Source organism: Arachis hypogaea, chromosome 1 (assembly GCF_003086295.3).
Source record: "Arachis hypogaea cultivar Tifrunner chromosome 1, arahy.Tifrunner.gnm2.J5K5, whole genome shotgun sequence".
In the NCBI taxonomy this organism is placed as follows: Eukaryota; Viridiplantae; Streptophyta; class Magnoliopsida; order Fabales; family Fabaceae; genus Arachis; species Arachis hypogaea.
The window spans coordinates 47,434,055-47,506,143 of NC_092036.1; the positions used below are offsets into that span (position 1 = coordinate 47,434,055).

Genomic DNA, 72,089 nt, shown 5'->3' on the forward strand with positions numbered 1-72,089 from the left:
AACACTCAATTTTATTTTGTAATGCCATAGATTCTTAATGACCTTTTTGATTTCGAAGTATTTCTTTGTTCATTCATTTGCATATGTTGGTTTGATTTTATGAATTTCGGAGGGATAGAGGTAAGAGGCTGTAAGTACATTATAAAGATATGGCAGGTGAGGTGTCGAACAATTTCATGTTCATGAAGAAATAATGAGATGGTTTAGCACCAAGCATGTTGAGCTATTAAACTGGTTTGTTTTAATGAAAAAATTGTAACACTAAAGACAACTTATGTAGCTGCAAGATTTTGCCAACCTCTATAGATGTCCAATGTGTGGTAAAGAGACAGAGAATGTACGCCATCTTTTCTTTAGTTGTGATGTAGCATCGAGTCTTTAGGGCGATGTACTATATAATATGGGTCTGCATTGTAGATAACCTAAGGAATGCTTCAAGTCATGGATTGCGGCACCAATTCCAGCGAGGTATAAGCAGCAGTGGGAGATAAATGCTCAGGTTTTGAAATGGGAGATAAAGTATTGGAGCCAAACTTGGGTGTCGAACAAAGAAGAGCGTAGGAGAGGAGAATTTAAAATTCAATGATATAATAATTTGAGGAGTGGATGAAATAGGTACATATGCTTTGTCTTATTGTGGTCTTGATTATTATTATTATTATAGGATGGTTTTTATCTTCTTTGCTTGATTTAGAATAGTAGTTTCTTTAAGTTGTTGGTTTATTTAGCAAGATAGTAGTGGGCTTATGTTCTACTTTAAGCCTTTGTAACTGCTACTGACTTCATGTCTCTGATGGGTTTAGTACGTGATTTCTTATTTAAAAAAAAGATGCAGGCAAGGCAAGCTATTATCTCTAAGGTTACAACAATAGGAATAGAAGATAATTTTTTTTGGGTGGTTAAATTTTTATTTTTATTTTTTTTATTGAACAGTTTTATTGTTTTAACTGCCATTACTAATGTTATTGTCATTGATGATTATTATTAGTTTGGGAGAAATTATGTGTGATTTTTTTATTATGAAGGATAGGATATGACTTTAAAGGTTATTGTTGTTACTTCTAATCAGGTACAAAAGTTGTACCAAGGACTCCGTGAAGCTGCTGGTTTTCAAAAATTATTTTCAAAAATTTGTTTTTTTCTTAACTCAATTTATAGGATTGCAAGGATTTTATATATTAAGGCAAAATTTGATATTACTTATCAATTTTGAGTTCTTTTATAATTTTTCAACAAAGACTTTGTTTTATATCAATGAAAGTTTTTGACATATATTTTTGCTCATTATGTTAGCAAATTCTGGTATATTAAGATTTGTAATTATATAAATTGTGGTGAAGCTGTGTTAATTTATCTGTTTAGAAGAAAAATTGATTTGATCAGACTTGGACAATACTCATGAAAGGCAAGAAAGTTAGTTAATTAGTACAGAAATTATACTATATAAAGTAGAATAAAAAATTATTGTCTCTTTTCAGCTGAAGTATCTTTTTCTTTTTTATTCATGTTCTCTCTTAACAAATATTTTTTTAAACATTTATAACATCCAAACATAGAGAAAACATTCACATCCTAATTTATTAATCTTCTATTCAATTTTAACGAGTTAAAATCTTCCTTTTTCATAAAAGTTTAGAACATTGCCTAGAAGAGCAGATAACTGAATTTAACGCCATGTGTGATGTGTTTAATAAGTAACAAATTTTAGAGAGATATTTTTTAGTATGTTATTTTTTCATTTAATATTATAACTGATAAATAAAAAACAAATTATTTTTATACGTAAAAATTACACAAAATAAATTAATTATTATTTTAAAATTATATACTAAGTTGATTACTTCGTTTATAATTTTTAATTTCATTAAAAATATAAAAATCACATTATATTACTCAACAACCTATTAAAAAGTACAAACAATTCAAAATCTCAAAGTCTCAATCGTATTTCATTGATGTGTCATTTTTACAATATTTAAGAATAAATAATAAAAAAAAGTAAGAAGAAAGAAATAAAAGGTAAAGGAAGTCTATCAAAAGAAGTTTATTACTCATATTTGTATTTTTTTTTTGACTCACTCATCTGTATTTGAGAGGAATATAAAATTATTGTTCTGTAAGATGCAATGAATTTTTAAGATGCAATGATTTTTTAAAAATTTTACCAAATCATTTCGCTTACAAATAAATGAAAGATCATCTCGTTAAGACATCATAAATTTTAGAAAAAGTATTCAAGTTATGATATTTTAGAGTTGATGTATTTATTTTTTTGAGATAATATAAATTATACATTTTTTAATGAAAGAGCAATTAATTTTTTTTTTAGTTAAATGAAATAAAAAAATTTAGCTAATAGATATTTTTTATCCGTGCGTTGCACGGGATTTCTGCTAGTTAACTACAATTGACGAGATGAGCACATTATGTTATTAATAAACTTTTCCCCCTATTGACCTTGTTATTAGGGAATTTCAAACATTAGCAACAAGATAATTTTAGCGTATGCCTCAACTTATAAGATTAAAGATTAGTTGTTAATTGTTTGGAAGTAAGTAAAGCTGGTAATATGCTATTGAATGAGTTGGAATTTGGAAGCTCCTTGCAAATTAGGTGAGAACGAACATATTTGTTAGGGCTAGGGTGGAATAGGCGAACACGAGGCAAAAATACGGACAAAAACAATTGAATTGAGCTACAGTTATAAGCAAAGTCGATGATCAAAATGATTAATAATACAACACACAACAACACTATGCATTGCTACTACACTACACAATATATATACACAAAGCAGAAAATAAAAATATAAAATACAAGAAAAACCAGCCAAAAAACAACGGGACATGTGAAAAGCCGATGAAAGCGGTGCCATCACGTGAGACCACGTCATAATATGCGTCGTCAAGACAAAAAATCTCGAACTCTTAGTTACCAGCAGCAACTAGCAACTAATAAGGGTGTGTTTGGTTTTACATTCAATTGGAGAAAAATATGATTGAGTCTTTTAAATTTTTTTTATGTTTAGTAATTTTTGTATATTCTGAATACGAGAGTAATTTTATTTCTGAACCTGTTTATATGAAGTTAAAAATTGTAGTTTAGTTATTTTAACTTGTTATTAAAAAAAAAAATTAAGTGCAAAAATTTTTTTTTATCAACTCTACCTTTTATTTTATTCTTATATACTATATATATTATTGTAATTTTGTATAATATGAATTATAATTTCATTAAAAAGATAATAAATATAAAATTAACTATAAATAATAATAGAATTATAAATACTAATTTATAGTCTAAAATAATATTAAATTAAAAAATATTAAAAATACTAAAAAAATTATAAAATATTTTTTTGTTTGATATTATAAAATTTGTAGTACTCTCTTTTATATTTTTATTTTATTTATATAATAAATATTTTTTATATTAATTTTTTAGTATTTTGATTTCTCATGTATGTTATTTTTTTTTTTTTTTTTGAGTTCTTATCATTTCTTAGTTCATATGAATTTTTTTTTTACTATACTGTTTCTTAGGCCTATTTTTTAGGAATTTTTTTTATTTTTATTTGGATTTGATCATTTAGTTTTTTACTTATTTTTATTTGGCTATGTATAAGATATTATTTTTTTATGTATTTTATTAGTATTTTATTTTTTAATTTAATATTTATTTACATTAACATATTAAACTATTAGTTTATTCATATATTTTTTATTTTTAATATAAAATATATTTTATCAATTTTTATATGTTATTTTTAATTTAATAAGTAAATATTAATTTTATTATAAAATTAATTAATAAGATCTATTTAAATATCTAAATTAAAATAATAGAATAATATAAAAAATATTTAAATTGATATTTTTTAATAATTTTTTATTTAAAAATAATTTTGAATAGTGTAATCTAAATAATATTTATTTTATTATAATTTATTTTAATATAAAGATTTCAAATATAAATTATGTTAATACAAATTTATTTTTTATTATAATCAAATTTAAAAAATCAATTTTATACAATTTTTTTTTTGTAAACTATAATCCAAACACACACTAAAGTATAAGTAGTGATCCGTACCCACAAAATCGGGCCGCAGTTATACTTTGGAAAGACCACGTCTAACAAACAGAATGCAGAATAATAGGTCAAACTTCAGGACTTTTATCTTCAGGATAAGAATCCATCACTAAGCTCGGATACGAAGTCAAGAATCTCGGAACCACTACCGTACCCTCTCATCTTAAATAGCACTACACAGATAGCCTCAACACACTCAGAACTCACCATTCACTATAATTGTTCTTAAGATATTTTTCCTGCGCAAAAACTAACTTAAGTATCGGAGTCCGTTCTGCAGGTACTCCTTACTGCTCGGACGAGGCTCACGCTAGTGGCGCGATTTTCAATAGGAATAGTCGTGCAAGCATCCTTCCAGCCACCACCAACCTATACCTCGGGCTGAGCTCCTGGCGAGAACATTTGGCGTCGTCTGTGGGGAAGAAGAGTTTAACTTCACCCCATCCCATTATTTTAATTTATAACCTATCTATATCTGCCTTACACCCCTTTTTTTCTTTACAGGAAGGGAAGCATGACTGATCTCTCGGAGACTCAACAACACCCGCGAACCAATGCTGATCTCATGGCCGCTAACGCCACTCCTAGCAGAGAACCAACAGATGGTTGAGCTGTTAGCAGTAATGCAGAATAATGGAGAAAGGAAGGTCGACAGCAAAAAAATAAATGATGATCAACACGAAGAGCACTAGTCAGAGTCCAATGCAAAGACAGGGGAAACACCGCCCCAAAAATGGAAGACGACAAACCAACCCGTTTTCGAAGAAATAATGAGCTTCAAAATGCCTAAGAATTTCACACTCCCTATGACCCTAACACCGTATAAGGGGATCTGAGATCCTAAAGTCCATGTCATAAAATTTGAATCCATGATGTTCCTCAAAAGTGACTCCGATCTCATCCTATGCCGATCTTTCCCAATTTTTTTAGATGGAGCTACCTTATTATGATTTTCTAATTTGCCTGCAGGGTCCATAACCAGTTTTGAAGAGTTCGCCAAGATGTTCATCAATCATTTCGCAGCGTCCAAGATCTATGTAAGAGACTCGGATTACCTCAGCACAATTAAACAAGGGCAGCACGAAAGCTTGAAAGACTACATGACACGCTTCACAACAATAGCATGGCGATCCCCGACCTTAACCCAGAAGTGCAGTTGCACGCCATCAAGGGTGGCCTCTGACCTAGGAAGTTCCAGGAAGCCATCGCTGTGGCAAAACCGAAGACATTGGAGGAATTCCAAGACAAAGCAACTGGTCAAATCGAGTTAGAGGAGTTACGCGAAACTCGGAGAAATGAAAGACCATCGTTCAGGAAGGAAGAAGACAGACCCTATAGGTCCCAAATTAGAGATCCTAAAAAACCCTTCAAACTAGCACCGAAGTTCGACTCATACACCAAGTTCAATACCAAGAGGGAGGATATAATCAAAGAAATCTTTCACAACAAGCTAATAAAGCCGCCAAGCAGAGCAGGTACGTACCAAGATCAAAGGTATGTCGACAAAACAAAGCACTTCTTTTCACCAAAAGTTCGGCCACACCACGGATGAATGTGTGGTGGCTAAGGACACATTGGAAAGACTGGCAAGACAAGGATTGCAAGACAATTACATCGGCAGACAAGTACACAAAGATCCGTTAACCTCGGGCGAGGTGGAACACCCAAAGACAAACGGTGAAAAGTCTCAATGGTAGAATAGTCAACCACAAAAGAAAGTCATCAATTATATTTCAGGTGGTTTCGCATGTAGTGGAGAAACAAGCTCGGCCAGAAAAAGAAGTTACAGAACTATGTTAACAGTACATGACGAGACGCTCTCTGATGTACCTATACCCAGAATCCCTGACATAATGTTCACAAGCAAAGACTTTGACACTAAAGCTCCTAACCTCGATAACCTTGTCGTCATCTCGGTAACAACCGGAGACCTCCTAATTCGGAAAGTCTTATTAGACCAAGGAAGCAGCGCCGACGTCATGTTTCTATCAACCTTCAAGAAGATGCAACTGAACGAAAAAGTGTTATAACCATCCTCCGGCGAACTAGTCGAATTCTTAGGGGAAAGAATTCACGTAACAGGTTGTTACGTTTGGGTGAGGATGACCTTAGGAGAACCCCCTCACTAAAAAACTTTAGACATCCAATATTTAATTATTGACTGCTTTAGTCCCTATAATATCATTCTGGGAAGACCATCTTTTAATGCTTTTGGAGCCATAGTCTCCACTATTTGCTTGTGTGTTAAGTTTTGTTCAGAGAAAGGAGCTATAGCAATAGTCCACTCAGACAGAAAAGAAGTAAGACAATGCTACAACGCAGGTCTCAAAGTACAGCAGACACCGGCAAGGAGGATAAACTTAGTATACAACGCCAATGATATACCAAACCTTGCCGAGTTGGATCCACGGATCAATCATGAACAAAGATCCACATCGGTAGATGATTTACAACAGGTAAGCTTGACAGAAGACAAAAACCAATACACTAACATCTGTTCTACTCTGCCTGCAGGACACAAACAGCAGATGATAGACCTACTCCAAGCTAATGCCAATTTGTTTGCATGGACCCCGGCCGACATGCCGGGGATAAACCCAGAGATCATATGCCATACACTGGCCCTCAACCCTAAAGCTCGGCCACTAAAATAGAAGAAAAAACAATTCGGGAAGGAAAGAACAGAAGCAGCAACAAAGGAAACACAAAAACTGATAAGTGCAGGATTTATCCGGGAAATACGATTCACGTCATGGCTGGCAAATGTCGTCATGGTAAAAAAGAACTCGGGGAAATGGCGAATGTGCGTGGACTTGACTGACTTGAACCGAGCATGCCCGAAAGACTCCTATCCCTTGCCATGCACCGACAAGCTTGTAGACAATACTTCTGTCTATCAAATACAAAGCTTTATGGACGCATATTTGGGGTAAAATTAGATACTCATGCACCCAGCTGACGAAGAAAAAATAGCCTTCATAACTAACCAGGGCAACATTTGTTACAAGGTCATGTCATTTGGCCTGAAAAATGCAAGTGCCACCTACCAGCGTTTAATGGACAAAGTATTCCGGGAGCGAATCGAAAAGAACATGGAGGTGTACGTGGATGACATGGTAGTCAAATCAAACACCGATGAAGAACACCCAGCCGACTTAAAGGAAGTGTTTGATCAGTTGAGAAAATAGAATATGCGGCTCAACCCAGAAAAAAGTGCATTTGGAGTTCAATGAGGCAAATTTTTAGGGTTTATGTTAACACACAGAGGAATAGAGGCAAACCCTGACAAATGTAAGGCAATCTTGGACATGAAGTCACCATCAACAATCAAAGAGGTACAACAACTTACAGGAAGGCTAGCCACCCTATCTAGATTCCTACCAATAATGGCAGCAAGATCAGACCACTTCTTCAATACACTCCGAAAATCAAAGAAGTTCGAATGAACAAAGAAATGCGAAAATGCATTTTTCGAGTTCAAGCAAATACTCTCATCGCCTCCCATACTGGCAAAACCAAAACCTGGTAACCTGTTATATTTATATCTTTCAGTATCTACTAATTCAATTTTATCTATGCTTGTAACAGACATAGGTCGGCAACAAAATCCAATGTACTTCTTCAGCAAGATTCTGCAAAACGCAGAAACGCGATATCCAACCATTGAAAAACTGGCCTACGCTTTAGTAATCACAGCGAGACGACTGAGGCACTATTTTCAAAGCCACAAGTTTATAGTACAAACAAACCAACCATTAAGGCAGGTCCTGACAAAGCTCGACCTCGCTGGAAGACTAACCAAATGGTCTATCGAGCTGTCAGAATATGATGTGGAGTATCAAACTCAAAGCTCACTGAATTCGCAAGCGTTGGTTGATTTCGTGGCAGAACTAACATCAAACGAAGACATATACCCAGAATGGAAGCTGTACGTGGACGCGCATCCAATGAAGACGGCGGAGGAGCCGGGATAGTCGTCAAGGACAAAGAAGGAATCTCAACCGAATAGTCAATAAAGTACATGTTTCCAGTTAGCAACAATCAATTTGAATACGAAGCACTCCTAGCCGGTATGCGCCTAGCAAAAGTGTGCGGGATACAAAACATAAAGGTCTATTGCGACTCCCTTCTGGTAGTTCAACAGGTAAACGACGTGTTCCAGGTACGAGAACCTTCCTTATAACAATATTATGCACAGGTGAAATTTTTAGCTCAACATTTTAAACACTTTGAAATAATGCATATAAATAGAAGTGACAATAATCGAGCAGATGTGTTATCTAAGCTAGCTACTTCTAGAAATGTGGGAATACTACCTAATCTGTCACACATAACATTAGAACAACCTAGTATATGCAACAACCTTGTCATGAGCATGTCACAGGAACAGGATTGGAGAACACCCTACATCGAATTTTTAAAAAATGGAAAAATGCCAAAGAGGGAAAAAAGCCCGAGGCTCTTTCAAAGGAGAACAAGTTTCTTCATAATCATTGGAGACGATCTTTACAGAAGAGGCTTCTCCTGACCTTTGCTCAAGTGTCTAGGAGATGAAAAAGCCACCCTAGCAATGGTAGAAACGCATAAAGGAATCTGTGGCACACATACTGGAGGCCGAAGCCTCGCAACAAAAATACTAAGGGCAGGATATATACTACTAGCTGACATTGAGAAAGGACTATCTCGAGAAGGTCCGAAGATGTGACAACTGCAAAAGGAGCTCACTAATCATCCATAACCCAACTGAGACTTTACACACCACAGATCTCGGATGGCTGTTCCACAGATGGGGCTTAGATATACTCGGCCCTTTCCCAATTTCCAAAGAACAGGTGAAATTTTTGTTATTAGCAATCAACTATTTCACAAAATGGATAGAGGCCCAACCACTAGCCAAGATAACGTCAGATAAGGTAAAAGGTTTCATTTGGAAATTTATTATATGTCGGTATTGACTACCTATGGACATTGTCACTTATAACGGTAGACAGTTCACTGATAAAAAATAGTATCTTTTTTACAAAATTTAAATATAAAACACCATCTTCCTCAGTTGAGCACCCATAATCCAATGGGCTCACCGAAGCGGCTAATAAGGTCATTTTGCAGGCTTTGAGGAAAAAAGTAACAATTGCCAAAGGGGTAGTGGGTAGAACTGATACCCGAAATCCTTTGGGGATACAGCACCACCCCACAAAGTTCAACTAAGGAAACACCTGTCAGGCTAATGTTCGGATCCGATGCAATGATCCCGGTCGAAATACCCTAAGGGTCAATTAGAAGGAATCATTTTGATGAAGACACAAACAACCAAACCAGAAAGTCCGAGCTAGATACCCTGGAAGAAGTACGAGAAAGGTCAAGGATAAGACACGAGGCAATCCAACTGATGGTCCAGCGCAAATACAGCATGAAGGTTAGACCTCGGACGTTGCGACAAGGAGACCTCGTCCTCCAACGCTTTGAGGACGCCCGAAAACCAAAGGGAGAGTGTAAACTCGCCGCCAATTGGGAGGGCCTTTTCCGAGTCATACAAGTTCACAGCCAAGGTGCATATTCGTTACAAACCATGGACAGAGTTGATCTACCAAATACTTGGAATATTACTTCATTACGATTGTATCATATTTGAACATTTGTAAACTATTGAAGATCGAAAGGTACTCTTTTTCCTACCACTGAGATTTTATCCCATTATAAAAGTTTTACTCGGGGAGGTTTAAACGAGGCGGACCACTTCAAAGTCAATCGAGTAGATCTACTAAAACATCATTCAAATACACTATTTAGCAAAACAAGCATGCATTAATATTAAATAGCAAGGCATATTGCACACAGAGTCTTAGCTATACTTCATACCAAAATATAAAAAAAGCAACACAAAGCTCTAACAAAAGTCTACAACGACCAATAATAAACAAATATTTACTTATCATTAACATCCACATTTTCATCCTGGACTTCCCCTCCAGGCTCATCATCCACCAATTTCCCTTCCACAACTATCTTCGTAACATCAAACTGACCGACATCAAAGTCGGGAGCAAAGATCGAAACTTAACTAATTGCTCGGTCAAAGCTGGCAGCAAACATCTCTATGCCACCATTTTCAAGCTCCTGAATCCGAGCTGTCAAACTCCATTTTTCAACATCAGATTCTTTCGACTGCTGCTGAAGAGTGCGGACTTGATCCTGCAAACTCCCTATTTCACCCCCCAAATCCTTCAGTGTTTCGTCAGATCCATAATAACGCTGTCCCTCTCATTTAGCAATTTTTCAAGATCTTTGATCTTCTCAGTATCCTTCTTCTCTTGAGCACCAGATAACTCCAGGCCTCGACCAACACATAGGAGCCTTGTAGCTACAACCTGTAAACATCACTAGCAATTTGTAAGACAGACTCTAAAGCAAACAAGGCAAAACAGAACAACAAAATAGATACCTGAATATATTGGCCAACTGTCTCCTTCCCAGCACTGCTCAAAAGCTATAAGTCAGAAGAGCTCTGAGCAACCCTTTCCGAAAGTGCGGCATAAGGGAAACGGTAGCTCCAAACCGAATCCGAACATCCACCAGTAACAAAACCATGCAAACACATTTGGTTCTTTAAATTACCCCTCACCCGACCACCACTAGTAAAATCAAACCCGAAAAGAACCTCGAGCGAATCGTCAGGTTTAGGACTCTTCCTCTTCTCACCTTGAGGAATCGCACTAGACTGCAGCACCTTCGCATCTTGGCCGAGGACAAATTCGGAACCCTCCCACCTGAACAAAAACATGCAACAAATACTTGGTAAATACAAACAAGTAAACAGTCAACACAGTAAAAGGAAAACACTACAAAACAACCCACCAATATACTTGGCCAACCCAGCAGGGTCATTCTCACGCTGAAGAAGCTCAGCGGTGGACAACAACTTAGCAGAAGAAAACCATTCGGTAAGATATTCAAGAACAAAATCCTCCTCTCACAAACCTCTCTTCCCTGTTACATGCAATTAACTCAACACCACAATGAGAACCCTTACGAACCCAGTCACGAACGTTAAGTGAAGCTAGCATCTTGGGGTTCTAAAAAAGAGATGCGCGACACTTAACGTCAGCATGGACCCATTCGTAAAGGTCATCCTTGACCTCGACAACTTTGTCCTCTGGCTTCATCATCACAGAAAGAGCAGTACCAAAACAGAAAGGTAAGAATGAAAGAACACTAACCTCTCGAAGCCATCCTCCCCTGAAGAAGTAAAAGTGAAAAACTTTCCACACACCATAAAGTCTACCAACGCAATAAACACTATCACACGATCAAATTCACAATCAAACCCCAACAGTTCGCTTGATAAACCATTCACATGACCAACACATTATTACCTCGAAACAAAGACCCATTAACACTCATTTCTAAACGTCTTTTCAACACCCAAGTAGCAATGAGTGCAACCTTTTGCTCCTTTCATTTCATTTTTCTAAAACTTTTGTTTTATTTTTTGCACCTAATTTTACGTCTTCTAAAAACCTCTTCAAAACGGCAACAAATTAAGCTTGGGGATCGGACATAGGTCAAAAAAGGTATAACGACAGTCAAAGTTAACTTTAACTTGCTACAGACCAAAGCAAGTCAAGCTTGGGGGCTGTGATCCATACCCACAAAATTGGGCCGCCATTATACCTCGAAAAGACCACGTCCAACAAACAGAATGCAGAATAATAGGTCAAATTTCAGGACGTTTATCTTCAAGATAAGAATCCGTCACTAAGTTCGGATACGAAGCCAAGAATCTCAGAACCACTAGTGTACCCTCTCATCTTAAATAGCGCTATAAAGATAGCTTCAACATACTCAGAACTCACCACTCACTATAATTGTTCTTAAGATAATTTTTCTGCGCAAAAACTAACTTAAGCATCGGAGTCCTTTTTGCAGGTACTCTTCACTGCTCGAACGAGGCTCACGCTGGTGGCGCGATCTTCAACAGGAATAGCCGTGCAAGCATCTTTCCAGCCGCCACCGACCTATATCTCGGACTGATCTCTTGGCAGGAACAAGTAGTAATCAAGATTGTGAGCCTATTTGAGAAGTTTTAAAAGTTATTTTTGAGTTTTTAACTTATTAAAAGTAGTGGTATTAATGTCTGGTATAATTTTTAAAACTAAATTGTAGCTTTTTAAAAGGTTATTTAATTGCTTATAGAGAAATTAAAAAAATGACTTCTCTCATAATAAAAATTTTTTATCATATTTTTTTAAATAAAAATTTTTAAAACTAAAAAACTAAATACAAAATACTTTACTTAAAAAATATTATTAATATAAGTATTTATTGTTTAAATTATTTTTTAAAAAAAATTTAATTAATCTGTTTTCCATTGCTTTTTACCTGGTCCCAACTTGCCACGTGGATCGACCCCTCTCATTAATCGAGCATCAGCTAACTTGCCACGTGGATCGACCCCTCTCATTAATCGAGCATCAGCTACTCCCTCAGTTGTTGAGTCCACAATACGCAAAGCAAGACCGCCTTCGATCCCACGTGTTCTGCCAGCTGGATCGTTAACTAACCCCGTTTTCCCACGACACGTGTCCTCGTGGTTGGTTGACCTGTCAGTAAAGAATACAACTGTGAGAGTAGCGGGGCACAAGGACGATAGAGAAAGAGCTTGTTCGGTCAGGGCGGGCAAACCAACGGGCAGGCTTAGTCACTCACTCACTCTATGTCAAACGGCCTAATAACATTCTCTCTCTTTCCGTGTAGGCGTCGCTTCGAAATTCCTCATTTTTCTAATTAATAATTAAATAACAATAAAGGAAGGGTGGGAAGAAAGTTGTCGTAAATATAAATACGCATAAGTGTATTGTGCGGTGTGAGGATTTGGAAGAGTTAAGAACGAAGCATGCTTTGCGGTTGGAAGAGAGAGAAGTAACTCTGGCAGTGTTGCCAAACGCAGAGAGAAGGCAACAGTTTGGTGAAGGTAGTTTTATGGCGATTGGTTCGAAGGTGGAATTGCAATAAAAGCCACCGTTTGGAATTTAAGCCTTTACCTATTTACGTTTCTGCTTGTTGCTGCGGCTTCAGTTATATATATATATATACACATACATAGAAAGAAGGAGGTTCTGAAACGTGTAAATCTACTTCTGCAACAGAGTGTAGTGTACTGAAAACTGAGGTTTCTGAAGCTCGCAAAAAGGATTAATGGAGTGGTCAGCTTGTACGGATGAATACGAGAAGCTTGTGATTCGGATGAGCACGCCTAGGTCCGTTTGTTAAACCTTCATCTTCTTCAAATTTTTACAATGTTTGTTGCCTTCTTTTCTGGTTTTCATATTTAGGAGTTATATGATATGATTTTGAGATGTGTCAAGAATCAGTTGATTTTTTGGTGAATCTTATCTCAAATTTGTGTGTTAATCGTCATTCTTCAGTTGTTTCTCTGTTAGATTTCGCCATGTGTTTAGCTCCTTCCAACGAATTCTCTGAAATGTTCATCATTCCAGATCTCGTAATTTGAAATTCAAACCGGTGGCTTTCTTCACGTGTTAGAATATTCGTAAATTTCTTTTATACATGAGATTTCCTTCATGTTTCGTTTGTAGCGGTTCCATTACAAAATCTTTTAAAATATTTTGCCAAATCCCCAAAATGTGTAAGAGTGATGACAAAAGCATTTTCCTAATTTCACCAACTTTTCAAAATTGATTTGTGCAAATAACTATATCCAAATAATCTTGACTTTGCCTTCTTAATTTTTTCCCTTATTGTTTCTTTTGCCTACCCTTCCAGAGTTTTATTTGTTCTTTTCATCTTCAACGCTTATGCACTAATTCCTTGTTTTTCAAAACAGAACAAAATTGTTGACATTGAATATCTGAGGAAAAAAATGACTAACTTTTTACCTTTACCTGCAAAACAGGGTCGTAATTGACAATGCCGTGTGCTCCACAGCTACTATAGTTAAGGTACAGCAAAATGTCTTCATTTTGTTTTTCTTTTTTTTTAAAAAAAATTAGGTTTTCGTGTAAAACAGGAAAAACTAATAGAAATATTTGCTTTGATGTGGTTCACAGGTTGATAGCGCCAGAAAACATGGGATTTTGTTGGATGCAATACAAGTGCTCGCTGATTTGGACCTTTTGATTAAGAAGGCTTACATTTCCTCCGACGGAAGGTGGTTCATGGATGGTAAGCTATTTTGCTTTCCTTTTTTACTTCTAGTAGTAATTACTTATCCTGATGTGCACTAACTTTTGGCTATATCTACGCAGTTTTCCATGTTACAGACCAATTAGGAAACAAGTTAACGGATGAGAGCGTATTAAATTATATTGAACAGGTATTGGATTGAGGATTGAGGATTGAGATTCTTATTTAATTTAATTTTGATCCTATTTACTGATTAAAATTGATTGGAATTTAATTGTAACTTAAAGTCTTGTCTATATTTGGTAACAGTCACTTGGGAGTATTCACAATGGTAAAATCAACAGCTCCAATGGTTTCACTGCCCTGGAATTAACAGGCACGGACCGTGTTGGTATTCTTTCGGAGGTGTTCGCTGTACTGGCTGAGCTGCAGTGCGATGTGGTTGAGGCAAAGGTTTGGACTCACAATGGCAGGATTGCCTCCCTGATCTATGTTAGAGACTGTGATTCCAGATCTGCTCTTGAGGACTATCAGAAGATTAATAAGCTTGAAGCACGTTTAAGAAATGTTTTGAAGGGTGACAATGACATTAGGAGTGCAAAAACTTCAATTTCTAATTCTGTCATACACCCGGAAAGAAGGCTACACCAGATGATGTTTGCTGACCGTGACTATGAAAGGAGTCGCATTTTCAAGTTTACCCCTGAGACACCATTTGTATCGGTGCAAAATTGGGCGGAAAAGGGTTACTCTGTTGTGAATGTTCAGTGCAAGGATCGAATTAAGCTAATGTTCGATGTTGTCTGCAATTTGACAGACATGGAATATGTTGTGTTTCATGCAACTATTAACACAAAAGATGATCAAGCTTACCTGGTATTTATTCGACATAAAATCTGTTCTTTTTATCTCACATCTTAATTTATTTGCTTATTTAATGATATTCAATTTGTCACTTACAGGAGTTTTATATAAGGCATAAAGATGGCACTCCAATTAGTTCAGAACCAGAGCGCCAACGTGTGATTCAATGCTTGCAAGCTGCTGTGGAGAGAAGGGCAAATGAGGTAAATCATTAAGCATCATTTAAACGCACTTTTTCTCTGTTATATTAAATTGGCATCTACCTATTGATCAATATGAATGAACATATACTAGGGTTAATTATTCTTCCCATTTCCAAGTTCTAATAATTATTTGTAATTCTTTGGATAACAGGGTGTTAGGCTAGAGTTATATGCTGAAGACAAGCAGGGCCTTTTAGCAGAGGTTATGAGAACGTTCAGAGAGAATGGGATGAATGTGATTAGAACTGAAATATCTACCGTTGGGGGTGTGGCTGCAAATGTTTTCTATGTAACTGATGCAATGGGTTACCCAGCTGACCCAAAAATAATAGAATCTGTTAGGCAGAAAATTGGGTTAAGCAATTTAAAAGTGAAGGAGTTGCCTTTACTACGTCAACAGAAGACAAAGAGCGAAGGAGATCAACCAGGTGGAGTTGGTGGGGCAGTGTTATTGTCTCTTGGTAGCCTCGTGAGGAGGAATCTCTACAATTTGGGCTTAATCAAATCTTGTTCTTAAAGCAGAAAGTGAGGAGGGAATTTAGAAGGAAGTGGAAGGAAGATAATGTTCAACTTTTTAAATTAGAGCATATTAGCTAGTAATATTCTTTGCTTCATGCTTGGACATTGTGTACATAAAAAGTAAAAGTGGAATTTGGTGATGGTAGTTGTTCCTAGTTGGTTGGGTTGGGATTTGGTTGGTGAAAAACAACAGATAGGTATACATGTAGCTGGAGGGGTATGGGGCGGCCCCACTTTACACCATTTTAAATGCTTTGCGTGAGGAATTAAAGAATTTGCATGAGAGATAGGGCATTATAGAAGAAGGTTGTTGTTTACCTTGGTGGGACGGTAGTTGTGAAGTTTGATGGAAATATAGGTAGGGATTGGATTCTTGGTGGCACACAGTTTAGGTAGAGGCGGCACAAAGTTTGGTTCATACAGAAGAAAAAGAAAAAAAAAAATTATGTAGAAGTCATTAAAATTGTGTACATAACGACGTTTGGATGATTATTGTTATTAATTAAAGTGGTTGACTCCATTATTTAATTTATACTGGTAAGTTATTAACTTTGTTTCTCCAATAACTGACTCTGCACGCGTTTGAATTTTATTTGTTTGGTGGCTCCACCTTGTGTTACCCATTGCCACTACCGGATCTTGCTGGATCTTGGGGTCCCCTTGGAAAGAACTCTGATAAGTACTGAAGTATTTGTTCATGAACCTGATATATTATTCTAATTTCTAACTTGTAATATATAAGTAATTAACACGAGAAAAAGAGAACTAAGTTTTAATTTCTCTTTAGAAAACGTTATATTCGATTAGCTACTTTCACTTGTTTTTTCACCATGATAGTTTAAGGAAAAGAATTGTTATATCATACTTATGAGAATGTTAAAAATAAATCAAATATCAGAAAGAATTAACCTCATGTAAAAATCTTATCTAATGGAGTCCTGATAGATTATTGTAGGCAATTATTTCGGTACTTTTTAGAAATTAGAGGGTGAATTATTATCTTTTTATATATTATTGCATAATAGTATAATTTTACATGTAATTTAACACACATAATTTTTTTAATATATTTTATTGAATATGAAGTATAATGTTTAAATTAAACTCTAAATAATTAACTTGTTGCATTATTTTCATTTTCATGAGATTATAATCAAATTTGATAAATACTTGCATACTCTTAAAGTATATTTTTAACACGTATTTCAAAAATTTATTTTTATCTAAACTTTAATTATGTATTAGATTAGTTAAATATATGATGATTTCATTATTAAAATTGTATAAAAAAATTTAAAGTTATAATATATAAGAAATTGTAATTTATCTTTTAGTTTCATCAATTGCATTGCCACTTTTATATATGGTTTTTGTACAAATAAAATAAAATTTTAGAGAACACTTATTATCCAGAAAAATGGCTCCATCTATTGTAATTTAAGCAAGAAGCTTAGAGTTGGAAGTTTCGTTTCTCTAAAATCCAAAATCTTCTATTTACTTATTACGTAGCTGAAACGGCTCCAGATACATATATACATATAGGGAAAGAGGGAGAAATTAAACTAAAGCAGATAGTCCCTTTTCCCCATCTTGCTGTTCGAGGACGCTACATAAAATCATTTTGTCTGTTCAATTAATGAATGGAACTATGCCAGATATAATTTTTTATTCGGTACAACTTGGACGGACATTTCAAGCATCATGTTTAATTTTAGGATAGTCACTATCCAATCAATTCACATATTATTTTATTTTTAATCTAATTAATTCATCACATAATCTTTTAGTAAATTATATATAGAAAGAAATTAATGTACTTAAGGTTTCAGGATAGTCATTAGTCACTACCCAATCTGAAATATATTTATCTTAGAAATCAAGCTTATCATATCAAATTAATGTGCACAAGGTTTATCCTATAGAACACATAAGGCAACTAAATTACATATTATAGTAACACCAAGCATAACTAATAATAAAATATTATGGCAATTTATTGATTACTTATGCAATTGATTTGTTAATTAGTAACTAAAGATTTTCTAAAGCATTACATGATTTGGACAGGTGGCAATTCAATATTCGGAGACATGGACACGCCGGCTCACGTGAAATCAACTTTTATGGTTTGATCCATGCTTGACATGGATGATGGAAAGGATGCAGTATCATGTGAAGTATACTAGCTAGGTGATGAAGACCCAAAAGTAATGGTACCCAAACAAGGTGCATGCATGTAGGATACACTGAAACACTACCCACGATGAAGATGTATCTATTGAACTCCACATGAATTTTCTGTTTATATAGTTAATGCCATATGGCCTCAACTCTTGCTTTCATCCTATATATTTTTTTAACCAATTTAAGTGATGATGTGCCCTTCAAAATTCAGAGATTTGGTTATGCTTTATTTTTACTCTAGTTTAGTAGCATTTTAACTTTTGTTCCCATGCTTGCAAGTTTTAGAAATTATTGACACCAAATTCATAAATTAGATTTAGTGTATAGTAAGTCACTACAAGAAAAAAAAGATATGTCGGTACACTCTTTTTTGCCACGCTTTTAAAGTGTGGACAAAAGAAGTCAATGTCCACGCTTTTATGAGGGTGGCGATTGATTAGAGATTTGACTACGTCTTTTTTTGCCACACTTCAAAAATGTGCTGAAAGAGGTCAATGACCACGCTTTTATGAGGGTGGTGATTGATTAGACCTTTAGCCACACTTTTCTTTGCCACGCTTCAAAAGCGTGGCCATAGAGAGTAATAGGTACGCTTTTAAAACGTGCCAATAGAGTTAAGTTACGGTGACATTTTTAAAATCCTGTTGCTATGCTTTTTCTTTGGCACACTTCAAAAGCGTAGCCTAAAGGTATCAATCAGCACGCTTTTAAAGTGTGACTATTTTTTGTTATGGTCAGCTTTTAAAAGGGTACCCATTTTCTACCATATATATATATATATATATATATATATATATATATATATATATTAATGTTCAGAAACCCTAAATTGTCATACACTCCTCTCTCTCTCTCTCTCTCTCTCTCTCTCTCTCTCACTCACGCAGTCACAAACTCCTCTCTCACTCACGCAATCTCATGCTCCATTCTCCTCTCTCCGTCACAGTCTTCTCTGCTGACGTCCGTCGAAGCCTCATGCCATCCAGCAGTTGCGTGCTCTTAGTTGCAGTTCATTAGCCTCCAGCCGTTCTCATTGCCCTAGTGTTTTTTCATTCTCAGTGCCTTGGTGTTTTGTCGTTCTCAGCGCTGTCGTGCTCCATCGTAGTTCATCAGCTATCCAATCTTGCAACATCCAGCCTCTTCGCCACCGTCCAGCCTTTTCGCCTCTATCGCTGCATCTTCCAATCTCTTAGGTAGCGTTTGTTTGCAGAGACTAGAACTGAGACTGAGAGACAGGGACTCAGTATTATGTTTGTTGAGCTAGAGACTGGTACTTAAATTTCTGTCTCCGTCTTTAAAATTTCAGTATTTTAGTACCTCCAAAAAGTAGGGACACTGGAGACAGAAAAATTTAAAGACGGGGACAGAAATTTCAATTACAATTTGTACCTAAATTACCCCCATCCAAATTTTATAATTTCAAAATTACCCTTAATGTAAATCTAGGGCTTCTTGATCAACCATCGTGAGTCATCTTCTCATTCTTCTTTACTACAACCACTGCACGCTCAAGCATTCTTCTTCAAGAACAGCCACCGCGTCGCCACTGGCCTCGCCACCGCTAGGTAAGTAATTTGCCGCTTGCGAGTTCATCTTCGTATCTCCCATCTTCTCATCTCCTCTTTTTCTCCTTCACAGGAAAATCGAACAGCGAAGTTGCCGCCTCTCCCCGATTGCTGTCCACCTCAACCATCAACTCCTCCTTCGAACTGCTCTGACCAGGTTAGTTTTATACAAATGTTATTTAATTTACTGATTCCTTTCATCTTTTCTGTCATGCCGTAATGTTTAATTTGGATTTGTTCGTGACCTAGCATTGGGACTTTTCTCTTCTTGTGATAATCAATTTGATCTGTGGAGATAACCATTATTTTTGTAATGCTTAAATCAAATTTGTTTGTATTTGAAAGGTGTATTTGTACTCAGAACCTCTTTGCTTGATTTGTAATTATTTTTGTTAATGGTGTGTAGTAGCAGCATTGAAGTTAAAGAAGTTGTTTGCCTGGTGTGAATTTGTTCGTGACCTAACATAACCCATTTATTTTAGCTTTATAATTAATGAGTTTATGATGTTTACTTCATTTTAAATGCCACTAATTGGATGATTACTCAATTTATTAGCCTAACCACATCTATTTGTTGATTTCATTCTGGATTATACTATTTTTCCCATTTTTTCATGTCTGCGACTACTATTGTTCCATGTCTGCACAGAGCTCTCATTAGCCTAACTCAATTGGACCTTATATTGTATGATTGAATATGTAGTACAAACTTGCAAACAAACTGTTATTAGTTACCTTAGTTTATTCTATTACACTGCACTTGTAAAAATTTTCATGGATAAAGCTGATTCGATTCTAGACCTTATTAAGGTTTCTCATAGTTTGAGAATCATAGTCTGATAAAGTAATTGCTACTTTTTTATGTAAAAATGGTCTAACTAAATTTATTTATATATATTTTTATAAAACATAAGTTGTACTTGATAGAGTGCTTAATCAGATTTAAAGAAGAGGGGGAATCAGTATAACTGAGTGTGATTCATTTCCTAGACATAAGATTTGCAGTGTTTATTTTGAATGTGTAACTCTGGATACAGTCACCTAAAAATAGGAAAATGTTCTTTTACAACAAGCTTGTTTTTAAAGCAAGGGGGAAAATGTATATTTTCTATATCTTTAAAATCTTTTATGCGAGTGTTTACTTCTAAGACGTAAGGATAAAATATTATTTGCTAATCTAGAAGTGTGTATAAGGTTGTAAATTGTAATTCTTCCTGAGTAAGAATATGTACTAGTTAATATATGCTTTACGCATGCAAGTGTGGACCCACTTATACTTGAGAACAGAATTTGCTATGAAGGCAGAGTAAGAAGAAGGATTTTGCATCTAACAATGCAAGTTTGGTATTTTATGTAAGACCCAAAACTTTTGAAAAGTCTTATTATGATCAAGTCTCAAATCAAATGGTTATTTGTAGCCTTAATTTCAGAAATTATTTTATTAAAGATAATTAAGGCAAGTTTTGATTTATTGAAATTGAGACGAGTTATGATCTTTATCCAATTTTATAATTATTGGATTATTTTCTATATTTGAATTATAAAGTTGATAGTTATGAAATAATAAAGATTTTATATGATTTGGATTAGATAAGTAATATTTTAAATATTATTACTGCTATTTTGGAAAATGAAGAAATTAAGTATATTATTTCTAATTTTTGGATTTGGGCATTTTATTGAAAATAATTTGTAAAATTGATGAGTAAATAGTATTTTTCTATATACAAATAGTGTTGGATTTAAATTGGATTTCAATTACTATATTATCCCTATTTTTGAGTGAAATTACCATAATGCCCTTAACCCTAATTTTCAAAATAAAACCCTAAGATCCTACCCGGTAGCCCATTGCTTCCCCATTCCCCAACTGCAGCCAAAACCTTTCTTTTCCTAACTCAGCAGCAGCGTTTCTCTTCCATGAAGGAACGAAAACAGAATAGAGAGGGAGAAGGACTTAGCGCCGCCGGCTGGGTACTGCCGCCGTGATCGCCAGACTGCCGCACGCGAGGAGCTCCGCCGTCGAAGTCGCCCCGTTCATCCCTGCCCAGTCGCGGTTCTGGCACCCATCACCCCATTCCGTCGCTGGAGATCTCGGAGCCGCCGCTCGTTGCTCCATCCTTGTCACCACCACTGCCTCTATGTCTCCCAACGGCGCCACCATCGCTGCCGTGGATCGCGACCAGAGGGGAGCACGAGATCGAGAGAGAGTGAGGCGTGGAGACGGCGTCGCGCGGAGAGGGACTCGTCACTGCCGTCGCGCACAGCCATGTGTCGTCACTGCCGTCTGAACAGTCGCCGTCGCCCTGGGGTGTAGTCCGCCGCTGCCGCCAGTGGGGGGTCACTACTGTGGAACGGAGGTGAGAGAGGGAAGCAAGATGGATTCCCTCCGCTTCTGGTGCTTTGGTTCGCCGCCACTGCCGCCGGAATCCTTGGCCGTCGCTCCTACCGTTGCTCCATTTGGGTTCTGGGTGAGCGCGCTGCCACTGCCTTTGGAAGCCGCTGCTTGGGCCAGGATGCTATGGTGGTTGCTAATGAAGCCGCTGTGGATGGGGCTGCCATGTTCAGTAAATTCTGCGAGTTTCGACACTGAGGTAAGAGTTTTAAGTTTGGTTACTGTTCCTTTGGAATTCCGGGAAGAGTGTTGATAACGCGTGGTTATACAGCTGCTGTTATTAGATATTCAGACCGCCGTTGTCGCCCAAAAGTTATTGATGGAGCTGCTGCCGGGCCGATTTGATGTTGCGGCTGCTTTATTTCGTTAATACAGTGAGTGTTTCTGTTTCGAAAGCCCTGCGCTAGTGTTCTTTTCCGTGTAACAAAGTAATTGTACTGTTAATGGTTTTAGGAGTTAGAATCCAGTTTCCTTGTGCCGTTTGTAGCTGTTTCTGCTTTGAGAGAGCAAGCAGAGCCAGGATTTTGGTTGATCGGTGATTTTGGGCTGAGCGAAAAGGAGTCAGTTAACGCATTTGGGGTTATGGTTTGCGTTTTGAGGTAGGGGTGCTTTCCAAAAACTATGTTTTATGTATTGGAATTATTATATATGGATACTGATGTGAGATATTGTGTATTTGGTGATTGTAATTGCCTTATGTATTATTTGATTGACTCGAATGATTATGGATGTTGGTTTGGCTGAATTGTTGTGCGGCTTTGTGAAATGTAATGTTTTAAAGTTGATTCTTTAAAGATTTGAAATCTGAGTTTAAACCGTTGAGGATTGGTTGGATTGAGCCAATTATTTTAATGAAGTGAAAAGTCGAATGCACTTTCGAATTTAGCATGGTTTATTTTAATTGATTTGGTTTTGGACAAATGATTTGTTATTGAACCGTTTCTTTAAAGCTTTAGAAATGAGTTATATCGATTGATATTGAGTTGATTTTGAAATGGTATCCTTGAGATACGCCACTGAGGCGATTGTTGGATTTAGCTTGCTTTAAATTGATTTCTGGTTTTGAGCTGTTGAAAAGGAATGAGAAATGGTTTAGTTGGGACCCGAACCGGGTGGCAAAAGTCCAAGCTTTAGGGGAGGTGCTGCCAAAATTTCTGCAAAATCCTAGTCTTATTTGAAAAGTTATTTAAAAAAGGGTTAGATTTGAGAAATTGTATTATTTGATTTATCAAGAGGATATTTATGTTTTCAAGCTTAATTTATTTAATGAACCTTATACGTTGAGTTCGGCTTATTTAGAACTGAACTATTTTTACCGTTTGAATCACTAAAGGAAAGAATGATGCTCTAATAGTGATTTTAATATAAAAAGGAGTTTTTAGTGATTTCAAAGGAATCTAGACTTTTGATTGATTAATCAAGTTTGAGGCATTTTGGAAGAGTTAGAAAAATGGGTTCTAAAACGAAACCTGAAAGTGGTTTGATTCAAATGAACCGGTTCCGTTTCAAATGAGTTTATTTCTGGACCGGGTTGGAACTTGTGATTTTGTATGGCCGGTTTTATAGTAAATTCAGTTTTATTTACTTGAACCGAGAAATCTATGATTTTAAGAGTTTCAATGAATTTTAAGGAATTGATATAGGTTGACCTTCCCTAAAGACTTGGGACTCTGCCGAGAAACTTTTGTTATAAAATCCCATTGTTGGATTGGTGATTTGAATGCTTTGAAATAAATCCTTAACTTGCCATGATTTGGTAGTTTGGAAAGAGAATGCCGAGAGTGGCTCTGTTCTAAAAAGGAGACTCACTTTGAGTAAATTTGGCTTATGAGCCTGAGATGATTTGAGAAATGAGATTTCTAAAAGCCAAGGCTAAAAAGAGTTGAAACTTGATTTCAAAGTGAAAAGATTTGAGAAAAGTGATTTATGGCTTAAATGCCGGTTTTATGAATTTGATGATGTTGAATATGGAAGTGCTGTTTTGTTATGGGCCGGAAAGGCTGTGTATGATTATGAATATTGGCTGATTCTGGATTGAACCGTGAGCCGGAATAGTTGTGTATGATATTGTTTTATGGCTGATTGCCGAATGAGTTGTGGGCCGTATGGCCGACTATGAATTATGAATTTAAGCCGAATGGCTGAGATGGATGTTGATCCATGGTTGGAACTAAATGAATATATACTTGAGATACCTGGGTAGTAGCAAGGGTTGTGGTTCGTCCCACTTGCTCCAGGTTAGAGACTGTGACGCCTGGGTAGTAGCGGTAGTAGTGGTGATTCCACTCGCTCCAGGTTGAGCTGTTAAACACCCGCCTGGTTTGTAGCCGCAGTAGTGGTTATTCCACTGGCTCTGGGTTGAGCGGGTAGTAGCAATGAGGTTGTAGCTCAAACCTACTTGCTCCGCGAGGGGTGTTTCTGTCCATAGTTAGCTACCAGGACGTGTCGGGTTGGCTATATAACCGACAGAGGATATCATCAGCCACTAGGGACAGGCATGCATCATATGCATCTATGTGTTATTGTTTGGGTGTGCATATTGTACTTGGTTTGCCTATGTGATTATCTGCTAATTGATCTACTTGCAATAACTGTTTGTTTGTGTTTGTATCTTTCTACTTGTGTTTGCATCTGGAACTCTGTTGGATTGTGGTGGATTGGTTGTGGTTGGATTGTTTGGGCCTAGGGCCGTGGTCGAATGAGATGGATCGATGGTTGATTTCAGTTTTGTGGTTCTGGTTTGGATTAAGATATGAAAGGTTATTTTGGTTCAGTATAGATAAACCTTTTTGAAATGCTTTGATGTTTTGAGGATTGAACAGTTCCTCTTTCAGAAAAGATTTCTGACTTCACTTTTATTGTAAACTGTTGTTTTTGAAAAGAGGCATAAGATGGTTATTAATCACTGGTACGGTTTATCTTCATGTATCCTATTACAGTAATTCCCAAAAACCCTCTACTGAGAACCCTTTCGAGGATGATGTTCTCACCCCCTACATTTTTCCCCTTTTAGGATTTGGGCGCAGAAGTTATGAAGAGTTTAATTATTTGTTATTGAGATGCTCTGTATTGCTTAGATTATTATTTTTGTACCCTCACCTTTATCTTGATATATTCTGTGAGAGGGATAGGAATTGTACTGGATAATGTTTGTAATATTATTTATATATATGTATGTATATATATATGGATGTACTCTTTATGAGTTTCTGTAAGTTGTATGGTATGTATGGGCGTACGTTGTATGGCGAAAGTATTTTTGGGAATGGTATTGCGGTTTAAAGTTTTTAAACAGGCTCATATTTTAGTATTAAATAGTATAAGTGTCGTCGTAATGTCCGAGCTATCAGAGTTGTGCAGCCGGAAGCGTGAGCTTTGGTAGTTAGGGTGTTACATTTTACCTTTTCACAATTAACATACAAACCAAGATTCCCAGTTCATGGGTAATATTTGCTATATGGCAATTGAAGTTTCTAATCATATAAACAGTAGGAGAATCATACTCTCACAAAATTTGAATATATTCTTAACAAATAAACTTGTTTTTTATTATTTGGAAAAGAGTGTATATTAATCCTCTTTCATATATGTACGAATTTTACATTGAAATGTTTAATCTATCTCTTTTTCTCTTAAAATAGTGGAAACAAATATATCATTTTAAAGAGTAAGATTATTTTATGACATGATTAGGAATTTAAAATATACGAAAATGCTAGAAAATGAAATGGAATATAGTAATTTGCGCAGGATCAAATGCTTTAAATTTGGGAAAGGAATTAAACGAAGATACTAAAACCCCATTGCAAATAGAGTTAAAGAACCCAAATTGTTTATGTGCTTCATGTTCTCAATTTAAACCCAAATTGTTTATGTACTTCTCATCAGCTGTTTTTTCTCCTTTTTTTTTGCCTTTTGGAAGAGTTTGATGTGGTTAAAGTACCTGACAAAGTCACTTCCATTATATGAAATGAGAGAGGAAAATCAATATTATCATTTTTGTTATGTTTCTATTGTATTTTCTATTTGGAGAAGTAAATAGAATTACATGTCTTTTGATTCCAGTTTCTTATTCTTGTTTTTGGTTCTAAGAAGATATAACAGATTTTGCATGAAGAAGTGTTAGATTTATTTGAATGTTTATGCATTTTTATTTCGCAAGTTCTGCTCTGTGGATTTCGTTAATTGTATATTTGTCTTATTAATTAAACTAGGAAGTATTGTGGTTCCTACAATACCAGAATTTAAATGAGACTTCCACTGTGAGAATAATAAGTATCTGCATCTCCTTAGCTTTTTGTATATTAAAACATTATATTGTAGCTTATGTTTTGAAGTTTGCCTTCTATGGCATAGGCCAAAATAATAGTATTCTGATGAAAAAAATAATAATGAGATGTACTGATTTAAAATTCAATCTTGCTCCACAATTATTAAGAATCATCAATGCATGATCAGTTTGCAAATCAAAAAATGCTAGCCATAACTTTCCATGCATAGAGATCTGCCTTCTAGTGCTGGTGTTGCTTAAGTTCTGTCTTGGTTAAGGTGTGAGAATTTTACATTTAGTCATTCATATCTTTATTTAGTCTGAGCCAGTTTGTCCTTCTTGAACAAGTCTAGTTAAATAATTCTGTAATAATTCAATCTATGATCAAGCTTTATGTTGCTATTCTTCTGATATAGAGAACTTTAGACTTGGCTTATTTTGTTAACATTGATAATACATCATTTGTGATTTCCACCATTCAGTTTGAGTGTGTTCAAACATGTGTTAGTCTGATATTGAATTTCAATATATATTTGATGGGAATATCATTCTTTTATATTTGTATTATGAGTAATACAATTTCACAAACTCTAATTACAATAAGATCTGGAGTCAATGGATTGAATTAACCGAGGAATGAATTTGCGTGACAACATAGGCAGAATTATTTCACTTTTGCATAATGTACTCATATAGTAGTTAAAATTTGATGCAGTCTATGACTTGAATAAGTTTGTTGGTAATTTGTTGTTTCACTATTTATTTGGACACTTGTTCACAGGCAGAATTGTCTTCACTATGATTTACTCTCCTCACTTTTTGAAAGAGTCTACTTGCATGCTTTTTTTTGGAGTTTTTTTAATTGAATTTGGAAAGGGTAAAAAAAGATAAGAGAGAAATGGGTTCAGCTTCAAAGGCAGGGAATAGTAGCTTTGATTACTTGTATTAGGTGTTATTCATGGGTGACTCTGGTGTTGGCAAGAGCAGCCTCCTTCTCTTCTTGCTTTCACACTAAGCAATGAAACATGCTCTATAATATATAAAAGCCTCAGCTATTCATGTATTTCATGTCTTTTGAATATTAACTTCATAAAAAATTTGTTAAATGCGGTTTAACTTTTCACAGGCACATCCGACCAAGTTCTACAGTCCTGGCAAGCCATTTCCTCTTTTTCACCGACTGGAGGGTATATTTGGCAGGGATAGAGCCACAGGAGCAGCAGCAGTTAGTGGTTTTGATGCGGAGGAACAGGTTAACGAAGAGACAGAAGACACTGCAGTTGGATTTGATGAGTCTGATATGTCTCCATATCCAGTCAACGGCGGAGGGCCAGCAATGCAAGGACAAGCATCACAATCTAAAGCAGGTGCGAGTGCAGGAAGCACAAGGCGATATGGGAGGAAGAGAAAACAACTTGATGTACTGGAGAGGATGGCCAACCATATTCAGCAATCTTCAGCTGACCAAAGGAAGAATGCCCAATTGATAGCTGATGCCATTGTTGGTGTGAACGAGAAGTGGAAGGTTGGCGAGAAGCTCACACAGCTTGGGTTCGGTGATGACGAGGTGGTGAGGGCGATTTTGAAGTTTGCTAAAAGTCCTAATGTGTATGCACACTTCTGGGGCTTGTCAGATTCACAGATGATTAGCCTTGTTCGCTCTATTATATGAAGTTCACTGTTGGTTAAGGGTATTAGGTTTGGGCTAGGGTATTAAGTTTTTCACTGTAGGGTTTTAGGTCTTTGGGAGATGATTATGTTTAAGATGATATAACGTACAAACTTATATTTGGTATGCAAACTCACCTTATTTTGGAAACGCCTTACTATTTTGCTCTGTTCAGAATAGGTTTAGGTTCTTTGTACAGTTTTATTAGTATTGTAGTGTGTCCTTTATTTTGGTGGTTTGAGCAGGAATTGTTTACTAAGTAGAATATTTATAGTCATGATCATGTTAATGATAATTATCTTAGATTTTGGTAAGCAACTGTCCCATTCTTATAATTTCTGGTTCTCAGTAATGCAATTCTTCTTCTAGTCTTTGCTTTTGTTAATTTTCTTTAAGCCACAATTATATCTACTTAATTTCACACTTACCGCTATTAGCAACTTATGTATTTAACATTCATATCATGTGTCTCAATTATTACAGGATCACAACACCAAGAACAAGCCTTTTCAATTCTTTATGGAAAAAAAAACTTATTTCTCATTAACTCTTTAAATATTGGTTTAAGATGAGAATGTCATCATCTCTGTTATTCAAGAAGTAGTGGTAACATAAGATAAATAATAATTTATTTACATAGAATGGTAGTTTCTTGTTAACCTTATTACATAAAAATTTATCGACTATCAAAACATCAACAAATGCAGCATATGAGACAATATGTCACACTCATTCTGAGTTGGTACCTCTTTGCAAACTGTGCCACTCACTCTCACTCTCAGCCACATTGCAAGCCCCCCTCTTTTTTCTCATTGCACTATTAGACCCATTTTTTCTTCTTTATTCTTGTGTTCTAACTTCTAATGCCACTCATCGTCGCACCATTCTGCCTTAGCAATTTTTCTATTTCTTTCTCCCGTTATGTTGCCGCTGCCATACAAACCACTTGTGGATCTTCTACTTGTGGAAGCCATTGTTAACCAGGCTATACCTTAAACAGTCAGCAAAAATCATTTAGCATGTTAACAACAAATAGTAACACAACACAAGAATGGATCAACTAATCGAAATAAAATGCACCAACGAATCTAATCAAAACAATTTTTCCAATTCAATATATATTATTGCAATTTGCAAGAACGTGAAAGACCACTTCTGCCTACATCCACCCTTCAATTCCTCCCAGAACCGCTAACGGAGAACAGAAAGCCCAAATGGTAAATTAATACAAAAACATAAAAGCTAAAATATTAAGAAGAAGCACAAAAAATGCAACAAACCCAACAAAGAATTACAAGCCTAATTAACAAATAATGCTAAAATCCATGCTTTTATAATGTACATAATGTCAGTACTAGTAGCAACTTTTCAAACCATGCTTGTTAATAAACAATAAAACAACACGTGTGTTTAATAGAACCAATTATTTGATAGTAAATAGCTATCAAGAACAGTTTTCAGGATGAAGAGGAAGGAAATGTGATCAAGACTGAATGCTTGTCAATTCATTTAATGAAAAATAGTGTTTGTTACAATAAGAGCAGTACATAGACTTTGTGAATTGTAATAATGCTCTGTGGATAGATAAAATGTGCCTCCAAAACAAGGGAGAAACACACTAGGTGGTAACCATTAATATAAAAGCACTAGTGTATAAGAATCTGCAACTCTTGACAGCAACAATTTAATAAACAATTGTGAAAATCAGATTGAGAAGTCAAGAAGGAAATAACAAACTTCACTAACTACTAATTCAGGCAAGATACAATTAACAAACAAACTAACTAATGTCTAATCTTTTGTATTTAAAATCAAATATTGGTGCCTCTAGCTTTTCCAATAAATTTCCATACAACAATGAGTACTAATTTCGATAACAAAAAAGGGTCACAACAAGAACATAATTATGATAAACAGCTCTCAAATCATCTTTTTTTATTTTCTATACAGTAATCATCAAAAATAAATTTTAAAAAATAACAATCACAGATTTACAAATCAGCAATTAACAAGCACAAGTAAGCTGAAAAAAATTATGATACACAAACAATGGAATCAGCAATCAGCAATCACACATTCCCAAATCTTTAAAAAAGATGACACAGAATTCATAAATCTGCAAATAAGGGCAAATAAGAACTCGAATGTAACAACTTCACAAATCTTCAACATTTGAAGCACAAATCATCAATTTTAAGCAAATTAGGGCAAATGTCAATTCACCCAACGAGGAATTTAAATGTTCTCATCAACATGCCGACAAATCAGAAGGTGAGGGTTTCACAAATCAGAAAATGGGGGAATCAAAAATCCCTCCTGAACTTCACAGAATTAACAAGCAAATAACTTAAATTTAAAGAACATACTAGCTCCGTTGACAGAGAAACAATGGAGACCAGACGCACAGCTCCGAGACGGTGGTGACGTAGACCCACCGGCGTGGATACACCAGCAGCATCACAATCCGAGGGTGGCAACTGGGGCCACGAAGATGAACCAAAGAGAACTAGAAAGGCGCCGCCGTGGTTTCCACCATTGGAGGTGCTACTTGCAGCGGGTCAGGCTCCAGGAGTTCACGGCAGAGAAGAGGAGAAACGGTAGAGAAGAGGAACAAAAGGGTTAGGGTTGGATGCTGATGAAAATGAAATTGTGTTTGGGGTAAGGGTTCTTAATTTAAATTAAGGGCATTTTAGTAATTTTACCTATTTCGTCTCCAATTTTTATTTCGAACCAAACAGGATACTTAGACATAAATTAGTCTTGTACACTTTCACACCAAACACAATACTAATACTTATTTCTGTCTCTGTCTCTCTGTCTCTGTCTCTTGGTCTCTGTCTCGCAAACAAACGCTACCTTAGGGTTTTTGATTTTTTTCTTAATTTTGTTTTTAAATTCTTTTTATTTGTCATAATTTGTTGTTATGATTCCGATTTTTAAATTCAATTTTAAAATTTTTAAGTCTTAGGGTTTTTGATTTTTTTATTCTATTTATTTGTTGCAATTTGTAAATAAAAGTGCTGATCAATAATGCATTGAAGCTGAAAAAGTTCAATTTTCGATACTATGTTTTGATTCCCTGCATGTTCCACAGCGCGTTCACGTCTTAATTGTTTCTTCTTTTTGTCGGTGGCTTTTTCCCACTATTGATTGGATCTAGTTTTTTCTCTTTTTTTTTCTTGTATCTTTCTCTATTTGTTCTTGATTCATGTGTAGTAATTGAATTGTTCATTAGAGACTGTTAATACCGAATTGTAATTGTCTCAATATGTGACTCACAGTACTATTTGTGATTAGATTTAATCTTTACTTAGTATTTCTTATTTGATTGAGATGCAGTTGTGATTGGCTTATTTGTAGTATAACTATATAGCTCTTAATTCTATGGATTAATTTGGCTGTTAGAGAAATACTAGGTGTTAATTCTAGATGTTTCACATTAGATTATTTTTGGGAGTGAAGTGCTTATGGCTTGACTTTAGCTTTGTAGAGTGCATGGCTGTAAAAGCATAGAGAATAAATTGAGATATGGATTATGGATATTGATTACCATAACTGATGCATGCATGCTATAAAGCAAAGTTATGGCTCTAAGGTGGCATACCTGTGTCCTATACATCATGTAGGCAAGAGTTACAATGTCACAAAATGGTTATATTTTTGCAAAATGTCAGAAAATACAATGTTGCATATACATATTTTCTTGGAAAAATTGTAACGGAAACCTATGTTTTATTTTGTCACATGCTGACTTATTAAGATTGTGTGTTTTGCTGACACAGGTTTATGGTAAAGATGAATGGTCATTTGGATTCTGTGAGCAAGGTACTGGAGTTTTTAATTGCCCTTCTGAAAAAAAATCAAATGTACACATATCGAGAATTTATTGTTCTAGTGAAAACAAGATGTTCCATTTTCAAGGTAAATCAAATATTAAGATAACTCATTAGAGAGTGGCCTGGGTGTTCGTACGATCTATTAGCCAAAAATTGCAACCACTTCTGCAATGAATTTTGTGATTGGTGTTCCAAAACTTCTAGGTAAACACCTAACAGTAATGCTACTTATATGATATGTATTTGGCTCTTTTAGTTGCTAAACGTTTTGTTGAAAATTATGTTGCAACACAAACAGTGTTACTTAATGGTCACACAAACAATGCAGCTAGTGTTTGTAATTGATGATGCACATAATGTGTAGGCATTGTTTTGGTTTGCAGTGACAGAGATGGCATGGTCTAGTACAAACAACACATGGTGTAGTTTCTCGGATTTGGTGGGAGCGGTGAATAAGCTTCAGGAGAATGTAAAGAATATCGAGAAGAATTTCGATGGTGCTCTTGGGCTTGAAGAAAATTTTGAATCCAGCAATGAAGGTAATTTATTTGCATTGTTCAAATTTTTAGTGCAGTTTTAGTGAGGTTTTACAAGGTAAAGAGGCCATAGAGTATCTATCTGATCTCAAAATTGTTTTACAATTGCAATTAGCTTGTATTAAAAGCTTTTATAAGTTTGCAGTCTAGATATGAATCTGCATGGTTAGTACCTTTTGTTCGTGTCAAACTCTAAAATCTTGGCATATTATTCATGTTAGATACATGAGACTCTCACTATAATTCATGTTCAGCACTAATGATAGACAAAATATGGTTGTTCTTTGCTATCCTGAATCTTGATGGTCAGTCATTGTTGTTTGTTGTTTATGACTGTTTGATTCCTTGGTTTTGCTCTCCACATTCTTTTAGAATTGATTTCTGTATTTTTTTAGTTCAAAGTAATGTCTGGTTGTCTTATTTAAGATTTGAAGATGATTACTCTTTTTCTGCCTATTACAACTTTGGATATTTTTAACGTATGAATTGCAGACAGTTGTCTTCAAAGTTGGTATGACATGTGAAAGATGTGTTACAGCAGTAAAGATAGTTTCCAATTTGGGTCAGCTGTTTTGTTTCTGAAGCTTCCTTCCTTCCTTGATGTTGTGCACTATATGATATACAACTTTATGCGACTTGAAGTTAATAGAATATATTGAGGTCATTTCTATGTTAAACAGGGAACTCTGAATGCTCTTCTATCTTAGAAGTAGTTTTTCTTATTTTTTGGACTATCCCCTGTGATCAAAGAAACCATATGATATTAGCAACAATATACTATATTACTATGAACTTTTCTAAGATACCCAAACTTTACTAATTTAGTTATAACATTCTATGAACTTTTCTAAGATACCCAAACTTTACTAATTTAGTTATAACATTATTGTTCCCAATCTTAATTTTACTCTTAATTTTTTGCTATGGAAACTTCTTGCTCTATTACCACTGTAATCTCTTTAATTTGATATAAGTAACAGTATACTATATTTATTTTGTATGAAAATAGATTTTTGTTAGATAAATCTATTTTTTTAAATTTGATAAGGATATAGCCACGCTTTAAAAGTGTGGCAATAGGTTCATGAATTAAAAAGCGTGGCCATAGATCACATTTAGGTACATTTAAGAAAGCGTGGCTATAGGGTTATGCATATGGCCATGCTTTTAAGTGTGGCAATAGATAAAAGCGTGGCAATAAAAAAAGCGTGCTAATAAATAAAAAAAGCATGGTGATAGAGCAATCGGCACGCTTGCAGATGTGACCCTTTCAAAAGCATGCTGGTAGCTCAAAAAGCGTGGCAAAAAGCTATCGCTACACTTTTTTTTAACTTTTTGCCACGCTTTAAAAGCGTGAGAAAAGCCTGGTTTTCTTGTAGTGAGTGGAAAGGTTTGTAGCAAGAGAAATGATAGGCAACTCACTTTGAATTACACACCAAAATGGTGTATGTTTCAAATTGCATTTTATAATCGTATTAGGTTGTAACTTGTATGTCTTAATTTCTTCAAGGTGAGTAATTGAGCACAAAATAGGGACTTTGGCAACCCATGAGATGTGTTGAAAGATGGCTGGATGGCTTTCTGAATGTGGATATGTGTACTTCTAAGGAATTCCAATGTATTCTAGCTAGAAATTAAAACTCAAGGTAGGAATAAGAATTTTGTGTATACTACTACCAGAAATACACTTACAACAATTGAATTTATTGTCAAATTTAGTGAAATACTGTCGAATTTGGTGATATTTACGGTTAGATTTAAATGTGTTACTAAATTTGACGGTAAATATAAACTTCAAAAGACTTTTAAAATGGTGGTAAAATTATTGTTAGAACATCCTATAGTAAATAAAAGAGATTTTGACGGTAATCCAAAACCTTATATTTCATTTAACATCATTCCATTATGGTTAGATTAATTCAATGCAAAATCAGAAGAAAAATTTAACCTAAAAAAAGATAAGAACTAGAAGAAAACATACTTAAATTCCAACTACTTAAGCACAAAGCAATTTGAAGTGGTAATGTGAGGAATAACTGTTTCTCAAAACGTGGCTTGAAGTGCTTAACATACAAGAAAAACCATTTCTCAAAGACATGGGTAAAACTACATGGTCACTAAGTAAAATTGATTTGAACCAAGATTCTCATCTAAAAATAGAAGATTTGAATATCAAAAGAGGAACTTCCATTCCAGTTCTCACACTCACGTATACATGCTGAAAAATTCAGCAGTCACACTTACTCAAGAAGCAAATAGCCATGAAATGCAAGTTTTTGTGAGCATCTGGAAACCATTTTTATTGCTTTATCTTTATTTCAATTTGCCTCTTTACTCAGTTGATCTCATTTATTTTCACATTTTAAATTTTAGTTTTATTTATTCAAGTTTATATTGAATTCATTATTTATTTTCAATTGTGAAGTCCTAATCCATTATTAATAAAAGTTAATAATTTTTTTCTTAAGTATCATTACAGAAATTTTTGAATTTTTATATTTTTAAGAAGAGTCATAGTTGACTTTCGAATTGAAATTGTGATACAAGTTTAATTGAAATATTTATCAAAATCGAAAATAAAGTCTAAGTAAAACAATTATTTATAAATGAAATTCCCTTCCTTTGAATTTTTTTAAATGTCCCTTTTGATAAAATATTTTTTATTTTTAAAACAATTAAAAATCATTTGTTAAAAGAGTAAAATACTTATCATGTTCAATATATATATATATATATATATATATATATATATATATATATATATATATATATATATATATATATATTAAACAAAACGAATGGTATTGATTATTAGGGATTTAGTCATTACAAGAGAGGCGGAGAATTGCGGCGGTTTTTTTTAGGATTTGTGGCAAACCATTGCTAAATAGAATGCCAATGGTTTAAAAACCACCCTCCTTATTAAGGGCGCGGGAATTGGATTTTGCGGTGATTTTCAGCAACCGCTGGTATAATCGCTGCTAAATGAAATAAGTTATTTGCGATGGTATTAAAACCGCTGCTATTTGGAAAATAGGTTTTAAAAAAAAGGTTGTGACAGTTGTTAATCCGCAATTCAGCATGCATTAAAAAAAATATAACAGAGGTTTATAACCCCCAATCTTCACTATTATATTAAAAAAAATATTTCTCGACAAAGCTATCTAATTTTTTCTACAACTAGCCAAAAAAAGAAAACAAACTCGAACTAAGTTAAATTGCACTAAAATTTTTTTTTCCCTTTACCATAATAAAATCTAATTTAATTTGAAAAGAAGAGAATTTTTCATTAGCAAAATCTAAGTTCATTAACCAATAATTACTAATACTATAAAATTGATCATTATCTCATTAGAATCCTAAGTGAAAATGCCTCATGAATAACAATGGAAGGAAAACTAAACATAATAAAGGCATACCAAGAAAGTGCAACTCTTAGGAATATTCAAGTAGCAATTCATTCTTTCAAAAGTCCAATAACACATAATTGAATACAAGGATTCAATAAAAGATAAATAATAAATAAAAAATAGAACAAAAAAGCCACACTCATTGTATCCAAAGCTTTCTCAAGCCAAGGCCATACTATAACTTTTTCGATTATGTATTACCTATAAAATAGATCATAGATCAGATAAACTACCATCCCATCGATTATCAACATAATCAAGTTCAAGTCAAAATATAATAATGACCATAACAAAAGAAAATAAAGGCAAAAAAGTAAAGCCGGACAAAAATTGCATAAGCTTGTTATTTGTCAGAAAAGATCAAGGAATTGAAGTCAAAATTCATATAATAGAAAGGAATCCGCTCTTGGATTTCTATCAATATGAAAGGTGAATATGTACCTCTCTTGGATGTATGATGGTCTTGTACTTCTTGATGTATTGAAAGCGTGCCTCTTCATTAAACTGATACCAAAAAGCATTTCCAAAATGTTTAATTCAATTTCAAGCACCAAAGTAAAACTATTCAAAAATAATAAGCTCTATATCACATTTAAATAAGATTAACTCACCTGTGAAATGTGCTCTGCATGAAATAATATATGATATATCACCAACATTCATAGAGCATAGAATATAGTTTTATCTAAAACATGAAATTAAATAATTATAATCAATTTCTATAGAAATAATATTGCAATAAAGTAAAACATATTACAAAAAAATCACCAAAAGCAAGCTAAAAATTGAATAAGGAAAGGTTTAGGCACTTCCAATATCTTGCACATAAAGCAATCAAATTAGCTATGGCCTACGGTCACAGGAGGGCTGAACAATATTCTCTTCAATGTCAGCAAATGTTTGAGCATGATAGCAACCTAATGCACTTGAAGACAAACACAGACCATAGTTACGAGCCTTGCAAGTCCAACCACAAAAGAGGGTGACTAAAGCAGACTTTGTTGCTGGAGCTGAAATGAATTGCATAAAACTGTTAGATATGGAAGTCTCATGATAAAGTACTCATCATATATGTATTTTCTTTCCACAAGAAGAAAATTTTAAAATAGACAGAAAACCTGCTAATTACATATTTTTCAGAAACATCTTTGCTTCAGTTTTAGTCAATGATCCAACCAACCATGGTAGCACACATTCAATCAATTTCAGAGGTATCATGCACAAGCTTTGATATAGAAGTTCACGTTGCCTTTCGATACTAAAGTGCTTCTGTGCAAACGGAAGAACCTAGAGATGAGAGAGAATCTATCATGTATTAAAAATAATTAAATAAAGAAAAAGATAGCTTATTGTTGCAACTATTTTGACTAACTTTTTTCCATAATTCAATTATGGATTAAGAAGTACAAAGCCTCCTACATCATATTTATCTACCGGAAAGACAAATAATTGATTCACTTAATAAAAGCATTCCTCATACTTATTAGGCGTTTGCCAAGTGATGCGTCAGTATCTTTCCTATCTTTTTCTAGTAAATTTGCATTTGAATTTGTTAAGTTTAATCAAGATTTAAGTATTTTTGAGCCACTATGAATGCTACTTTGAGTCGTGTGCAGTTTGGTTTATTTCAGGTAGAATTCGGATGGATTTGACACGGTTTATGTAGAAAAAAGGAAGAAAATGGATGATGCTATCAACCCTGACCTCCTTGCACTCTAACAGGCATAACTTGAGCTATAGAGGACCAATTGACTCAGTTTTAGTGGAATTGAAAAGCTAACTTCCAAAGATTTCTAACGATATATAATAGTATACACATTTTTTATGGAATTACTGCCTTGGTGGCGCCAAACTTGGGAAATCCAAGTTTGGTGCCAGGATGAAGAAACAATTGAGAATCGCAAGTGGAAGGAGTGGCACAAAACTTGGCGCAGCCCAAGTTTGGCGCCAGGTTTAGCAATTTGGGGTGGTCCCCACTTCTCCAAGAAGCCAGCATGCAATCTTTTATTAATTTTGATTAAACGTTTATTTTATTTACAAATAGGAAAAGATATTATTTAGTTTTAAAAATATATTTTACATTAATTATGATTAGATATAAAAAGAGAAAAGATCTTGACCTATCTCTTCTCCCAATTTTCATTCCGCACTTTACACTTTTACATAATCCTATTTTTTTTCTCTGAACCATGAGCAACTAAATTTCCTCTGTTAAGGTTAGGAGCTCTGTCTATTGTATAGATTGATACTATTATTTTCTATTTTAATTCATGTACTGATTTTTATTTCAAGAATTGTTTTCTTTCTTTATCTTATGAATCTGGGTGGAATGGAAGTATGACCCTTGTTCTAAATGAGTTCTTGTAAAACTTGAAAAAGCTATTTTCTTGAACAACAGCTTGAAAAAAATCTCCTAAATTTCTAATTATCTTGACTTAACGGAATACGTAACATATAATCCTCTTATATTTGGTTAATTATGATTTTTGTGGCATATAAACTAGAATTGAACTTAACCCTCTAATTGGAATCAAGTGACCAAGGAATTGGCGGTTGATGAAGGTTAGAGGAGACTAAAAAGGTATAAGGAATCAGGGTTTAGTCACATATAGTTTGTCATGAATTGAATCTTGCATAATTAAAATAGTTAGTAAGAAAAGTCAATCCGGAAGATAGATATCTCTAAAACCTTAACTGTTTCTCTATATATTTCACAACCCATTTACTGGTTGCTTTATGAATTCTCTGAATTTACTGTTTGATGCAATTAAACTCCCAAAACATCATTTTCTATTTGTCTAACTAAGTAAATCACACAATCATTGTTGCTTAGTCTATCAATTCTCGTGGGATCGACCCTCATTCACTTGAGGTACTACTTGGTACGACCTGGTGCACTTGCCGGTTAGTTTGTGGGTTATAAATTCTGCACCACCAAGCTATGACATGCTTTTGAAGCTTAAAACTACATACAATCCACATCTCACTCAAGCAATGACTCACCTGAACTTCTTCATTCTTGAAATGCCTCTGGATGGTTTCCATTATATGATCAGCATGTGAGCACAACTTGGAACAAAATTCAACTTCGGAATTAAATGTTGCTCTTTCACCTTGAATTCTTTCAATCAAACACCAGAAGTTATTAAATTGGCTTTTTTCTTCAACATGCTCCTGAAAGAAAGATAGCTCTACGTCTACTGTTGGAAAAATAACCCTGTCCTCAGTAATACTGCATTTTATAAAAAAAGTCAATTATTCATTCCTTGAGAATTAAGAGAAAGAATTGACTAAAGAGGAAAGCTTTTAGAAAGTAGATAACTTAACGGATTTTTTTTCAAAATAATTTTTGTCACTCAATACACCATAGGATGTTAGAATAACAGATTCTCAACAAGAGGATAACATTTAAAAAAGTAGCACACTTCAATCTTTTATGAATTTCAATTTATAAATCAATATATAAAAGGGAATGAATATACATACTCTTTTATGTACAAATGGGAATTAAAATACATCATTATTTTATGTTGCAAATTGATATGAAAAAGAAATGCCTAACAAGAAATCTAAATAATGACTTTTTTAATTTAAGAAACATGTGATACTTCTACATGACATAGAACAAAGTTAAAACAATATTTGTGAAATATGCAAACTTCTGCAATAAATAGCAACCTTTCATTAAAAACTGACAGATTGGTAAAATCTCCAGACAATTGTATCTTTCTGATCTCCACTACATTAAACTTGAGAATGATCTACACCATTTTCAACTGTGTTAGCACTATTTCTACTTTCCATCAATGTGTAATAACCTTCAATGAGCAAGAATATGATTAGTTATATTACCATTACAAGTTGTAAAATAATTCAGTGACATTGATTAATTAGTACTATAATACCGTGTTCTATCAGTAGATTTTTCGAACTGAAGACAAAGAGTGTAAATGGAAACTCATCAATTAAAACAGATCAAAAAATTCAACCTAATTCCTAATAGATAATCCTAACACACATGAATTTTACAAAGAATCTAATCAAATTTTACAACCATATCTAAATCTCAAAAAAGCAAATTCATCTCTCAATAGTTTACTAAAAGCATTTCCCAAGATTAAACTAGATAGCAAAAAAACAAAGATGTAACAAATGATAAATCAACTAAATAGAAAAATAAAAGAATAAGAAACTTCCATGAGAATAGTGTTGGCATCGTTGGAGAGGATTTGACGGCGGATCTCAACGAGGAGGCAGAGTAGTTAAGAACGGATGTCGAATAAAGAGAGAGAACACGAATCGAGTGGAGATCTCCGCTGTATCTGCAACGCGAAGCATGATGTTAATCTCTGACTATAATAAAAGGCAAACAATTGCCACTCGAAAACCAATTAACGAATTTGAAACAACAAAAACCTAAATAATTAGTATTGAAGAAAATTCCAATTTCAATCCAATAGCCATAAAATTAACTCAGAATCTAATATCCATTAAAATTAACTTAGAATCCATACAATTATGTCAGAAGTCATAATATATACAACAAAAATTATACGAATTTATAAGAAAAAAATGCAACTGAAGAAATAGGGATGAGTGCTTACAGGAGAAGAGAAGACGGACGAGCAGCAGCTCCGAACGGACGAGGATAGGTCTAGGCTTGACAACGAGGGCAGAGATGGCGATGCGACAGCAGCCCCGATACGACTTTCTGGCGGCGCGAGGAGATGAGGAGATCTTCAACGGCGAGAGCAGCGAAAGGCGAGAGGCGAGAGGCAAGAGGCGAAGGCTTCGACGGTGGGAGGGCTATGGGAGTTAGGGCTGAGAGTTAGGGCTAGTGGGGAGTGTATAACGATGGAGAAGAGGGATTGGAGCCCGGTGAGTGTTTTCAGAAGAGTAGTATATAGCTAGTGTAGTGGTGTTAGTGTTTTAATAATTATAATAAAATATATACCCAAAATGATTGATTTGTAGCTGTTTAAATTGAACCACTGCTATCAGCAGCTTTGTAGCAGTGGCCAAACTGCAGCTCATAACCGCTGCGAATTTGTTGTTTTTGCGGTGGTTTCAAAAACGGCTGCTAATTTTTTGCTGCTATTATCAGCCCTATAGTAGTAGTGAGTGTACATAGTGGCAAGTGGTAATTAACTATCCACTTGTAATAATAATCATTTGGCTCAACATGTTGTAAGAATGGAGGGTGAGTTCCCTAGATATAAAATTTATCGAACAGCAAGGGCAATAATGTAGGGCATGTGAGTTGCCGAGGTGGTAGTAATTAATGAAGGACTTGGGGGAGTGGCAAGTGGTTCGTTAGTGATGAAATACTATAGTACGTTGTTGGATGGTATTGGAATTGAGAAAAGGTAAGGTACATATATACCGTGTGTCGCTGTCGGCAAATAATGTGGCAGCAATTACCACATTTTGATGCCTCCAACTGTCATCTACCTGTTTCCTCCTCCTTCTTATACTCGGATAAATTAATATCAAGGAACATACTAATCTCAGATTGTCGCTCCTATATATGCTTTATGAAACTTTTGTGGTAATATATATACGATAACATTATTATTGTGTATACAAATCATGCATGGCAAAATTTATTTTGTCCAATTATACACGATAACAGACTTCAAATCGATTTATAATTAGAATATACTTATCATATATTGTCAATATAATTTTTTATACGAATAATTAATTGTATATTGTCATACTAATAAAATGATTAATTTTTAAATTTTTATTTAAAATATTATCTAAATAAATAAATATAATTAAATAAATGTGAGTACATTAAAATTAAACTATTATAATTATAGGTTCGCTTGATTTTTGTATAATTTCGACAAAAATATCGATCAAACTTGTATCAAAGATCTCAATTCGAAGAGCAGATACGACTCTTCTAAAGAAGTGAGCTTGACCTAGGACTTATCAATTGTAGTGTCGAAAATTATAAGACCCAAAATTTTTGAAAAGTCTTATTATGAACTAATTTTAAATTATTTATTTATTTATTTATAGTTTTAATTTCAGAACTTATTTTATTAAAGAAAATTAGAGGCAGTGTTGATTAACTGAGTTTGAAATAATTAAGATTTTTATCCAAACTCTATGATTATTGAGTATTTTCCTATTTACAACTTAAAATTTTAGAAATTCGAAAATAATGAGGTTTGGCAATTTAAATTAGGATTTTATCTAATTTTATAATTATTGAATTATTTTTTATATTTAAATTATAAAGTTAGCAGCAATGAAATAATAAGAATTTTATATGATAGATTTAAATAATTTATATTTCATAATTTAATACTTTAAGTTTCAGGAATAAAGAAAATTAATCTTATTATCTTATAATTTCAATTAGAGTATTTGATTTCAGACCAATTAGTATTTTAATACACCCAATAATATGTTAAAGTAATTTTTAAGGACTTAAATCAGATTTTAAATTAATACTCTTTATACCCTAATCCTATTAAAATTACCCTCTTAAAATTAAACCCAAAATCCCCAAAAAATGAAACCCTAATCCCAATTAACACCCAATTACCCTTATCCAAAGAAACGCTAGCCACCATCCTTCTCCTCAGCAACACACAGGCATGCAGAAACAAAAGAAAAGGAAAGAAAGAAAGAAAGAAAGAAAGAAAGAAAGAAAGAAGAAAGAAAGAAAGAAAGGAGAAGGGAGAAGAGGGAGATCCGAGAAGAGAGGGAGGGGAATAGAGAAGAGAGAGCGCCAGTGGAGGAGGGAGGTCGCGCTTGCTCACCGGCCAGCCGCGCCTTGCCACCGCGTCCAGCTTGCCGCCGCACCGTGCTCCACGTCGTCGCTGCCGCTGTTCCGATAAGAGAGAAGGGTGCACGAGAGAGGAGATAGAACCGTGAGGGAGCTCAGCCACGAAGAGAGGAGATGCGCGTCTGACCCATCGTTGCCGGTCCGTCCAGCCCGACCCATGATGATTGGATTTTTGACAGTTTAGAATTTCACAAATGAAGTCTCGTTGTAAAGTATAGTTTCTAAACCAACAATAATTTTTTCATGCAAAAATTTGTTTGTCACTAGTACAAACCCCTAAATTTATAAATCGAAGTATTGAACCTCGGGTCGTTCTCCCTAGGAATTACAATAAAGTGTTCTTGTTATTGGTTATGAGATGTATTTTGCGTTTTTGGGGATAATAGGCAAGAAATATAAATGGCAAAGGAAATAAACTAACAACTAACAAAGCTCTTGGCAAGATATGAGAACTAGAAATCCTATCCTAGTTATCCTCCTCAATTGTGACCACAATTTGTTCATTGCTACCACTTAGTTAACCTCTACAATGGAGGAAAGTCAAGTGGATGAATTAACTTGATTCCACAAATCCTAGCCAACTCCCAAGGGAAAGACTAGCTTTAGTGGTATCCAAATCAATTAGCAACTTCCAATTATCAATCAACAAAGGAATTAGATAACTCAAGCGTCACTAATTACTCTACCTAGGCCAAGAGGAGCAAAATATATCCAAAATCTAAAAGAGACATTTCATCAAACACATAGAAGGCAATAAAAGTAAACAACATGAATTGCAAGAATTAAAGAGGGATCTAACTAGAATAGCAAGAGACCAACAATATAAAAGGAAAATAATTATGAAACAACAAAGAACTTACCAATTGCATTGAAGAAGGAATGTAGATCTACAAAAGGATGTTCATAAACTACAACTAACAATACAAAGGAATTACAAGAGAAGAAGAATTCTACAACTACAAGAGAACAATTAGGGAGGAAAAAGCAAAATTAGAAGAGGAGAAGAAGTAGATCTAGATTTAAAACCTAATAATCCTAATTCTAGAGAGAGGTGAGAGCTTCTCTCTCTAGAAACTAACTCTAACTACTTCTCTCCAAAACAAAGATAAACTAAACTAATGTGTCTAAGTGTGTAAAGTATGTCAATTTCCCTTCAATCCTTGGCTTAAATAGCATTAGAAATGAGTTGGATTGGGCCCACAAGGCTTCAGAATTCGCTGGCCACGAATTTGCATTTAATGAATCACATGCAAATTGAAGCATCCGCGTACCATGCGCGTGTGCGCCTCTATGCGCGATGCAACTATGGCAAATCTTATATCATTTCGAAGCCCCGGATGTTAGCTTTCCAACGGAACTAAAACCGCATCATTTGGACCTCTGTAGCTCAAGTTATGATCGATTATATGCGAAGAGGTCGGCTTGACAGCTTTTGCGATTCCTACATTTCTTCATGAGTTCTCAATTTTTACATGCTTTTCCTTCATTCCCTTGATCCAATCTTTGCCTCCAAAATCTGAAATCACTTAACTAACATATCAAGGCATCTAATGGAATCAAGGTGAATTAAATTTAGCTATTTTGAGTCCTAAAAGCATGTATTCACTCTTAAGCACAATTAAAGGAGAATTTACAAAACCATGCTATCTCATTTAATAAATGTTGGTAAAAGGTGATAAAGTCCCCTAAATTCAACACAAGATAAACCCTACAAATGGGGTTTATCAACCTCCCCACACTTAAACCAAGCATGTTCTCATGCTTAAACCAAGAATGAAACAAGGGGTATGACATTTATTCAATGCAAATAACCTAAATGCATCTATCTATATGAATGCAACTAAATGCAAAATGATTCTACCTACTTGGTTAAAAATAAATCAATCCTCTAAGAGCATGTATGCACTAGTAGGGCCAAGATCATATAACGATTCATGAATCCTACCAATTCAAGTATAAAAAAATGAAGTTCAAATAGACTTGCAAGAAGAAAGCTTATTGGTGCACGAAATTGCAATCACACCTCTGTAATTCGCACAACTAACCAGCAAGTGCACTGGGTCGTCCAAGTAATACCTTACGTGAGTAAGGGTCGATCCCACGGAGATTGTTGGTATGAAGCAAGCTATGGTTATCTTATTAATCTTAGTCAGGATGCCAATAAGGTTCTTTGAATTTAATTGTAAAAAGTGAAAGTGTTTGGAATAAGTAATTGCTACTCAATAATGGAGAATATGTTGGAGTTTTGGAGATGCTTTGTCCTCTGAATTTCAGCTTTTCTCTTGTCCTCCTCTTCACACACGCAAGGCTCCTTCCATGGCAAGCTGTATGTAGGGTGTCACCGTTGTCAATGGCTACCTCACATCCTCACAGTGAAAATGATCCAAATACTCTGTCACAGCACGGCTAATCATCTGTTGGTTCTCGATCATGTCGGAATAGGATCCATTGATCCTTTTGCATTTGTCACTACGCCCAACAATTGCGAGTTTGAAGATCGTCACAGCCATTCAATCATTGAATCCTACTCGGAATACCATAGACAAGGTTTAGAACTTTCAGATTCTCATGAATGCCGCCATAAATTCTAGCTTATACCACGAAGATTCTGATTAAGAAATCTAAGAGATACTCATTCAATCTGATGTAGAACGGAGGTGGTTGTCAGGCACACGTTCATGGATTGAGGAAGGTGATGAGTGTCACAGATCATCACCTTCTTCATAGTGAAGCGCGAATGAACATCTTAGATAGGAACAAGCATGTTTGAATGGAAAACAGAAATAATTGCATTAATTCATCGAGACGCTGCAAAGCTCCTCACCCCCAACAATGGAGTTTAGAGACTCATGCCGTCAAAGAGTATAAAATTCAGATCTAAAAATGTCATGATATATAAAATAAATCTCTAAAAGTTGTTTAAATACTAAACTAGTAACCTAGGTTTACAAAAAATGAGTAAACTAGAATGGATAGTGCAGAAATTCACTTCTGGGGCCCACTTGGTGTGTGCTGCGGCTGAGACTTAAGCTTCTCACGTGCCTGGGCTGTTTATAGAGTTGAACGCAGGTTGTAACCTGTTTCTGGCGTTGAACTCCAACTTGCAACCTGTTTCTGGTGTTGAACGCCAAACTACAACATGGAACTGGCGTTCAACACCAGTTTACGTCATCTATCTTCGCGCAAAGTATGGACTATTATATATTTCTGGAAAGCCCTGGATGTCTACTTTTCAACCCAATTGAGAGCGCGTCAATTGGACTCTTGTAGCTCCAAAAAATCTATTCTGAGTGCAGGGAGGTCAGAATCCAGCAGCATTTGCAGTCCTTTTTCAGCCTGGATCAGATTTTTGCTCAGCTCCCTTAATTTCAGCTAGAAATTACCTGAAATCACAGAAAAACACACAAACTCATAGTAAAGTCCAGAAATATGAATTTTGCCTAAAAACTAATAAAATTATACTAAAAACTAACTAAAACATACTAAATTCTACATGAAATTACCCCAAAAAAGCGTATAAAATATCCGCTCATCACAACATCAAACTTAAATTGTTGCTTGTCCTCAAGAAACTAGATAAATAAAATAGGATAAAAAGAAATGAAGAAGCAATAATATCTCAGATTCTAATTAGATGAGCGGGACTAGTAGCTTTTTGCTTCCGAACAGTTTTGGCATCTCACTTTATCCTTTGAAATTCAGAATGATTGGCATCCATAGGAACTCAGAATTCAGATAGTATTATTGATTCTCCTAGTTTAGTATGTTGATTCTTGAACACAGCTACTTTTATGAGTCTTGGCCGTGGCCCTAAGCACTTTGTTTTCCAGTATTACCACCGGATACATAAATGCCACAGACACATAACTAGGTGAACCTTTTCAGATTGTGACTTAGCTTTGCTAAAGTCCCCAATTAGAGGTGTCCAGAGTTCTTAAGCACAGTCTTTTGTCTTGGATCACGACTTTAACCACTCAGTCTCAAGCTTTTCACTTGGACCTGCATGCCACAAGCACATGGTTAGGGACAGCTTAATTTAGCCGCTTAGGCATGGATTTATTTCCTTTGGCCCTCCTATCCATTGATGCTCAAAGCCTTGGATCCTTTTCACCCTTGCCTTTTGGTTTAAAGGGCTTGGCTTTTTCTTTTTTTTTTATCCAATGATTCCTTGTTTTTTTTTCACTGCTTTTTCTTGCTTCGAGTATTAATTTCATGATTTTTCAGATCATCAATAATATTTCTCTTGTTCATCATTCTTTCAAGAGCCAGCAATTTTAACATTCATAAATTCAACATAAAAATATGCACTGTTCAAGCATTCATTCAGAAGACAAAAAGTATTGCCACCACATCTGAGTAATTAGAATTTTTCTTATTAAGAACTCAAAAAAAAAATTGCCTCTTTATTCTAAAAATCTACTATTTTATTCATGTTTAATGATGATGAGAAAAATAAATTATAGCTTAATTGGAAATAAAATCAAAATAGATATACTAATTACTACTACTCTTATATAACTTCTAAGGTAAATTCCTATAAGAACAACTATCACAGAATTAAGGCTAAGATTAGGACTTAACAACCTTTATTTTGAGAACTGGATGTTCCTCTAGTCTGTGGGGGTGCTTGGTCCTTCAAGAGATAGTTTTTGACGCTTCAGTTCCTTTAAGTCACGCCTTTGCTCTTCTTGTTCCCCAAGCAATTTGCAAAGTATGCTATTTTGATTATTCTGTTCTTCCTTTATTTGGTCCATAACTTCTTGCAACTTGATAACAGATGCTTCAAGATGCTCCCAGTACTCAAATTGAGGAAATTCCGGGAGGAATTCCTGTGCTCTCCTCTTGATGGGGTCATCCTGCACTTGTTGTTTTTCCATTGATATTTTGGTGATTGGTCGCTCAACTGAGATATACTCAGTTATTCCCATCTTCACTCCAGCATCTTTGCAAAGCATAGAAATTAAGCTTGGATAAGCCAATTTGGCATCTTTGGAGTTCTTGTTTGCGATTATGTAAAGTTCACATGAAATCAGGTGATGAACTTCCACTTCTCTTCCCAACATAATGCAATGGATCATCACTGCTCTTTTAACTGTGACTTCAGAACAGTTGCTAGTGGGCAATATAGAATGCCCAATGAAGTCCAGCCAGCCTCTAGCGACTGGTTTGAGATCTTCTCTCTTGAGTTGATTTGGGACGCCCTTGGTGCTGGTGGTCCACCTGGCTCCAGGGATGCATATATCCTCTAGAATCTTGTCCAAGCCCTTATTTGTTCTCATCATTCTCCTATTAAAGGAGTCTGGGTCATCTTTCAGCTGAGGTAGCTTAAAGATCTCCCTGATTTTGTCAGGATAAATGTGAACAATCTTTCCTCTGACCAAGGTCCGATAGTCATAGAGGGCAGTTCCAGATATTCTCTGCCTGTCTGTTTGCCACAGATTAGCGTAGAATTCCTGAACCATGTTTCTTCCCCCCTTTGTTTCAGGATTAGCTAGGACTTCCCAGTTCCTGTTTCAAATTTGCTCTTGAATCTCCGGATATTCGTCTTCTTTCAGATCAAATCTAACTTCCGGGATCACTGACCTTAGACCCATTATTTTGTAGTAATGGTCTGAATGTTCTTTGGTTAAGAACTTCCCTTGATTCCAAAGTGGTTTTGGAATACTCTCTTTCTTGCCTCTTGGAGTGGGTTGTTTTCCTTTAGGAGCCATGATCTTAGTGAATATGGTTTAGTGATCACGGATAAACACACCAAACTTAGTGGTTTGCTTGTCCTCAAGCAAAAGAAAGGAAAGAAGAAGGATAGAAGGAGAGCTAGTATCGAATGGTGGATGAGAGGAGGGAGGCCGAATGTGGATTTAAAGGGAGAGGGTGGGTTTTCGAAAATTTTGAAGAAAGATAAGATAGAAGATATGATTTATAAAAGATAAATATGATAAGAAAAAGATATAATTTAAAATTAAAAAGTTGTGAATGATATTTGAAAAAGATAAATCTGAAATTTTTTATTTTGAAAAAGATTTTAAAAGATAATTGAGTTTTTTAAAAAAAATTGAAAAAGAGTTGGATTGGATTTGAAAAGGATTTGTGTTTATGAATTAAGATACATTTGATATTTTTGAAAAAGAGATTTTAGAAATTAGGATTAAAATTTTTGGAATTGAAGGATGAGAGTTTGTAACATGTTTATGCAAGAAGTCATGAATTGGAATATAAAAATTTTGAAAAATGTGAATTAAAAACGAAATTACCTCCTCCCCACAATCCTGGCGTTAAACGCCCAAACGCTGCATGTTTTGGGCGTTTAACGCCCATTTGCAGCTTCTCCTGGGCGTTCAACGCCCAGCTGTTGCTTCTAGCTGGTGTTGAGCGCCAGAAACACCTTTGTCACTAGGTGTTTTTCTAAACGCCCAGGACGCTATAAATCTGGCGTTGAACGCCCAGAAGGTGCTTCTTTCTGGCGTTCAACGCCCTAAAGATGCTTCTTTCTGGCGTTTAACGCCCATATGGCTATCCTTACTGGCGTTGAACGCCCAGTAAGTGCTTCTTTTGGGTGTTCAGCGCCCAAAACAGCTCTTACTGGCTTTTTTTTCGCACCAGTGAGCTTCTTTTTGCTATTTTATCCTCTGAATCCTTCTGTAATTCTGTGAACTCAAGCAATTGCTATTTTACCTTGAAGATAATTGACATAAACCTGTAAAAATCAATTAATTGACAAATAAACTTTGTAAATGGCTGGGTTGCCTCCCAGCAAGCGCTTCTTTATTGTCTTTAGCTGGACTATTACTGAGCTTTAATCAAGTCTCAGTTTTGAGCATTCTTGCTCAAAATTGCTTTCAAGATAATGTTTAACTCTCTGTCCATTAACAATGAACCTTTTGTTAGAATCATTATCCTGAAACTCCACGTATCCATATGGTGACACACTTGTAATCATATATAGACCTCTCCACCGATACTTCAATTTTCTGGGGAATAATCTGAGCCTAAAATTAAACAGTAGAACTTTTTGCCCTGGCTCAAAGACTCTGGATGACAGTTTCTTATCATGCCTTCTTTTTGCCTTCTATTTGTAAATTTTTGCATTTTCGAAAGCGTTGAGTCTGAATTCCTCTAGCTCATTTAACTGGAGCAATCGTTTTTCTCCAGCTAACTTGGCATCAAGGTTTAGGAATCTGGTTGCCCAATAGGCCTTATGTTCCAATTCCACTGGCAAGTGACAGGCCTTTCCATACACCAGCTGGTATGGAGAAGTTCCTATAGGTGTCTTGAATGCTGTTCTGTATGCCCACAGAGCATCATCCAAGCTTCTTGCCCAATCCCTTCTACGGTTAATCACAGTCCGTTCCAGGATTCTTTTAAGTTCTCTATTAGAGACTTCAGCTTGCCCATTTGTCTGTGGATGATATGGAGTAGCTACCCTGTGGCTAACTCCATATCGAACCAAAGCAGAGTAAAGCTGTTTATTGCAGAAATGTGTGCCCCCATCACTGATTAATACTCTAGGGGTACCAAATCTGCTGAAGATGTGTTTCTGGAGGAATTTTAGCACTGTCTTAGTATCATTAGTGGGTGTTGCAATAGCTTCCACCCATTTGGATACATAATCCACTGCCACCAAAATATAAGTGTTTGAGTATGATGGTGGGAAAGGTCCTATGAAGTCAATACCCGATACATCAAACAACTCAATCTCCAAGATCCCTTGTTGAGGCATGGCATAACTGTGAGGCAGATTACCAGATCTTTGGCAAGTGTCACAATTAAGTACAAACACTCGGGAGTCTTTATAGAGAGTATGCTAGTAGAAGCCACATTGGAGGAATCTTGTAGCTGTTCGTTCACTTCCAAAATGTCCTCCATACTGTGATCCATGGCAGTGCCAGAGGATCTTCTGTGCTTCTTCTTTAGGCACACATCTACGGATTACTCCGTATGTGCATCTCTTGAAGAGATATGGTTAATCCCAAAGATAATACTTTGCATCCATGATCAATTTCTTTGTTTGCTGTCTACTGTACTCTTTGGGTATGAATCTCACTGCCTTGTAGTTTGCAATGTCTGCAAACCATGGAATTTCCTGGATGGCAAAGAGGTGCTCATCCGGAAAGTTTTCAGAGATTTCAGTAAGAGGGAGAGACGCCCCTTCTACTGGTTCTATTCGGGACAGATGATCTGTTACTTGGTTCTCTGTCCCTTTTCTGTCTCTTATTTCTATATCAAACTCCTGCAGAAGCAACACCTATCCGATGAGTCTGGGTTTTGAATCCTGCCTTGTGAGTAGATATTTTAGAGCAGCATGGTCAGTGTACACAATCACTTTTGATCCTACTAAATAAGATCTGAACTTGTCAATGGCGTAAACCACTGCAAGTAACTCTTTTTTTGTGGTTGTGTAGTTCTTCTGTACGTCATTTAAAACACGACTGGCATAGTAAATGACGTGCAGAAGCTTGTCATGCCTTTTTCCCAACACTGCACCAATGGCATGGTCACTGGCATCACACATTTTAATGGTAATGTCCAGTCTGATGCAGAGATGACTGGTGCTGTGACCAGCTTAGCTTTTAGAGTCTCAAACGCCTGCAGACACTCTTTATCAAAGATAAATGGCATGTCAACAGCTAGCAGATTGCTCAGAGGTTTGGTAATTTTTGAAAAATTTTTTATAAACCTCCTATAGAATCCTACATGCCCCAGAAAGCTTCTGATTGCCTTAACATTGGCAGGTGGTGGTAATTTTTCAATTACCTCCACCTTAGCTTGATCCACCTCTATTCCTTTGTTCGAAATTTTGTGCCCAAGGACAATTCCTTCAGTCACCATAAAGTGACATTTCTCCCAGTTTAAAACCAGAGTAGTCTCTTGGCATCTCTTTAGAACAAGTGCTAGATGGTCAAGACAATAGCTGAATGAGTCTTCAAACACTGAAAAGTCATCCATGAAGACTTCTAGAAATCTTTCCACCATATCAGAGAAAATAGAGAGCATGCATCTTTGAAAGGTTGCAGGTGCATTGCACAGGCCAAATGGCATCCTTCTGTATGCAAATACTCCAGATGGGCATGTGAATGCTGTTTTCTCTTGATCTTGGGGATCTACTGCAATTTGATTATAACCTGAATATCCATCCAGGAAGCAGTAGTATTCATGACCTGCTAGTCTTTCTAGCATCTGGTCTATGAATGGTAAAGGAAAATGATCCTTTTTGGTACCTGTATTGAGCCTTCTATAATCAATACACATACGCCACCCTGTAACTGTTCTTGTAGGAACCAGTTCATTTTTTTTATTATGAATCACTGTCATGCCACCCTTCTAAAGGACGAATTGGATAGGGCTTACCCAAGGGCTATCAGAAATAGGATAAATGATCCCAGCCTCTAGTAATTTAGTGACCTCCTTCTGCACCACCTCCTTGGCTGGATTCAGCCGCCTCTGTGGTTGAACCAGTGGCTTAGCATCATCCTCTAATAGGATCTTGTGCATACATCTGGCTGGGCTAATGCCCTTAAGATCACTGATGGACCACCCAAGAGCTGTCTTGTGTGTCCTTAGCACTTGAATTAGTGCTTCCTCTTCCTGTGGTTCTAAGGTAGAGTTTATGATTACAGGAAAAGTGTCACCTTCTCCCAGAAATGTGTATTTCAGGGATGGTGGTAATGGTTTGAGCTCGGGTTTAGGAGGTTTTTCCTCTTCCTGAGGGATTTTCAGAGGTTCTATTATTCTCTCTGGTTCCTCCAGATAAGGCTGAGTATCTTTAAAGATATCCTCTAGCTCTGATTCAAGACTCTCAGTCATATTGACCTCTTTTACCAGAGAGTCAATAATATCAATGCTTATGCAGTCATTTTGGGTGTCTGGATGCTGCATAGCTTTGACAACATTTAACTTAAACTCGTCCTTATTGACTCTCAGGGTTACTTCTCCTTTTTGGACGTCAATGAGGGTTCGTCCAGTTGCTAGAAAAGGTCTTCCTAGAATGAGAGTTGCACTCTTATGCTCCTCCATTTCCAGCACCACAAAGTTAGTGGGAAAGGCAAATGGCCCAACCTTGACAATCATGTCTTCAATCACGCCTGATAGGTGTTTAATGGAACCATCAGCAAGTTGGAGACATATCCAGGTTGGTTTGACTTCATCAGTCAATCCAAGCTTTTTGATAGTAGATAAAGGTATTAAGTTGATACTTGACCCAAGATCACATAGAGCTTACTTGGTATAAGTACCTTCTAATGTGCATGGTATCATAAAGCTTCCGGGATCTTTAAACTTCTCAGGAAAGCTTTTCAGAATGACTGCACTGCATTCTTCAGTGAGGTAAACTTTCTCAGTTTCCCTCCAATCCTTCTTATGACTTAAGATCTCTTTCATGAACTTAGCATAAGAGGGTATTTGCTCAAATGCCTCTACAAATGGAATCTTTATTTCAAGAGTCCTGAGGTAGTCTGCAAAGCGGGCAAATTGCTTATCCTGTTTCGCTTGGCGAAGTTTTTGAGGATAAGGCATTTTGGCTTTGTATTCCTCAACCTTAGTTGCTGTAGGTTTATTGCCTATAGATGTGGGTTGAGAAGCCTTTTTAGAGGGGTTGCTATCAGCACTAGTATGTGTTTAATCTCTCACTGGCGTTTGAATACCAGGGGTAGAAGCTGGAGTGGCATTAGACACCAACTCCTTACCTGTTTCTGGCGTCTGAACGCCAGAACTGTGCTTCCTTTGGGCGTTCAATGCCAATTTCTTGCTTGTTTCTGGCGTTGAACACCAGGACTGAGAATGGTTTGGGCGTTCAACGCCAGTTTTCCACCCATTTTCTGGCGTTTGAGCGCCATAATTATTTCTCTCTGGGCTCTTACTGTCCTCAGATGGATTTTGGGTGGTTTGCTCATTTGTTGGCTTCCTGCTACCTTGAAGTGAGGTATTTAATGTTTTCCCACTTCTTAATTAAACTACTTGGGACTGTTCTATTATTTGTTTTGATAACTGCTGTTCTGTTTGCTTCAACTGTACTTCCATATTCAAATTAGCCATTCTTGTTTCTTGTAGTATCTCCTTGAATTTGGCTAACTGTTTTGTTAGAAAGTCTAATTGCTGATTGAATTCAGTAGCTTGATCTGCAGGACTGAGTTCAGCAGTTACTGTTTTAGCCTCTTCGTTGATGGAAGATTCACTGCTTAGGTACATATGCTGATTTTTGGCAACTGTATCAATAAGCTCTTGAGCTTCTTCTATTGTCTTTCTCATGTGTATAGATCCACCCGCTGAGTGGTCTAGAGAAATCTGAGCTTTTTCTGTAAACTCATAGTAGAAGATGTCTAACTGCACCCATTCTGAAAACATTTCAGAGGGACATTTTCTTAGCATCTCTCTGTATCTTTTCCAAGCATCATAAAGAGATTCATTATCTCCTTGTTTGAAGCCTTGGATGCTCAGCCTTAGCTGTGTCATCCGTTTTGGAGGAAAATAGTGATTCAGAAATTTTTCTGACAGTTGTTTTCATGTCTTTATGCTGTCCTTAGGTTGGTTATTTAACCACCTCTTAGCTTGGTCTTTTACAGCAAATAGAAATAGTAACAATCTGTAGACATCCTGATCTACTTTCTTATCATGTACTGTGTCTGTAATTTGTAAAAACTGTGTCAGAAACTCTGTAGGTTCTTCCTGTGGAAGACTGGAATACTGGCAACTTTGCTGTACCATGATAATGAGCTAAGGGTTCAACTCAAAACTACTAACTCCAATGGAGGGTATACAGATACTACTCCCATATGAAGCAGTAGTGGGGTTAGCATATGACCCCAGAGTCCTTCTGGACTGTTCATTTCCACTTAAGTCCAAAATATAGAAAGGAAGATGATGTGAATTTATTTTATTATATATAAAAATTTTGAAATAATAAAATAAAATAAAATAAAATAAAATAAAAACAACAATAAAATTAAAAATAACTAAAAATAAAAATAAAATAAAAAAGAATTTAAAAATATTTTATAAAGATTTTCGAAAAAGTGAGGAGAAAGAAAGTGGTTAGAATAATTTTTTTTGAAAAAGCAAATTTTAAAAAGGATAAAATTTGAAAAATTTTGAAATTGAAATCTGAAATTTTTAGAAACAAAATTTGAAATAATTTCTTTAAGGTAGTTAGAAGAGATATAAATTTTTTTTTTGAATTTTGAATTTTATGATGAAAGAGAAAAACACACAAAAGACACAAGACTTAAAATTTTTAGATCTAATGCTCCTTGTTTTAAAAAATTTGGAGGGAAAACACTAAGGAACACCAAACTTAAAAATTTTAAGATCAAAACACAAGGAAGACTCAAGAACACTTTGAAGAATCACAAGAACAACAAGAACAAAAGAAAGAACACTAAACTTAAAATTTTTAGAAAACCAAAATAAATTTTCGAAAATTAAAGAAAGTTAACAATAAAACACCAAACTTAAAGTTTGGCACAAGATTCAATCAAAGAAAAATTATTTTTGAAAAAGATTTTAAAAAGAAGATACTCAACTACCAAGAACATAAGCCAACGCTCTAGCCAACTGAGCTATAAATATAACGTGTTGTAAAGAGGTATTTTTAATGAATAAAGATAAATTTTTTTGAAAACTAATATTTTGAAATTGCATAAGGAAAACACGAAAACACATAGAACAAGAAAAATCAAAGATCAAATAAGAAAAATTGACAAGAACAATTTGAAGATCAAAGAAAAACAAAGAACATGCAATTCGAAAATTGAAAGACAAAGAAAAGCATGCAATTGACACCAAACTTAGAACATGACACTAAACTCATAAAAAAAAACGAAAATTCAAATAAAGAAAAATAATATTTTTGAAAATTTTTTTAAAAGGAATAATAGAAGATGCAATCCTAGTGACTCTAAACTAAAAAGACAAATTTTTCCTAATATAAGCAACAAGATTCACTGTCAGTTGTTCAAATAAATAACCTAAATGCATCTATCTATATGAATGCAACTAAATGCAAAATGATTCTACCTACTTGGTTAAAAATAAATCAATTCTCCAAGAGCATGTATGCACAAGTAGGGCCAAGATCATATAACGATTCATGAATCCTACCAATTCAAGTATAAAAAAATAAAGTTCAAATAGACTTGCAAGAAGAAAGCTTATTGGTGCACGAAATTGCAATCACACCTTTGCAATCCGCACAACTAACCAGCAAGTGCACTGGGTCATCCAAGTAATACCTTACGTGAGTAAGGGTCAATCCCACGGAGATTGTTGGTATGAAGCAAGCTATGGTTATCTTATTAATCTTAGTCAGGATGCCAATAAGGTTCTTTGAATTTAATTGTAAAAAGTGAAAGTGTTTGGAATAAGTAATTGTTACTCAATAATGGAGAATATGTTGGAGTTTTGGAGATACTTTGTCCTCTATATTTCAGCTTTTCTCTTGTCCTCCTCTTCGCACACGCAAGGCTCCTTCCATGGCAAGCTATATGTAGGGTGTCACCGTTGTCAATGGTTACCTCCCATCCTCTCAGTGAAAATGGTCCAAATGCTCTGTCACAGCACGACTAATCATCTGTTGGTTCTCGATCATGTCGGAATATGATCCATTGATCCTTTTGCGTCTGTCACTACGCCCAACAATCACGAGTTTGAAGCTCGTCACAGCCATTCAATCATTGAATCCTACTCGGAATACCACAGACAAGGTTTAGACCTTCCGGATTCTCATGAATGCTGCCATAAATTCTAGCTTATACCATGAAGATTCTGATTAAGAAATCTAAGAGATACTCATTCAATCTGATGTAGAACGGAGGTGGTTGTCAGGCACACGTTCATGGATTGAGGAAGGTGATGAGTGTCACGGATCATCACCTTCTTCATAGTGAAGCGCAAATGAACATCTTAGATAGGAACAAGCATGTTTGAATGGAAAACAGAAATAATTGCATTAATTCATCAAGACGCTGCAGAGATCCTCACCCCCAACAATGGAGTTTAGAGACTCATGCCGTCAAAGAGTATAAAAATCAAATATAAAAATGTCATGATATACAAAATAAATCTCTAAAAGTTGTTTAAATACTAAACTAGTAACCTAGGTTTACAGAAAATGAGTAAACTAGAATGGATAGTGCAGAAATCCACTTCTGGGGCCCACTTGGTGTGTGCTGGGGCTGAGACTTAAGCTTCTCATGTGCCTGGGCTGTTTATGGAGTTGAACGTCAGGTTGTAACCTGTTTCTTTGATAAGCTTAAACTTCCCACCTAACCTATGACATCCTATACAATTTCAAAGCTAACCTAGCTACCCATTTTTCTCTTTTTCTTCTCATACTCATGCATTTTTTTCCTTGATCACAACACATATGCATTGATTTTATTGAGCTTCACTTGGGGCATTTTGTCCCCTTTTTATTACTTTTCTTTTCTTTTTCTTTTCTTTCTATCTTTTTTCCTTTTTTTCTTTCGATATCTACATATATATTATTTTTTTCTTTCTTTTTATTTTCTCATTTTTTTTCTTTTTCACAAATAAAGTATATACAAAAGTATCAATGCATATGGTTTTACGTTTAATTAACACATGAGCATGTACCCAATTCCCAATATTTACAACAAATAATACAAAACTACCATTTTATTCACCCAATGTCCCAAGTTTTCCCACACTTGAATGATACACACACTAGCCTAAGCTAATCGAAGATCCAAATAAGGACATTTATTGTTTTTCGCTTTAAGGCTTGTAATGTGCTAAAATAAGAACAAGTGGGTTAAACGTAGGCTCAAATTTGCTAACAATGGAAGATAAAAGGTAAGGCCATTTGGGTAAGTGAGCTAAATAAAATGATGGCCTCAATCATATAAATACATGTATACACAAAATAATGGACATAAAAAATCAAACAAATCAAAGATTACAATCATAGAAAGAGAATAATGCACACAAGAAGGAAAAATAAGTGGTTACAAGATGTAACTACACCATTAGGCTCAAATCTCACAAGCTTGTGTTCTTAGCTAAAAAACCATGTTCCAAAAATAAATTCTTTCAAGCAAGTTCAACAAAAAAATTTTTTGGTAGGGTGCCCTAAAACAGTTTCTTGGAAAGGAATTCATTACTCTAACCAAGTAGTTCTAACGAGAAAGAAATGGTAAAATATGTATAAATTCTAACTAACATGCAACCTATCATGCAATGCAATAACTAATCTAACAAAGAAAATAAAAAATTGGTGTTGAAAAGGAAATTGTTACCCATGGAGATCGGTCGAATGACCTCCCCACACTTGAAGATTGCACCGTCCTCGGTGCATGCAAAGAAGAGCAAGGTGGATGGGTTGCTACAATTGATGAGCTTCGTCGAAAGGTTGTGCGGATGACTTGTTTGTTGCCCCATTTAAAAGCTTTTTCTTTTCTTCCTTCTTGGTGGCCAAAATAAAAGGAAAGAAAAAGAAAAAAAATTAAGCCTATAACAAAGATATGAAATCAAATAGAACATAGGCGGGGGCTAATGCCAAATAAGGGTATGGTTCTCTACTACATGGTAGCTACAACATGTGAGTGAGAAAACAATGTAAGCTGAATGGCTTATCAACTAATACTTGATGCAAGAGGGAAGTCAAAGCATGAAGAGCATATTGAGCATCAAGATCAAATAAGAATTGACACAAACAAGATTAGTGATAAGCGTGATAGCAGTTGGTCCCAGCCTAACTTAATGATAATGAGGCACAGGAACAAAGAATAATGAGTTATGAAGGACTAAAGCGCTAATCTTGTGTGTAGAGCAAATATTGCAATTAATGCCAAACAAGTCTCGAAGCACCAAGATTAACCAAGAAATTCTCAACAATTGAGTAAGAGAGTTCAATACCATTATTAAAATAAGAAACTCAAAAATTAAGGTAAAAACAAGCTACAGAAACAAAATAAAAATGTAAAGAATAAAAGTGTGCGAATGCAATGAACAAAAGAAAATTTAAGATGAGAAAGAAAAACTCTTTTTTTCATACCGGTGCGGACGCGCACGGTGCGCTCACGCGTCGATGTGCATAACGTTTGAGGGATGCGTACGCACCAACTGCGCGTACGCGTAAGTCATGTTGGGCGCTGGGCATAGTGTCAGTCCAAGGTTGGCATAACTCTCTATAAAATGTACCAGAAGTACAGGTGGCACAATCGACGCGCGCGCGCACAGCGTACGGGCGTGTGCATTGCGCAATTAGAATCAAGGACGCGTACGCGCCAGGTGCGCACACGCGTGGGTTGGTTTGTGCCTTAGGCCCAATGTTCGCACAGTGCAGCCTAACTCTCGGGTTTTTGGCTGAGGGTAGAATTTTTGCATCCACACGTACGCGCCATGTATGCGTGCGCGTGGATGGTCGAAAATGCCTGAAGCGCGCCTACGCACCATGTACGCGTACGCGTGGATGGTGCTCTGTTTTTCAAAAATTTTCTAAGTTCTTGCACCAAACCAAGCATTTCAAACCTCCAAACAGCTACCAAAACACCCTAAAACCTTATTTAACATATTATACTACCAACTAAAATCAACAAACCAATAAAAACATGAAATTAAACTAATTTTACCAATATTTACAAAAGAGAAAATGAAAAGATTTTACCATAGTGTGGTGTCTCCCACCCAGCACTTTTGTTTATTGTCCTTAAGTTGGACTTATGGGGAGCTCTTGTCAAGGTGGCTTGTACTTGTACTTATCCTTGAACTCCCACAAATGCTTGGTTCTCCATTGTGCCTCATTCTTCAAAATTAATATCTCCAAGATTTTATGGAGTTCTACACACACCATGGGCTCTGTTTTGACACCCGTCATGAGGTTGATCATCATTAATCCATTCGGGTGGTAAGTAAGAGGAATTCTCAAGGTGATACCAAGCTTTCCTTTTTGACCCATTCAATTGAGCACTAGCCCAAACCTTGCATCTAAGCTTTGAAGTGTCAACTAAAATGAGCCTTGATTTGCAACGCCAGCCACTAAACATTCTTCTCTTACGCTTTATCCCGCAAATCATCCTAAGTTGACCATCCGTTTCAAGCAAACCATACTCAAGTGGGACAATAAAGCTAATAGAAATGAGTTTTACCCACTCAAGTAAAGGAATATATGACAACCTAGGCAAAGAAGCTTCCAAGGATCTTGACAGAGCGTACTCAACTCCTGTCCTTCTTTTTTTAAGGACTTCCACCTCTTCACAAGATTAATGTTTTAAGATTTAGTAACCAAGGTTGCATGCTATGATTTAAAACTGTTTATGCTATTGGAAAAGTGTGCGGAGCTGTGAATTGAAGCTGCCATTGAATTTGGGTCGAGAGGAAAGGAATTCTTTGACGCGTTTGGGTTATGGGTTCGACTTGTCGAGGTAGGGGTTTTTCTAAGAACTCAATTTTATAATTTGGAGTTGTTATAAATGGTTATTGATGTTAGAAATACACTATTTAGTGATTGTATAAGTCTTATATATTGTTTGGCTGTTTTGGATGAATATGCTTGTTTGTTTGAATTGAATATTGTTTGGTTTTGTTAAATGGATGGTTGCTGAATTATTTTTTTTAAGTTTCAAAAATGAGTTTAATCTATTGAAAATAATTTGAGTTTGAATCCGTTTCCTTGAAATATGAAAATGATATGAATTTTTGGAATCAGCTTGATTTTGAGCTGATTTGATTTTGAACCCGTTGGAAAGGGTTGCGGAATGGTTTGGTTGGGACCCTAAAAGGGTGGCAAAGTCCAAGTTTTAGGGGAGATGCTGCTGAAATTTTATTATAAAATTTAATACTCTGTTTAAAATGTTATTTAGAAAAATATTGGATTTAAGAGATTCTATTATTTGATTCTTGATTTATTAAGAAATAGGTATGTTTTGAGTTTAATCTATTTAAGAAAAGTATATGTTATACGGTTGATTTAAATAAGAAAAAACCTATGTTTTGGAGTTTGATTAAAGAAGGACCTTTGGAGGAGTGTTAATGGATTTAAAAGAAATTGAACTTTGATTGATTAATTTCGTTTTGCGATGTTTTGAGGAAAAGTTTTAAAGTATTCTTTAAATTTTGATTTAACAAAAACTAAAGAAATTCCGAGTCTTTGGGGAATGTTTCAGATTTAAAAATGAAACTGAAATTGGTTTTGGGTTTAAATAATTTGGTTTTGAAATTTTATTGGAACTTTTGACTTACATGCTTTGGTTTTGATTTAAACTCCATTGATTCAAATTAAGCAACTATGATTTCGAGGATTTTAAAGAATTTAAGAAATAAGATAGGTTATTCTTCCCTAATAACTTTAAATTCAAAGTACTTCAGTGACTATTTTAAAATTGAATGATTTTTGAGGTTGGTTTGGGAAAATTTGATTGAGTGGAGATGAATGTTATAAAAAAGAAATGATTTTGGTTTCAAAGTAAGTGATTTGAGAAAAAAGTGATTGTTGAGAAAGTGCGGAAGGAAATGAGTGTTATAAAGTAAAGTGGTTTGAGGAAAAAGTGATATATGACATGAATGGTGATTTGACTTGATGTGAATTGTTGAGGAAGTGCTGAAATGATGATGAATGAATGATATGAAATTATTACTTGGCTTATGCACTTTCAGTTATCTGAGATATGAGTTTTCCAAGGTAGATGCAGTGGCTAGCCACCACTTGCTCTAGGTTGAGGCTTGATACTCTGTTGACCCTACGTCGCAAGATGTGGCCTGGCACTTTAGCTCCCCGAAAATTCTCCCAATGAGCTGAATTTATTTATGATTGAGAAAAAGCTATGCATAGACTCTTAGGGATGCGTGCACGGGGATTGTCAAGGGTTTAGCAGCCGGACATATCGGGTAGGATTTATAACCGACAGATGAGACTCATCAGCTATAAGGCAAGCATTCATCATATACATCTATGTGACATTGTTTGTGTGTGCATATTGTAACTAGTTTGCCTATGTGAATAATTCTGTTTAACTACTACCTAATATACTTAATGTAGCTGCTTTGATTGTGTTTGAATCCTCATTACTTGTGTTTGTGACTGCAATGGGTTGGATTGGGTGATTTGGATATTGATTGAGTTTGTTTGGGCCTGAGGTCGTGAATGATTATGTGATGGGACAAAGGCCGTGTTTTTCTTTGTGTTTATGTTTTAGTAAAGTATAAAAAATCAAACTGGTTCAGTATAGACTTAATGAACCTATGCTTGGAACAAGTTGGTCATTCATACTGTTTAGAAAGACTTTTAAGATTTTACAAGAAAAGAAAAGGTTTTGGATTTTGAAGAATTAATTGATTTCTCTTTTAAAAAGGATTTTGGATTTTTGAGTGTGAACCTTTGGTTATTGAAAAGATACATAAGGTGAGCAATGATCATTGTACCTTGAAAATAGTTTTATTTTACATATTTTATTATAGCAATTTCTCTAATCCTTTAGTGAGAACCAATGAGGACGATGTTCTCACTCTCCTACAGGTTCCTTTTCAGGATATGGATGACGAATTTTGGAGGAATTTATTTCTTTTCTGTTTATACGATGTATTATGTTATTTTAGTTATATTTCCCTCGCCCTTATCTTTACAATTTTTATAAGAGGGATAGAAATTTTGATATGCAAGGCTTGTAAATTAATACTATGTATATATGTATACAATTTGTAAGTATTATATCTGGTCAGTATGCACGTATTTATGTTTTAAAGCTAAAAAGTCTTTTTGAAAGATTGATGAGCGGATATTTTATACGCTTTTTTGTAGTGTTTTCATATAGTTTTTAGCATGTTTCATTCACTTTTTGTTATGTTTTTATTAAGCTTTATTCAAAAATCACATTTCTGGACTTCACTATGAGTTTGTGTGTTTTTCTATAATTTCAGATATTTTCTGACTGAAATTGAGGGACCTGAGCAAAAATATGTTTCAGAGGCTGAGAAAGGACTGTATATGCCGTTGGATTCTGACCCTCCTGCACTCAAAGTAGATTTTCTGGAGCTACAGAAGCCCAATTGGCGTGCTCTCAACTGCGTTGAAAAGTAGACATCTTGGGCTTTCCAGTAATATATAATAGTTTATACTTTGCCCAAGATTTGATGGCCCAAACTGGCGTTAAACTCCAGCCAGAAACCCTTTTCTGGCGTAAAACGCCAGAACTGGCACCAAAACTGGAGTTAAACGCCCAAACTGGCACCCAAACTGGCGTTTAACTCCAAGGATGGCCTATGCATGTGAAAGCTTCAAAGCTCAGCCCAAACACTCACCAAGTGGACCCCGAAAGTAGATTTCTGCACTATCTGCACTTAGTTACTCATTTTCTGTAAACCTAGGTTATTAGTTTAGTATAAAAACTACTTTTTGAGATTCATTGAGAGACTTATGACATTTTTTTTACATTTCATATTGTATCTTCTACGGCATGAGTCTCTAAACCCCATAGGTGGGGGTGAGGAGCTCTGCTGTGTTTCAATGGATTAATGCAATTACTATTGTTTTCTATTCAATCACGCTTGATTCTATTCTAAGATATTCACTCATACTTCAAAATAGAGAATATGATGATCCGTGACACTCATCATTATCCTCAACCTTATGAACGCGTGCCTGACAACCACTCCCTTAATATCTGAGCTCAACGTAGTCATTGGGCGACAGCTTAGGTGCGTATCTCTTGGGTCTCTGATCCACGGACCGAGTCCGTGAGATTAGAACCTACGTGGTAGAGGCTAGAACTAATTGGCAACATTCCTGAGATCCAGAAATTCTAAACCTTGTCTGTGGTATTTCGAGTAGTATCTAGAAGGCGATGGCTATGACGAGCTTCAAACTCATGAATGTTGGGCGCAGTGACAGTGTGCAAAAGGATAGAGAGATCCTATTCCGACACAAGTGAGAGCTGACAAATGATTAGCTGTGCGGTAGCTGTGCCTGGTATTTTTCATCCGAGACGAGAAATCCGACAGTTGATTAGCCGTGCAAAAACCGTACTTGGACCATTTTCACTGAGAGGATCATACAGCCTACCATGGAAGGAAGCCATGCGTGTTTGGAGAAGAAGATAGTAGGAAAGTAGAGATTCAGACGACAGAGCATCTCCGGAACCTCAACCTGTTCCTCATTACTGAATCACAAGTATCATTTATTTCATGTTATTTACTTTTCATAAACAAAATCATTTTTATCATTAATCTCCTGACTAAGATTTACAAGATAACCATAGCTTGCTTCAAGCCGACAATCTCCATGGGATCGACCCTTACTCACGTAAGGTATTACTTGGACGACCCAGTGTACTTGCTGGTTAGTTGTGCGGAGTTGTGAAAAGTGTGATCACAATTTCGTGCACCAAGTTTTTGGCGCCGTTGCCGGGGATTGTTTGAGTTTGGACAACTGACGGTTCATCTTGTTGCTTATATTAGGAATAACTTATTTTTGTTGGTTTAGAGTTTTCTGTTTGAGTCTAGTTTCATATTTTAAGTTTGGTGTCCTTTGTGTTTTTGTTTTCTCAAAAATTTTCAAAATTTGTTCTTGGTGTTCATCTTAACATTCAAAGTTTTCTTGTTGTTTCTTTGTCTTGATCTAAAAATTCTAAGTTTAGTGTCATTTTCCTGTTTTCTCTTTTCTCATTAAATTAAAAAATATATCTTTTCCTTTATTTACTCATCATTTTCGAACTCATTAGGTTGACTTAGTCAACATTTTTAAAATCTGGTAGTTTCTTGTTAGTCAAGTCAAGATTTCAATTTTTAAAATTTTATCTTTTTAAATCTTTTTCAAAATAAATTCTTTTTCAAATTTTTTTATATTTTTCGAAAATCTTTTATAAAATTTTTCAAAATCCTTTTTCTTTTGAAATTTTCGAATTACTTGTCCCATTTTATTAGTTTGATTGAAAAATTTTAAGTTTGGTGTTTTCTTGTTAAGAAAGTTTCAATCTTTAAAATTTTAAATCATATATTTTCCAAATCTTTTCTTTTCTTACAAGTTTTAATTTTCAAGTATCTTTAATTTTAGGACATATCTTTTTCAAAACTTCCTAACCACTTTCTCTCTCCTCATTTTTTCAAAAATCGACACAAAAAATTTTCAAATCTTTTTAATTAATTAATTAGTTTAGTTTTCTAATTTCTTTTATTTCTTTTTTCCTTCTTAATTTTTGAAACTTATATTCAATTTTTTATTTATTTTATTTTAATTTTTTTCGGTTTTCAAAAAAAAGAGAATTGTTTATTTGCAATTCACATCATTTCCCTTTCTCCATCATGGACCTAAGTGGAAATGAACAGTCCAGAAGGACTCTGGGGTCATATGCTAACCCATTACTACTTCATATATAAGTAGTATCTATATACCCTCCATCAAAGCCAGCAATTTTGAGTTAAATCCTCAGCTCATTATCATGGTGCAGCAAAATTGCCAGTATTTCGGTCTTCCATAGGAAGAACCTATTGAGTTTTTGGCACAGTTCTTACAATTTGCTGACACAGTACGTGATAAGGAAGTGGATCGGGATGTCTAAAGATTATTGCTATTTTCATTTGCTGTAAAAGAACAAGCTAAGAGGTGGTTAAACAACCAACCCAAAGCCAGCATAAGAACATAGAAACAGTTGTCAGACAAAATCCTGAATCAATATTCCCCCCCAAAAAGAATGACACAGCTAAGGCTAGACATCCAAGGCTTTAAACAAGAGGATCATGAATGAGAGAGGTACAGAGGGATGCTAAGGAAATGCCCCTCTGAAATATTTTCAGAATGGGTGCAGCTAGACATCTTCTACTACGGACTTACAGAAAAGGCCCAGATGTATCTAGACTACTCAGCTGGTGGATCTATACACATGAGAAAGATAATTGAAGAGGCTCAAGGGCTCATTGATACAGTTGTTAGAAATCAGCATATGTACTTAAGTAGTGAGTCCTCCATGAAAGGAGAGGCTAAAGCAGTATCCACTGAACTTAGTTCTCTAGAACAAGTTGTTGAACTCAATCAGCAATTGCTTTTTATAACAAAACAGTTAGCAGAATTTAAGGAGATGCTACAAGACACTAAAAATGCTAATAAGAATATGGAAGCACAATTGGATCAGACAAGACAACAATTATCTAAACAGATAACAGAAGAGTGCCAAGCTGTTCATTTAAAGAGTGGGAAGACATTGAATATTTCAACTCAAGGCAGCAGGAAGCCAAAAAAGGAACATCTGACAGAGGATGACCAATTCACTGCCCAAAATCCCTCTAAGGACAGTAAGAGCCCAGAGACGAATGATTTTGGCATTCAAACGCCAGATAAGGGTCAGAAGTCGGCGTTAAACGCTCATTCAGTAGCCCATTTTGGTGTTCAAACGCCAGAAAAGGGCAGCAACCTGGCGTTAAATGCCCATGCAGCCCTCAATTCTGGCATTCAAATGCCAATAGGGAATTAGACTCCTGCAAGTGCTGATAACAACACCCCTAGGCAGGCTTCTCCAACCATTTCTGTAGGAAGTAAACCTGCGGCAACTAAGGTTGAAGACTATAAAGCCAAGATGCCTTATCCTCAAAAACTCCACCAAGCTGAACAGGATAAATAATTTGCCCGTTTTGCAGACTATCTCAGGACTCTTGAAATAAAGATTCCATTTGCAGAGGCACTTGAGCATATACCCTCTTATCCTAAGTTCATGAAAGAGATCTTAAGTCATAAGAAGGATTGAAGAGAAACTAAAAAAGTTTTCCTCACTAAAGAATGCAGTGCAGTCATTCTGAAAAGCTCACCAGAGAAGATTAAAGATCCCGGAAGCTTTTTGATACCATGCACATTAGAGGATGCTTGTACCAAGACAGCTCTATGTGATCTTGGGGCAAGTATCAACTTGATACCTGCATCCACTATCAGAAATCTTGGTTTGATTGAAGAAGTCAAACCAACCCGGATATGCCTCCAACTTGCTGATGGCTCCACTAAAATTCCATCTGGCGTAATTGAGGACATGATTGTCAAGGTTGGGCCATTTGCCTTTCCAACTGATTTTGTGGTGCTAAAAATGGAGGAGGACAAGAGTGCAACTCTCATTCTAGGAAGACCTTTTCTAGCAACTGGACAAACCCTCGTTGATGTCCAAAAAGGGGAGGTGACCCTGAGAGTCAACGATGATGAGTTTAAGTTGAATGGTGTCAAAGCTATGCAACATCCAGACACCCCCAAACGACTGCATGAGGGTTGATATTATTGACTCTCTGGTAGAAGAGGTCAATATGACTGAGAGTCTCGAATCAGAGCTAGAGGACATTTCTAAAGATGTTCAGCCTGATCTGGAGGAACCAGAGAAAACAAAAGAACCTCTAAAAACTTCTCAGAAAGAGAAGAAGCCTCCTAAACCTGAGCTCAAACCACTACCACCATCCCTGAAATATGCATTTTTGGGAGAGAATGACACTTTTCCCGTGATCATAAGCTCTGCTTTAGAGCCACAGGAAGAGAAAGCACTAATTTAGGTGCTAAAGACACACAAGATAGCTCTTGGGTGGTCCATAAGTGATCTTAAGGGTATTAGCCCAGCCAGATGCATGCACAAGATCTTGTTGGAGGATGATACTAAGCCAGTGGTTCAACCACAGAGGCGGCTAAATCAAGCCATGAAGGAGGTGGTGCAGAAAGAGGTCACTAAATTACTAGAGGCTGGGATTATTTATCTTATTTCTGATAGTCCCTGGGTGAGTCCTGTCCAAGTTGTTCCCAAGAAGGGACGAATGACAGTGGTTCATTATGAAAAGAATGAACTGGCTCCTACAAGAACAATTACAGGGTGGAGTATGTGTATTGACTACAAAAGGCTCAATACATCCACCAGAAAGGATCATTTTCCTTTACCATTCATAGACCAGATGCTAGAAAGACTAGCAGGTCATGACTACTACTTCTTTTTGGATGGCTATTCAGGTTACAACCAAATTGCAGTAGATCCTCAGGACCAAGAGAAAATAACATTCACATGTCCATCTGGAGTATTTACCTACAGAAGGATACCATTTGGTTTGTGCAATGCACCTGCAACCTTTCAGAGGTGCATGCTCTCCATCTTTTCTGATATGGTAGCGAAATTTCTGGAAGTCTTCATGGATGAATTCTCAATTTTTGGAGACTCATTCAGCTCCTGTCTTGACCATCTAGCACTTGTTCTGAAAAGGTGCCAAGAGACTAACCTGGTTTTAAATTGGGAAAAATCTCACTTTATGGTGATTGAAGGAATTGTCCTTGGGCATAAAATTTTGAACAAGGGGATAGAAGTGGATCAAGCTAAAGTAGAGGTAATTGAAAAATTACCACCACCTGCCAATGTTAAGGCAATCAGAAGCTTTCTAGGGCATGCAGGATTCTATAAGAGGTTTATAAAGGATTTTTCAAAAATTACAAAACCCCTGAGCAATCTGCTAGCCGTTGATACACCATTTGTCTTTGACACAGAGTCTCTGTAGGCCTTTGAGACTCTGAAAGCCAAACTAGTCATAGCACCAGTCATTTCTACACCAGATTAGACATTACCATTCGAACTAATGTGTGATGTCAGTGACCATGCCATTGGTGCAGTATTGGGACAGAGACATGACAAGCTTATGCATGTCATTTATTATGCTAGCCGTGTTTTAAATGACGCACAGAAAAATTACACAACCACAGAAAAGGAGTTGCTTGCAGTGGTTTATGCCATTGACAAGTTCAGATCTTATTTAGTAGGATCAAAAGTGATTGTGTACACTGACCACCTGTCCCGGATAGAACCAGTAGCAGGAGCATCCCTCCCTCCTATTGAGATCTCTGAAACCTTTCCGGATGAGCAATTGTTTGCCATTCAGGAAGCACCATGGTTTGCAGACATTGCAAACTATAAAGCTGTGAGATTTATACCCAAAGAGTACAGTAGGCAGCAAACAAAAAAATTGGTTTCTGATGCAAAGTACTACTTTTGGGATGAACCATATCTCTTTAAGAGGTGTACAGATGGAATAATCCGCAGAAGTGTGCCTAGAGAAGAGGCACAGAAGATCCTATGGCACTGCCATGGATCACAATATGGAGGATATTTTGGAGGTGAGCGAACAGCCACAAGGGTTCTCCAATGTGGCTTCTACTGGCCTACTCTCTATAGAGACTCCCGAGAGTTTGTACGTAACTGTGACAGTTGCTAGAGAGCTGGTAATCTACCTCACGGTTATGCCATGCCTCAGCAAGGGATCTTAGAGATTGAGTTATTTGATGTATGGGGTATTCACTTCATGGGACCTTTCCCACCATCATATTCAAACACTTATATTCTGGTGTCAGTAAACTATGTATATAAATAGGTAGAGGCAATTGCCACACCCACCAATGATACTAAGACAGTGTTGAAATTCCTTCAGAAGCATATCTTCAGCAGGTTTGGTGTCCCTAGAGTACTAATCAGTGATGGAGGCACTCATTTCTGCAATAAACAGCCTGACTCTGCTCTGATTCGATATGGAATTAACCACAAAGTGGCAACTCCATATCATCCACAGACAAATGGATAGGCTGAAGTCTCAAATAGAGAACTAAAATGAATCCTGGAACGGACTGTAAGTACCCTTAGAAGGGATTGGGCAAGAAGTCTGGATGATGCTCTGTGAGCATACAGAACTGCATTCAAGACTCCTATAGGGACCTCTCTATACCAGCTTGTGTATGGAAAAGCCTGTCATCTGCCAGTGGAACTGGAACACAAGGCCTACTGGGCGACCAGGTTCCTAAACCTTGATGCTAAGATAGCTGGAGAAAAGAGATTACTCCAGTTGAATGAGCTAGAGTTCAGACTCAATGCTTTCGAAAATGCTAAAATTTACAAGGAAAAAGCAAAACGATCGCATGACAGAAAGCTGTCATCTAGAGTCTTTGAGCCAGGACAAAAGGTTCTACAATTTAACTCTAGGCTTAGATTGTTCCCTGGGAAACTGAAATCCTGGTGGAAGGGACCATATGTGATTACAAGTGTGTCACCATATGGATATGTCGAGCTTCAGGATATTGACTCTAACAAAAAGTTCATTGTTAATGGGTAGAGAGTCAAACATTATCTTGAAGGTAATGTTGAGCAATAATGGTTAAATCTGAGACTAGATTAAAGCTCAGTAAAGTCCAGCTAAAGACAGTAAAGAAGCGCTTGCTGGGAGGCAACCCAGCCATTAGCAGAAATTAGATGTTTTGAGTTTATTTAATTTTGTTATTTATGTTTGATAATACATTTCAGCAAATAATTTAGAAAAATAAAGGTTCAGAACATAAAGCAGAGGAATCACAGAGAAAAGGAGCTCACTAGCATTAAAACGCCAGTAAAGAGGCATTTTGGGCATTAAACGCCAGAATGGCTATCATTCTGGGCGTTTAACGCCAGTAAAGATACCATTCTGGGCGTTAAATGCCAGAATGGGCAGCATTCTGGGCGTTTAATGCCAGAAATGACAGCATCCTGGGCGTTCAGAAAAATGCCCAGTTACAAAGGATTTCTGGTGTTTAACGCCAGCTAGGTACCTGGCTATGCGTTAAATGCCCAAATTGGCCACCAGATGGGTGTTAAATTCTAGAACATCAAGGGAGAGGTAATTTTATTTTCAATTCAGTTTTTTTTCAAATTTTCATGTTTTAATTCATAATTTTCTGCATAAACATGTTTCAAATATTCATCTTCCAATCTCCATTTTCAAAAAAAATATTTTTAATCATATTAATTCTTTTTCAATTCTTTTCAATTCTTTTTCAACACATTTTTTAAAACTCATTTTTCTTTCCAATTTCTTTCCAGATCTTTTTCATTCTTCCATATTATCTTTTATTTCTTAATTGCATCAACAAAAAATTCATATTTCACCTCCTCATATCTTTTTCAAATCTTTTAAATTTTAAAATCCTATCTTTTTCATATCATGTTTATCTTTTTTTCAATCATATCTTTCTATCTTTTCTTCTCTAAAAATTCGAACATACCCCCTCCCTTTTAAATATACATTCGGCCACCCTTCTTCACCCATTATTCGAATCTTTCTCTCCTTCTATTCCTCTTTTTTCTTTTCTTTTGCTTGAGGACAAGCAAACCTCTAAGTTTGGTGTGATTTTCCGTGATCAAGATCATGGCCCCTAAAGGAAAACAAACCACTCCATGAGGCAAGAAAGAAAATAATCCAAAACCTTGGATACATGAGAGGTTCTTCACCAAAGAACATGCAGATCATTACTTCAAAATTGTGTGCCAAAGATTAGTGATCCCGGAAGTTAAGTTCAATCTGAAAGAAGATGAATACCCGGAGATCCAAGAGCAGATTCGAAACAGGGGCTGGGAAATCCTGGCTAATCCTGAGATACATGTTGGAAGAAACATGATCCATGAATTCTATGCAAATCTGTGGATGACAGATAAGCAAAGAATGGAGGGGGACTGCCTTCCACACCTTTTGGACTGTGGTTAGAGGAAAGATTATTTACTTCCACCTTGATAAAGTGAGAGAAGTCCTCAAACTTCCTTAACTACAAGATGATCTAGAATCCTTTAATAAGAGAATGGCTAAAGATAAAAAGCTAGATCAAGTTCTAGAGGACATATGCCTCCCTGGAACCAAGTGGATAACCAACTCAAAAGGTGTTCCAAACCAATTGAAGAGAGGGGATCTCAAACCAGTTGCTAGGGGCTGGCTGGATTTCATTGGGCGTTCTATACTTCCCACCAGTAACTGCTCTGAAGTCACGGTCAAAAGAGCAGTGATGATTCACTGTATTATGCTGGGAAAAGAAGTGGAGGTTTATCAGCTGATTCCTTGTGAAATCTACATATTTGCAAACAAGGAATCCACTGAGGTGAAACTGGCTTACCCAAGCTTGATTAGTCTGTTATGCAAAGATGCAGGGGTACAGATAGGTGTGGATGAGTACATCTCAGTTGAATGCCCAATCACCAAAAAAGTAATGGATGGACCTCAAGTTCAAGACAACCCCATCAAGAGGAGGGCGTATGAGCTCCTCCCAGAAATTCCTCAATTTGACTATTGGGCCCGCTTAGAAGCATCTATCACCAAGCTGCAAGAAGCTATGGATTAACTCAAAGAAGAGCAGCAGAATCAAAATAGCATGCTTTGCAAACTGCTCAAGGAACAAGAAAAGCAAGGGTATGAGTTACAGGAGCTAAAGCGCCAGAAGCTGTCCCTTGAAGAGCTAGCCGTCCCACAGATTGAGGGAGCACCTCTATCTCAAAATAAAGGTTGTTGAGTCCTAACTATGTGATAACTTCTTTTGTTAGAGACCTATTTTAAGAGTTGCATGAGCATTAGTATTATTTTTTATCAATTTGGGTATAATTTACTCTTCTTATCATCATCAAACATGAATAAAATAGTAGATTTTTTTTGAAGAGCAAGGGTGCAAACATTTTGAGTATATAATAAGAAAAATCCAAATTATTTATATGCAGTGGCAATACTTTTTTTTGTTTTCTGAATGAATGCTTGAACAGTGCATATTTTTTATAGTGAAGTTTATGAATGTTAAAATTGTTGGCTCTTGAAAGAATAATGAAAAAAGAGAAATGTTATTGATAATATGAAAAATCATTAAATTGATTCTTGAAGCGAGAA

The 72,089-nt window shown here is 35.8% G+C and overlaps 2 protein-coding genes and 1 long non-coding RNA gene across 5 annotated transcripts; 2 read left to right on the forward strand and 1 right to left on the reverse strand.

Annotated features, from left to right (window-relative positions):
• Positions 1–12,840: 12,840 nt before the first annotated feature.
• On the forward strand, positions 12,841–16,353 carry LOC112803513 (ACT domain-containing protein ACR8). The gene is made up of 8 exons (XM_025847003.3): positions 12,841–13,063; positions 13,239–13,349; positions 14,006–14,051; positions 14,160–14,274; positions 14,358–14,425; positions 14,545–15,111; positions 15,198–15,302; positions 15,454–16,353. The coding sequence occupies exons 2-8, from the start codon at positions 13,288–13,290 to the stop codon at positions 15,817–15,819; spliced, it is 1,329 nt and encodes a 442-aa protein (XP_025702788.1). The 5' UTR covers positions 12,841–13,063; positions 13,239–13,287; the 3' UTR covers positions 15,820–16,353.
• Positions 16,354–21,420: 5,067 nt separating this feature from the next.
• On the forward strand, positions 21,421–28,275 carry LOC112803523 (uncharacterized). Of its 2 annotated transcripts, none has more exons than XM_025847021.2 (4): positions 21,421–22,164; positions 22,237–22,339; positions 22,419–22,564; positions 27,362–28,275. In XM_025847021.2, exons 2-4 carry the CDS (start codon positions 22,310–22,312, stop codon positions 27,720–27,722), a joined length of 537 nt encoding a protein of 178 aa, XP_025702806.1. In that variant the 5' UTR covers positions 21,421–22,164; positions 22,237–22,309; the 3' UTR covers positions 27,723–28,275. The 2 variants fall into 2 exon arrangements, with proteins under 2 accessions (XP_025702806.1, XP_025702814.1); XM_025847029.2 differs by having other exon boundaries at positions 22,250–22,339.
• Positions 28,276–35,692: 7,417 nt separating this feature from the next.
• LOC112803548 (uncharacterized) lies at positions 35,693–41,215 on the reverse strand. 2 transcript variants are annotated; one of them, XR_003202677.3, is made up of 7 exons: positions 40,291–41,215; positions 39,365–40,008; positions 38,690–38,918; positions 36,816–36,973; positions 36,298–36,696; positions 36,128–36,190; positions 35,693–35,887 (listed from the first exon to the last, which is right to left on the reverse strand). It is a non-coding gene; the product is annotated as an uncharacterized lncRNA (long non-coding RNA). The 2 variants fall into 2 exon arrangements; XR_003202675.3 differs by having other exon boundaries at positions 36,805–36,973.
• Between the last annotated feature and the right edge of the window lie 30,874 nt (positions 41,216–72,089).

Bases quoted from the DNA above. Each gene is read 5' to 3' on its own strand.
- LOC112803513 (XM_025847003.3), top strand. From the start codon at position 13,288: ATGGAGTGGTCAGCTTGTACGGATGAATACGAGAAGCTTGTGATTCGG. The intron at 14,052-14,159 runs GTACAGCAAAAT...TGTGGTTCACAG, and splicing joins CCACAGCTACTATAGTTAAG to GTTGATAGCGCCAGAAAACA. The intron at 15,112-15,197 runs GTATTTATTCGA...TGTCACTTACAG, and splicing joins AAGATGATCAAGCTTACCTG to GAGTTTTATATAAGGCATAA.
- LOC112803523 (XM_025847021.2), top strand. From the start codon at position 22,310: ATGTTGCGGCTGCTTTATTTCGTTAATACA. The intron at 22,340-22,418 runs GTGAGTGTTTCT...TAATGGTTTTAG, and splicing joins TGCTTTATTTCGTTAATACA to GAGTTAGAATCCAGTTTCCT. The intron at 22,565-27,361 runs GTAGGGGTGCTT...AACTTTTCACAG, and splicing joins GTTATGGTTTGCGTTTTGAG to GCACATCCGACCAAGTTCTA.